Source organism: Rutilus rutilus, assembly GCF_951802725.1.
Source record: "Rutilus rutilus genome assembly, chromosome: 21".
In the NCBI taxonomy this organism is placed as follows: domain Eukaryota; kingdom Metazoa; phylum Chordata; class Actinopteri; order Cypriniformes; family Leuciscidae; genus Rutilus; species Rutilus rutilus.
In genome coordinates, this window is record NC_140226.1 from 17,727,411 (window position 1) to 17,799,499 (window position 72,089).

The 72,089-nt window shown below is 36.3% G+C and overlaps 4 protein-coding genes across 6 annotated transcripts in view; 2 read left to right on the forward strand and 2 right to left on the reverse strand.

Annotated features, from left to right (window-relative positions):
• Positions 1-597: 597 nt before the first annotated feature.
• vsx1 (visual system homeobox 1 homolog, chx10-like) lies at positions 598-3,031 on the reverse strand. Of its 2 annotated transcripts, none has more exons than XM_084392616.1 (5): positions 2,581-3,031; positions 2,141-2,219; positions 1,924-2,047; positions 1,646-1,838; positions 598-1,420 (listed from the first exon to the last, which is right to left on the reverse strand). In XM_084392616.1, exons 1-5 carry the CDS (start codon positions 2,963-2,965, stop codon positions 1,167-1,169), a joined length of 1,035 nt encoding a protein of 344 aa, XP_084248742.1. In that variant the 5' UTR covers positions 2,966-3,031; the 3' UTR covers positions 598-1,166. The 2 variants fall into 2 exon arrangements, with proteins under 2 accessions (XP_084248742.1, XP_084248743.1); XM_084392617.1 differs by having other exon boundaries at positions 649-1,420; positions 1,658-1,838; positions 2,581-3,016.
• Positions 3,032-26,735: 23,704 nt separating this feature from the next.
• entpd6 (ectonucleoside triphosphate diphosphohydrolase 6) lies at positions 26,736-39,194 on the forward strand. 2 transcript variants are annotated; one of them, XM_084392672.1, is made up of 14 exons: positions 26,736-26,966; positions 27,702-28,025; positions 29,527-29,603; positions 29,740-29,883; positions 31,162-31,237; positions 33,191-33,226; positions 33,448-33,536; positions 34,100-34,179; positions 36,550-36,614; positions 37,102-37,200; positions 37,782-37,922; positions 38,035-38,091; positions 38,379-38,494; positions 38,690-39,194. In XM_084392672.1, exons 2-14 carry the CDS (start codon positions 27,773-27,775, stop codon positions 38,780-38,782), a joined length of 1,326 nt encoding a protein of 441 aa, XP_084248798.1. In that variant the 5' UTR covers positions 26,736-26,966; positions 27,702-27,772; the 3' UTR covers positions 38,783-39,194. The 2 variants fall into 2 exon arrangements, with proteins under 2 accessions (XP_084248798.1, XP_084248797.1); XM_084392671.1 differs by having other exon boundaries at positions 26,768-26,966; positions 37,099-37,200.
• A 3,091-nt stretch (positions 39,195-42,285) lies between these two features.
• pygb (phosphorylase, glycogen; brain) lies at positions 42,286-55,205 on the forward strand. Its single transcript, XM_084393290.1, has 20 exons — positions 42,286-42,655; positions 44,301-44,402; positions 44,741-44,819; positions 44,899-45,002; positions 45,131-45,262; positions 45,870-45,981; positions 47,438-47,520; positions 47,997-48,140; positions 48,250-48,342; positions 48,576-48,722; positions 48,798-48,961; positions 49,146-49,260; positions 49,401-49,502; positions 49,658-49,805; positions 50,024-50,082; positions 51,207-51,348; positions 51,515-51,722; positions 53,135-53,269; positions 53,503-53,569; positions 54,004-55,205. Exons 1-20 carry the CDS (start codon positions 42,413-42,415, stop codon positions 54,154-54,156), a joined length of 2,532 nt encoding a protein of 843 aa, XP_084249416.1. The 5' UTR covers positions 42,286-42,412; the 3' UTR covers positions 54,157-55,205.
• Positions 55,206-57,905: 2,700 nt separating this feature from the next.
• abhd12 (abhydrolase domain containing 12, lysophospholipase) overlaps positions 57,906-72,089 on the reverse strand; it is a 26,496-nt gene continuing 12,312 nt past the window's right edge. The window contains exons 3-14 of the mRNA XM_084393291.1: positions 71,708-71,829; positions 67,718-67,823; positions 66,571-66,690; positions 65,831-65,861; positions 64,267-64,312; positions 64,035-64,164; positions 63,815-63,852; positions 62,439-62,518; positions 62,238-62,320; positions 61,716-61,794; positions 59,555-59,682; positions 57,906-58,529 (exon numbers count right to left, since the gene is read on the reverse strand). Of these exons, the coding sequence (XP_084249417.1) occupies positions 58,496-58,529; positions 59,555-59,682; positions 61,716-61,794; positions 62,238-62,320; positions 62,439-62,518; positions 63,815-63,852; positions 64,035-64,164; positions 64,267-64,312; positions 65,831-65,861; positions 66,571-66,690; positions 67,718-67,823; positions 71,708-71,829 (997 nt within the window). The 3' untranslated portion in view covers positions 57,906-58,495. The remainder of the gene's footprint in view (positions 58,530-59,554; positions 59,683-61,715; positions 61,795-62,237; positions 62,321-62,438; positions 62,519-63,814; positions 63,853-64,034; positions 64,165-64,266; positions 64,313-65,830; positions 65,862-66,570; positions 66,691-67,717; positions 67,824-71,707; positions 71,830-72,089) is intronic.

The window sequence follows — 72,089 nt, forward strand, 5'->3', positions numbered from 1 at the left end:
AAATATGAATTATGATGATTATGCTACGGTGTTAGAGCTAAACCATTACATTAAACAACTGGATAATGAAGTAATATTTATAACTAATGATAAACTAAATTTGATAATATAACAAAACATTGTGTGTATCGGTTTCCATTGACCTTCAGTAGGATGTGACTGTAAAGATCTAAATAAAGTCATTCCTCAGAGGTAGAATTAAAATGAACATGGTTTTGTTTGGTTTGGTTTGGTTTCGAGGTGATGTTCTTGCAATGGTGCACTTAACACGCCTGCAGTGGAGTAGAGCCTTTGCTGAGGTTTTTTAAATAAAATAAAAATATCTGGACATGAATTAAAGATGATTTGGCTATTGAATAGTCTGACAGTTTCTGGGAAACAAATTGCTTAACCTAGTTGTTGTTTGGCTTAAATGTACCTTAATATTTTTTTCCCAGATGGTGTTTGTGTAACAGAACATCTAACGGGTCAGCAGCATCCATACTGGAAGCCTTCTTTATACCTTTCTCCTGTCCTTGACAGCAAAAAGACTGGCCCCAGTGATGAAATGAGCCAATTTCTTATCCCTCCATGTGGCAACTCAAGGTAATTCTCTTTGACATATATTTACTTTTAGTCTACTAAAACAAAGAAACAGAAAGCCGGAATCAAAAGCATAAAATGTTAAATTTTTTGTCATGATGTGGATTTGTTTTTGCTGGTATTATATTGCTCTGATGACATTTGATCGATGCAAAACATTCATCATCACAGCAGGTAAAGTGCTTTTAAAATTCTTTCTGGGAACTTGCTGTTCCCCAAAAACATGCCATATTACAACAGGGAAATATTATGACATTCACAATAGTGGCGCTGATCAAGTGGTCACCCTGAAGCGGCTGAGATTTTTTGACAGAAAAAGAAAGAAACGTTTATGAATAATGCCCACGAACGTATCATAAAACATGTAATTTAACACTTTTTTACATTAATAATTATTACACATCAAAGATAAAATCATTCAGAATAAAACAGTCTCTAGTATTCAAATATTTGATGAACGACAAAAAAAAAAAAAAACATAACACAGGAATGCTGACAAACAAAACCATTGTCAAAAGGTGAGATATTGTAAACTGATAGTCCTTGTATGTGCACTTCAAAATTGTCCATATTCGTTTGCATATTTAACTCTCATTTTCAGAATCGCTGCTGTCTCCTGTGCGAGGTGGTGATCTTTTCAAAGTGCTTTTACTCTCTTGTTTCGAAGTGCTGGACAAGTCTATTGCCATGTCCTCTGAGTCGTCCGCTCCATTGGCTACGCTTGACCATGTCACGTCGCTGTCTTTCCCCTTGTGTTCCTCTGAATACGAATCTGAGTGCGTCGATTCAGGCGTGCCGGGAGGTTTTTTCCCTATTTCCAGAGACTTTTTGTGCATTCCTAAAAGAATAAAATGCCGGCACCATTAAAAATTGTTTTTAAATATTCATAGCTCTTCATTTAATTACAATTACAAGAGGAATTGTTTAAGCCTAATTCACATATATTTAAGTCTAAACATTCAAGTATGGACAACATCAGACAGACGTTCACAAGACACCTCAGCTATGTATTCAAGTGATCAAATACATATTTGAGTCTTTAAGTACTAAATAGGAAAACCACCTGCTGGCTCACCTAGAAGCCAGGGAGCGCATGAGCCCATCATTCCATTCTTGGCCGAGTTGATGATGGATTCTGGAAGTGGAATCGAGTGACGGACCATGGCTCCGTACAGCCCGTATTCTGCCATGACACTGCTGCGGCCCCAGCACTTCTCTCTTTTCCTCCACTTAGCACGGCGGTTTTGAAACCATACCTGGACAGACACAAACCTGGGCATTAGCTATTTGAGAAAGAGAGAGAAATATCAAGAAAGGAAAAAACTGTGGAAGTCATCCTACCTGTATCCTGTCCTCTGGTAGCTCTGTCTTCATGGCCAGCATTTCTCTCGCGTAAACGTCTGGATAGTGCGCTTCATGGAAGGCTTTCTCCAGCTCCTCAAGCTGATGCGAGGTGAAAACTGTCCTAAAAATCCAAACGAAATGTGTGGTTGAGACACTGACACACCAGATCCTTATAGAATAAACATTTAATGTGACATTTCATTTCTTTACATACCTGTGCCTTCGCTTCTTCCTCTTTTGAGAGTTCCCTGAGTTTTTTCCATCATTGTGATCCCCGGAAAGACAATCATCATCTGTAAATAAAAAATAAATGAACATATGTTGGGCAAAGGGCAGACAAAGCTGCATCAAATAAATACATAAATAAGTCAAAATGTACACTTTTAAGTAACATAAAAATGTGCTAAGGTTTTATTTAAATAATAATAAATAAAAAAATCTCACTGAATCATACAAATAAATTTGGCTACATCAACAAAATTATTTTTTAAGAGTTATGTCGAGCAGAAATCTGTTAAAGGTTGCCAGTTTTCAAAGCGTATTAATGCTTTTTCAAAGCGTTAATCAAAAACATAAATTTGCAGGACCAGTTTCAGCACCAGCTGTTGTGAACAGCTCTTCGGCTCATTCATAACCAAATAACGTGATTTGTACCGGAATAGGCGTCCCGTTGCTGTTCCATATTCTGCATGAAGTGGCTCTCTGTCCGTGACTGCAGGAGCGGGATGTGGCTCGGGAGAAAACACGGGGCCCCGGGAGGTTGTTGTGCCGCCAAACTACAGAGAAAACCCAAGCCGAGCGGCAACGAGCCTCCCGGGAAGGCAAATCCTCCGACCGCCGCGCTCTGCCCCTCTCCATTGACCACTGCGCCCGGACCGGACTGATGCGGCTGAAGATCCGACTCCAGACCGAGCAGGTCCGTGATTGCGAAACCTTTGGACCGAAATCCAGATCCATTGAGGCGTGATTTGTCGATTCCGAATGAGGGATACAGTTTAACCTTAGGTTTTTCGTCTATAGCCTCTTCTCTTCCTGTCATGGTGGCAGTTTGTTTAATTCACTTTCTCTCTGCGGAGGTCAGGCTGGTGGGACGGTTAAGCGCTCTGGCGGGACCATTTATCCTTCCGTCCAATCCAGCAGATCATCGCACTGTCCAATCAGATCTAACCTCAGATATGTCTTCCAAGAGGAGGCGTTTCCCTTTTTCAATCACAAAGGATTAATTGCCACCAATTTTCCCTTTAATCCGATAAGGATTTTCCTCCGCTGAATTGGTCCTAAGTAGTTTTTCCCTTTGGATGGAAGATTTCACTCATGTGCGCAGCCTCTCGTTATTGAAAATGTTTATATATGGGACAGTTCAGTTGGAATCAGAATGTATTAATTATTAGACCGGAACAAGATGAATATTCAACATTTTAGTGGCTAACTAACTGTGTATGACTATAAAGCCTATAGTTCCGTGATATTTGATGTGTATAGCCTATAGGCTTATTTATCGTTCGATAGCAGTATAATCTAATTTCAAATAATTTCTATAATGGCTAAGTTACTTTGGAGACAGAAAAAACTTCACTAATAAAGGAAAAAAATACGAAAAACGCAGTTTCTCCTCTAGTCTTATATTTTTACATAAATTAAGAAATCTCATTGCCAAGCTTGCACTGGATTTAGTTTGATTTTAAATACAATTTTAAATTCGTTTTTGCTTTTTGAAGAAATGATTTCGCTGCCTTAATAAGCCCATTAAAAACGAGCAGGCTAGCGTTTAAAACAATAATAACAATGGCTAAATGATTTTATGTTGGTGAATAATAGCATAATAATAAAGCATTATTATTATTATTAGCCTATTACTATTAGCTATTATTTTGATATTTACTGTGATAACATAGCCTACGTTATTTTATAATATGTCTAAGATTTATCATTATTTAATTAAACTATTATGTATCAGTGAATCAATATTAATGAAACAATATTAATTACATCCATAAAAGACTAGAAAACAACAGCTAAAATTAGTCCTAATGTGCATTTATATTTTACACTAAACGTTCTGGCCATTATTGTTTTGTTTTTTTATATTCGCAACATGATTAACATGTGCCTTCACCCAGATACAGGCAAACCCTCTCCAGTCGCAGTTATAGATCTAATATTTCCATCTTTAATTTCCTGTTTGGACAGATATTGGAATAAAAAACGTAATTATCTTGACGTGATCACAGAATCTGCTTTATTTCGTTCACTGAAGTAGCCTATGGCGTCATCAATGAGGGAATATGAAGCTCCCAATCACCCAATGAATAAAATATGTTGGGAAATGAGGTCAGAGTTACGGTAATACTGCTGTCAGAGGCCATCCCAGGTGTTTCACAAACAGCAGGCAAAAACGGTCAACATCTCAGCCAGTCTGTTTCGAAAAGAAGCAATTAGAGAAATCGTCTTACACAAGATAATTAAATGAAGTCCATTAAATTCGTTTACAACATTAATCTGTCATATAAAGAGCTCGACTCTGTAAAATCTGCTTTTAGGGCCCGTTTCCACCAGGACGACCTCCAGCATTTTAACTGGCATTTAAGAGAGCTGCTGCAGTAATCCTCATAACACAACGTTAACTAAAACTGAATGCGATCATACCAGAGAAAAAGGAGGGAGATCATTAGTTATCGTGCTTGCAGAAGAATAATCTCTGGCTATTACATTGCACTTATTATTATTATTATTATTATTATTAGCCTATGTTTTAATAGCCTATAGTGCAACAGCAACAATACCAACGAATAATAATTTATTAGCCTATTGTTATCATTATTATTAATATATAGCCTACTGTGTTGTATAGGTCTATTAACTTTATAAGAACTTGCTACGAATTACGAAAACATAATGAAGAATTTATTATTTAATTTTCTTACTTAAATCAACAACAAAAAAATCTTTATAAATGATTTTAATAACTCAAATTATTTCACATAGCCTATTATGAAATAACGAAAATGGCCATAACGAAAATTCAAGGATGATTTCACAAATATTTTTTTAATATGCCTATTTATTTATTTATTTGTGTTTAATTTAGTCTATTGATTATACATTATGATTATTTAATACTCGACTGTATTTGCTGAACAACAGCTTGCAATTTAACATTGCATAAACAGCCTTGTAAATTGCCAAGCAAACTAGTCAATTAACTATTTTTGTTAAATAATTATATATATTAAAAAAACATTTCAGTTCAGAGTAGGCCTATAGACTAGTAAACACAGAACTTGACCGTTGATTTCTGGTCCTTCTATTGTTTTTAAGCAGACTGGAACAAACACAACTCAATGGAAACGGACCAATAAAACATCCTTCTAGCCTATAATTCATGGCGCTTTTAGTAACTGAATCGAACAACACGCTTAAACTGCGCTCGCTGTAAAGCGAGGAAATAAATTATGTTATTTTAAAGGCCAGATTACAAGGCTGGGTTTCATGGTGTCATCAGATAGGATAATCCAGGATTAAACTAATCAGTAAATGTTTCTCCGCTCATTATTTTCCAGAGAAGATTTCCAACCGATTCTCCACCGCCAAGATTATTAATCTCTTAAAGAGCGTAACATCAAAAAATCGCTCTTTGCTCTAATTTCCTCTGGCCGTGGCGCGCGGCACATGGAGGTTGTTTGACTAATAGACATGCCACGTGCCCTAATTCTGAGCGGGATCCCGCCACTGGGAATCACAGCAGCCCCGCACGCGCGCGCAAACATCACATGCCCCGCCCACCTCTGAGAAACTGTCCACTGGCTGCCAGCAGAATGGCTATTAAGCAATAGGATTTCATGCAGATTTTACATTTTATATGATGGGCAAAAGTCAAAAAGCTAGGAGAACAACTGTTTTATATACCCATGCAATCATAAGGATCACATACCTCCAATGTTTCTTTAATGGCTTTGGGGGAACAAGATCCCTCAAAAACTTAATCGTGGATTCCCCTTGTCACTGATGCTTTTTGTCACTTTACAACATTGGGCAGATGTTCAAATCTAAATCTAAATCTGGGTAGCTGTGTGCTTAAGGGTCGGAGGTCTTATGCGTTTGTTGTGCAAACATCTGGGCCCTTACATCTCCAGATGTTTCACCCAATCTATTAAGATCCCTGATTTGTAATCATCACAACACACCACCATTTAAACTGAGTCTGACCAATGGTCAGAGAGCATATCACTGCGACTTCCCGTCGCTCTGGCACTCACTGCTTTTCAACAACACTGGATGATCCCTCCAGACAACTTGTTTAATGTTCCACAAATACGGCGCCAGGATAACGTAGTAGTCTAAGAAATTCAGTCAGAAGAAAGCGGCAGTCTGTTGCACATAAGCTTCATCCTGAAACGGCAAACAACCTGTAACCCTGCATCCTATTTGTCCCAAATCAGGACAAAATAAAGCGTATATTAATTGTAAGCAAAATGAAATGCCCTCATCCCAAGTCCCAACCCTATATAATCTTTTATATAATAATAATAATGATGAAAAACCGATGCAGATGTCCATTCGGCTGCTTTCAAACATGCAAAGGGAGACCAGCCAGATAATCATTTTGCTGTATTAGAGGAGAACAGGCTTAACAGCATTTGTGCACAAAATTTCGAACTTACCGAGGGCAACGATTTGCGTTTTGACGGGGTAATATTTTGTAAGCTGCTGATCATTTTTTTTGGAACGTATGCCACATTAATGCCGTGAATTGTAATCACACCAGTGAAGTATTCATCCTCGAGTGGTAAATAATTTATGTTGAGATTAGGTTTTTGCATTCTTAGCTCTGCTGGCAGCTTATCTGTCGACGCACAAATCTATGAGATTTAGTAATTCATTTTCTCTGTTTTCGAAATTGGTTTGCCTTTTGTTGCCTTACATTTACTCTAATGAATGCTCGTCGGCGCCTGACGTTTATTGCCATTGGATCTTTTGAAAGATCTTTTGAAAAGCATTTTTATTCCACACAGAATTTATGACAGTAAACATCTTTGTAGAGGTTTAATTAAAGAGATTTAATTCATTCAAAAATGAACATTCAGTCATTACAGTATTTACTCACCTTCATGTTGTTACAAACCTGTATGAGTTTCTTTTTCCTGCATAACCCAAAAGAAGATAATCAAACACTATTGACTTACATTGTATGGATTTTTCAAAATATATTTTTTAACTTGCACAGAAAATAAAAAAAACTGTAATAAAGGTTTAAAACAACATAAGGGTGAGTAAATGACTGAATTTTCACTTTTAGGTGGACTCTTCTTACATTTGTATGCCATGTTAATGCATGAGACCGGAATACTTGATGACTTGTTGAGCACTATTAAATGTGTTTCCTGCTATAGACAAACACCTTTAGAATCTGTTACCAACCACTGAGAGCAATGAAGACCAAAAACAAACGCACACCCACTAACACCCTCAAAAAGACGCATTGTGCGAGGACGTGTGCTACAGAGGCGTTGGGACGCGGTTTTCTCCCTCTCTAGGGAGCAAGTACAAAAGGAGAAGAGCCCATCTGGGACTAAGAGAGCCGGGTTAATTAAAAACCTTCCACACTCACACACTTATATTCACACGCAGACACAGAAGGATATCAGAGGTCATCTGATCAGTTACACACAAAAGCAAAGAGAAATTGGCCAGTCAGTTAGAGCTGTGAATCACTTATGTTGTAAATCTGCCCCTTGGGAAGACACTCCAAATTAAGCTGAAATGCTGCTTTAAAATGGATTTTTGAGCACCCGTGCTGGAGAATATTAGAATGCGGGTTAGTAATGTCTAATGTCACTACTTTTAGAGCAAGCTGCAGACTTTAGGGTTTCAGTAAATTGTTTTATAGACTATTAAGTGTCTTTTTAGTTTGTGTTCCACTGAAGAAAGAAATGCGCACAGGTTTGGAACAACAAGGGTGAGTAAATGGGGCAGTAGTGGCCAAATGGTTTGAGAGTCCGACTGGTAATCGATTCTCAGTGCCGGCAGGAAAATGACTGAGGTGCCCTTGAGCAAGGCAGCTAACCCCCAATCGCTCCCTGGGAGCCACAGCAAAAATAGCTGCCCACTGCTCCGGGTGTGTGTGCCCACGGTTTACAGTGTGTGTGTGTTCACTACTCACTATTCCTAATGTGTGTGCACTAACTTGGATGGGTTAAATGCAGAGGACAATTTGGGTTACCATACTTGGCCTTCATATTTCACTTTCACTTTTTCACTATTCTTTTTGTTGAACTAAATGAAAATTATGTCATCATTTAATCACCCTCATGTTATTCCAAATCTGGGGTGCATTTCCTGTACAACGCTATAACTTGTTGTTTAACCATCATGCATCGTTATAGAAATTAGCTCGTCACAACTGTTTCCCAAAACCTGTCGCTTGAACCACATCAGTTCAACAATATAGGGATGTCGTTAATTGTGTCACGTGCAGCGGGGGAGTAATAACTTCTGCAATTAATAGATTTTATATTATTATAGATAATTTACTTAAACAACAGAAAGCTGTTTATTTGTAATCACGTTAACATGCAGTATTTGGCGTACACTTTACTCCCATATACATGCGGTTCCTTCTGTCAGAAGTTTTTTCTACAATATAATTTTTCTGACATGCTGCTGTAACGAACATGCCACCTGAGGACTACTGAGGTTTTTTCCCCCGTCCTTTTTTTTATTTATGGTTCCCTCTTATGTCATACTCTGGGGTTCCTTATGCACATTCACACTCTTCAAAAACAGTAACCAACATTCTTCAAAATTGTATTTCCTACAGAAGAAAGAAAATCATACAGCTTTGGAACGACATGAGGGTGAGCAAATGATGACAGATTTTTCATTTTTGTATGAACTATACCTTTAGGTGTATCATTATACGCATAGCAAGATAATTTATAGTTACATTTATTAAAATATCCTTCAACAGAATCAACATAAGCTTTTATTGTTTAAAGAAAAGGCAATATGGCAGATGGGAAAGGAACTGTTTCATAATTTGGATCTTGCATGTCTGCGTAGCACACTGTAAACGATAGCAGTAATTGCTATAATTCTATATCCAGACAGTGATTATGTCCTGGGTCATATTCAACAATGCCCTATAAACACCAGACCCAACTGAGTTTGTTTTTAATTGTTTAGCTGGTCCATTGTTTATGCTAGATAAGGGGACAACAATAGTCTGGCCACGCGTCACCCCCCACCAATCACACCCCATTCATTGCCTCTGGCCCACTAATTATTCAAAAATGCACATTTATGCAAATAGCCCTCCTTGTAGATTAACCTAATTCAGTGATGTAAACAACGGGTAGTCGTGGGATTAAAGTTTTGTAAATTAGTCAAGGCCACTAATGATCTCTGATGTCTGTAAGTCTGTGGTTTTGGTCTCCTTAGAGTAATGGTAATCTCACATCCGAAGTGAGGCCACGCCACGTAGCGCGCAAGACAAGTTATAAATCTGTCAAAAACATAAACAACTGCACTCGCCGTTATGCGTAACAATTCAGGATTACAGATTACTGGTGGATGCACAGGGTCAGAGGCATTTTATAAACATTGTTAAACCTCTATTAGCCTTCCTTTGTAATTATGTGCGTGTTTATATGCAAATAAGCCACGTGCCATCCGTACACAGCTAGATTCTAGCAAGAGGCTACTTTTGAAAGTTAAAAGGATAGTCCACCTAAAAAGAAAATTGCAATTTACTCAATCTCATGTATTTCCAAACCTGTATGACCTGTATCCTTTCCTCTGAACACACAAATAAATTGCACAAAAAAACATATTACATTATCAATATACATAATGTCATACTCACAGGTTAATCAAGGAGTAGTTGCTTGAGTATCACAGCTTGGGTCATCCTGAGTCACACATGATTAGCTTGAAAGCTTTGTGACCCTGATATCATTAATGCACACGTTCAATAATGGGAAGTTTAATTTTTTTTCCAAAATTTCATATAAACTAAATAAGAGCTGAAATAGTGGTTTTGACATTATGAAGCAAACACTGGGGAAGCAACTTACTTTAGCTTGTCAATTAAGCTTATCATAATTGAAAATTGTTCAATTACAGTTAAACTGCCCTATTGAAGAATTTGTTAGTTACAAACTACTAACAAAAAATGACCTAACAACACCAAGACAATACACTACTGTAGATGTTTTTGAAAGCTCTTATGCTCACCAAGGATGCATTTATTTGATCAAAATATATTATACAAAATCTAAAAACGATTTATTTTTTCTATTTTAATATAATCAAAAAATGTATTTATTCCTTTGATGGCAAAGCATCATTACTCCAGTCTTCTTCAGTGTCACATGATCCTTCATAAATCAGTCTGATATGCTGATTTGCTCAACAAACAATTCTTCTTTCAATGTGAAAACAGTGAAACATTTTGTTCAGGATTCTTTGATCAATAGAAATTATGTTTTAATAATTATAACTGTCACTTTCGATCAATTAAATGCTGAACCCCAAACTTTTGAACTATGTAGGGATATAGGCTCTAAAGCTATCACATGCAATAAACACTACTATTTGTAGGAAAAAGTAGCTTTTTATTGGATAACGATAAATGTAGTTTATTTGTTACTTCATCAAGTTACACTCAAACACTGGTTAATAGTTACTAGACACTTGATTTCACTATTTCAGACAGAAAAATAGAAAAATCTGTGGGGGAGGAAAAGCAAGAAGGTCAGACAGAAGGGAAAAGATAAAGGTAACAGTAGAAAGTAGGATGCCATAACCACCAGTTGAGCACTGGTTTGTGTAACGCATAAGCCAGTCCACTAATGACCTTTGTGTGTCCTGTTCAGTTAGCCTTGCTAACAAAGACACTATTCACACGCCATCACAGGCCTGTCTGACTCACTTAACCTATTAGACAGTGATCACTCTCTTTTTCTTTCTCCCACTCCCTTCCCTCTCCCCCTCACTCCTATCTTGCTCTCTCTTTCTTTCTCTTTTCTCTCCCCACTTCCTTAAAGTGTGCTAATTAGAAGGAATCAGGTCAATTATAAGATGGGGACTCATTATGAGGCCGTGATCAGGGACACATTGTGCTGTCCAGACAACCAACCGTCGCTGTGCCGCACCGTGGAGAAAAAGAGATGGTTTCACTTTATTTGAGGGTCCCTTTAACACATTCTGTTGACTATAAGTAATGCTGCACCTACATGTCCACTAACACTTATTTGAGTTTTAGTAGAGTTTTAGTAGGGTTAGAATAAGGTGACATGTAGTAGCAAAGTTACTTTTAGTCAGTAGAATGTCTGTTGGGGGAGCATCACAATAAAGATTTAGTAGATATTAAGCACAGTCTACTAAAACTCTAATGAGAGTTAGTTGACGTAGTTGCAAAGTTACTTAGTCAACAGAATTTTCAAAAGGGACCATCAAAATAAAATTACCAAAGAGCAATGCACTCTTTACCTAAATGAGGCATAAAAAGAGCTTCTGTGTCAACTATCTGGTCTAATATCATAATATCAACTCAAAAAATCAATATTCCTTACTTATCCATTCATATATTTTGAAAAAAAAAAAGGTAACACTTTACAATAAGGTTCATTAGTTAACTACACATTTATTAATCTTAGTTAATATTAATTTCAACATTTACTAATACATTAATAAAAACCAAAGGTTGTATTTGTTAACATTAGTTAGTGCATTGTGAACTAACATGAACAAACGATGAACAGCTGGATTTTGATTAAGTAACATTAACAAAGATTAATAAATACTGTAACAAATGTTTTGTTCATTGTAGTTAATAACGAATGTACTAATGATCCTTATTGTAAAGTGTTGCCAACAAAATTAATACTTTTATTCAGGAAGGACACAATAAATTGTTCAAAAGTGAGAGTAAAGGCATTTATAATGTTACAAAAGATTTCAATTTCAAATAAATGCTGTTCTTTTGAACTTTTTATTAATCAAAGAATCCTGAAAAAAGGTATCACGGTTTCCACACAAAAAAAAGCAGCACAACTGTTCTCAACATTGATAATAATAAATTATTTATGAGCACCAAATCAGTATGATTTCTGAAGGATCATGTGACACTGAAGACTGGAGTAATGATGCGGAAAATTCAGCTTTTCCAACACAGGAATAAATTACATTTTAAAATATATTAAAATAGAAAATAGTTATTTTAAGTTTTGCTTTTAATGTATTTTTTTAATTACATTAAATTACATTACGGCCTATTAATGCAAATTTACCTGCACTGCATAAACATTTCACCAGTATATCTTCCCTGGAAATCAAACCAACGACCTTAGTGGAGCCAGCTGCATTTTCCAAATAAAAATACTTCTTTGCTCTTCTCTAGTCACAGTATGAGGTAGAGGCACAAACATGAAACAAACAGACTTTTGGGATGGTTTTAAATGTTGCTGTGCAAGGCCAGATGAACTAAAGATTTTTTCGCAATATTAGAAATTTGGAAAAGCTGAACTTAATTCGGCCCAGCTCACCCCTGTCCTCAATGGGAGGAGAGGAGGGGTTTAGCTTTAACTGGCGAGGACTTTTCTGAAAGTGATAGGGAGAAATCATAAGAGTATTATAAAAGAACAATGAAAACAAAATCTGCCTTTGATTTGAATAATAGTTGTGATATTAAATCGGACGAAGGGATTATTAAAAGAATGGAGCGACTATTGTCCTTTTTTATGTCCATCTTAAAAATAATCACATATGTTATGAGGCATATGGTTCATATCTGGGTGAAGGGGAAAGGAAAGAGCAATCTAGAACATGGATTACCAACTTATATCTGTAAGTATCTTTCCTCGCAATGATGTGATTGTAGTTCAACAAACCATGTCAATATTTCATTCTCATACGCAGGGTTAAGAATTATATTTATGTTTATACAAATAGATCATATATTTTTTTAAATAATAATATAAAATCACCTGTCTGAGGGCAGAGGTAGAGATACACTGCATGATATGAGAAAACTTAAGGAATGAAACAAATTCACATTAACTCCATTAATTAGGGGAACATGGCGCTTGGTGAAGTGCCAAGCCCTCTGGCGTTTGGTGCTGAGTGGCAGATGTCATGTGCTAACATTCAATAACTAACCTTGAGGAGCGGGACAGCCTTGCAAGTTCCTATCCCTTGTCAGAATGTCTCCCAATCTGGCTCCAATCTGTCACAGAGATGCAGAAGCTCCATGAGTGCACATGCTTCCCTTTCCCCAAGGCCATCCCATCCACTTCATTCTCATACTGTAAGCCCTAAAGAATAGCTATATAAGATATAAATGCATCTTTTCTCTAAGAATGACAAGATAACTAAATGATTTTGGACTCTGGATTGAGGTTCTACAGCCTCAGAATTCACTTAAACTGCTTTTTCAGAACAAATATGAAAGGACCTTAAAGCGATGATACTTTTCAAATAAATATGATCTGAATAGTAAATATGGCTCCTGTCAAACTTCATAATTTTCCTACCGGTTTACTTAACTCATGCAGGAAAAATCTGAAGGTGAGTTGCAAGCAAATTCTTGCATTTAAACCAACCAGAAGCTGCATGTATGAGGGCATGTACGATACATTCAGCTCATTTTCTCAGCTAAGTGCCATTACCCATAATCCACCATAAGCACTGGAGAGCGCCTGTCGCCGTGGCCCTCTGAGTCCCTCTCACCCTGCTTTACCACCATCCACTCACCCGCTGCAGCCACCCCACCCTCTGTGGTGGCAGGATTAGGCCAAATGAGGCTAAGAACAGATTGAAAAAAAAAGGAGGAAAAGGAAAATAAGAAGAAAATCGGTTTTAAAAAATGCAAACATTGATTCACAATGGATGACGAATAAATCATCCCTTCCACTCATTTAAAAGTTCAGCATAGGGCACACACGTTTAGGTGAAACCAAACACTGCTTATTCTAAAGACTTTTTACTAAATTTGTACAAAGATGGGTTAAAGTTGTGTTGTCAAGGTCAGATGAAATGTCTGCATAAAAGGATGATTTAATAATGGGTGAAAACATGACAAGGTCAAGCAGGAAAAGTTGCTCTATACCCTGCTATAATCAGATTAAATCTGATTTTGAAAGATATTACATCTTAACGTTGTTTTATATATATGTACTGTTTACATAATAATTTAATATTCGATTATAGTCGATTAAAATATTGATCACGATTAATTAAAAATGTTAGTTAATCACAGATTGTGCATTTGTGGTGAAAATGTCCTTCTGTTTATAATCTTGTAAAGAATGTAAAGTATTTTATTAGCTATTATTTATACAAAAACTTAGTGTTAAACAGTCCTTCATCCGTAACTCAATCACTGACTCGTTGTTGTCGTGTGTTTAAGGTGCTTGCATGTGTACGTATGGTGTGTGTCACTGTAATGAACCCAGGCTGCATCTGAAACCGCATACTTTCCCAACTATATAGCAGGCGAAAAAAGTATGTGTATCCCATGAGGCCACGGGAGAGGATTTATGAATGATAGTGAAGGGATGCAACTGATGCCGGTAGGTCACATGATAATGACAATTTGGCGAATGTTGTACATCCTGATTATATTCATACTACACACATTCGTATAGAACATACTTTTTTAGCGGTTGTGAAGTAATTACTTAGGCTATTCAAAATTATTAGAGAGTATGCGACATATCGCTAAAGTTCTGACAACCAGTGTTTAGAACTCGGTTAATAAAACAAATTTAATGTCAAAATTGGTAAATGCGTTAAAGGCGATCAAAAAATACTTGTACATTTAATCACTTGTGTCAGCACCTCAATTGTGACAGCTCTAATTAAAATATTAAGAAAAGAAAAAGTGGGATAATATGGATATAGATATGGGATAATAGATCTGGTTCCTTTTCATGTTTCCAGTGAGGCAGCACTAGTTGTGGCACTGGTCAGACTGCATGTCTGTAGTGCGGTCTGCAGGGTTGGCATGAGGATGCAGTGGGGCGTGCAGTTATGGCAGCGTTAGAGACCCGTCTGTCTCCCTCCCTGGGGTAAGACAGGCACTCTGTGGCTAATTTTGCGCATATGCTCGATGACAGGCAGCCGGCGTCCTCTGCAGCTGCCAGGATAGAGAGATGGTGATGAGGCAATTTATGAGTTTTTTTTTTTCTTGAAGGACATTCTGCTGTGATTATAAATTAATATTATTAATCTGAAATAGGCCATGCAAGATATGGCTTCAAAACAAAAGAAACACACACTTGGTGTAGGGGTGTTTTGACGTTTTCTTGTGTTACCAATCAAAAGTTTTTGAAAGAAATTAATAGGGCTGCAACTAACGATTGTTTTGATAATCGTTTAATCTGTAGATTATTTATTATTATTATTATTATTAATTGATTAGTTGGATGAAAATCTAAAATTATTATAAATAAAAACTTATTTGTAATTAAAATTTAATTTTAATCCATTATTTTAAATAATGTTACTGCACATTCTGCCCAATGCTGTCCTCCAAACAATAAAGCCTATGAAAACAAATATAGTGAATTTATTAGGCTATGCGGTACATTACAAGCAAAAAAGGGAGGAAAAAATGCAAACATTACATTTTAAAACTAAAAACAACTGATTGCTTACTATTTTAAAGCATACGTTAAAACAGTTACATTAAAAATAACAATAAACAAAAACAAACACATCCACTCGTGTTCATAGGCTATTACAGTTGTGGTCAGAATTATTGGCACCCCTGGAAAATATGATCAAAGATGGCTGTAAAAATAAATCTGCATTGTTTATCCTTTTAATCTTTCATTAAAAAAAATGAAACTTTCATTTAAGTAAAATAATTGAAAGTGGGGGGACAATCACATTATGAAATAAATAGCCTAAATGTTTTTCTCCAAAACTTGGCACCCCTAGAATTTTTTATGAGTAAAATATCTCTGAAGTATATTCCCAATAATAATTTTTTTTAGCACACCAGGGTGACTAGGAACATGAAATTGCCTAGCTATGACTTGTTTCAGAAGAGTATAAATATGAGGAAACATAAAGGCCAAATTCCCTTAATCATCCATCACAATGAGTAAAACCAAAGAATATAGTTCTTTTATAGTTATAAAAGATTGTTGAGCTTCACAAAATAGAAAGTGGCTGTCCCATTTCCACCATCAGGCCAATAATTAAGAAGTTCCAATCAACTAAAGATGTTACCAATCTGCCTGGAAGAGGACGTGTGTCTATATCATCCCAATGCATGGTGAGGAGGATAGTTTGAGTGGCCAAAGACTCTCCAAGAATCACAGATGGAGAATTGCAGAGATTACTTGAGTCTTGGGGGTCAGAAAGCCTTAAAAAATAAACAACCCCTGCATCACCACATGTTGTTTGGGAGGGTTTCAAGAAAAATCCTCCTTGCTCATCCAAAAACAAACTCCAGCATATTCAGTTGTCAGACACGACTGGAACTTCAGAAGAGACCATAGAATCTATATGGTCAAATGAAACTAAAAAAAAAGAGCTTTTTGGCAGCAAACACAAGACGGGTTTGGTGCAAATAGGGATAAAAAGTACCCATGCCCACAGTTATATACTGCTGGATCTTTAATGTTGTGGGCCTATTTTATTCTGGTGGTCCTGCATCTTGTTCAGATATTGTATCATGGATTCTAGCAAATACTAACAGATAAAAAAAATCAAAACCTGACAACCTCTGCTAGAAATCTTATAATGGGCTGTGGTTGGATCTTTCGTAAGGACAACGATCCAAAACAAACCTCAAAATTAACACAAAAAATGTGTCACTGAGCACAACATGAGCTTCTGCCATGGCCGTCCCAGTCCTTAGACCTGAACCCTATAGAAAATGAGTGGGGTGAACTGAAGAGGAGAGAGGAGAGCACCAGGAGAGCATGGATCTGGGAATCTGGAGGATCTGGAGAGATTCTGTATGGAGGAATGATCTCTGATCTCTGGAGGTCTCATCAGGCATTATAGGAGAAAACTCAGAGCGGTTATCTTGGCAAAAGGAGGTTGCAAAAAGTATTTAATAATAGGGCGCCAATAATTATGGCCAACGTGTTTTGGAAAAAATATTTATTTCATAATGTGAGTTTTCCCCACTTTCAATTATATCACTTCAATGAAAGGTTCGATTTTTGCGCATTTTTTGAATGAAAGATCAAAAGGATAAACAAAGCAGATTTATGTTTTACAGCCATCTTTGATCATATTTATCAGGGGTACCACTGCCAATAATTCTGACCACAACTGTACATTAATCAATGGGCTATTACTGTTACTGCTCTCATAACTATAATTACTTGTGTTAAATGTATTTTTTTAAACCTAAACATAATTTCTAACAAAAAATATTTTAGCAAAATGTGTATTTTAGTCAGAATTATTGACGCACATCGAACGCTCGTTCACTGAAGTCAGTGAAGTTTAACAAGACTTGCTTGCAAAATGGAAATATTCCTGGAATTTTATATACAGATAAGGCTATAACCAGGTTATAACCAAGTTATGCGCAGAGGAAAACACGTGGAGGTGAGGTATTAAACAGCACACGCATCCGTCAAAGCACAACAGGTCAAGACCAAGTGCTTATTGTTTGAAGTGCTTTATAAATATAAAACATTCTAATGTTTCGGACAACTTGAAACACGTCCCTTTCCCTGAGAAGCTCACTCTAGCCTACTATTGTCCTCCGCTATTTTTCATTTGCATTTTGTCCATAGAAATAGAATATTCACTACTGTAAAGCAGCGTGACTGGCTGACTGATGTTTCTGAGCACAGCGCGTAGACGCGGCTAATCGATAATTAAATTCGGTGTCGATTATTATTTTATTATTTACTCGTTTGTTTAAAAGAATGCATACAACTCACTATAAATTATTCCTCATGTGTGTACAGTTACAAAAAGGTGCATTCTGTGCATCAGAAGCTTGCACAGCTGAAATGTCAGCGATATTTAAATATTTAATGATAAAGAATATCTTATTGATGGAATATCACTTAATTTGATCTCATCGCTTATCTCATTGCAGGCCAGAAATCCAAGTTAACACGGATTAAAATGTCACAGGAAAGACATCAGGAGGCAGACATCTCTATGAGTTAATCTTCTCACCCACTAATGAGTCTTCTACTGGATTGCTTAAATTAAAAGCAAATGTGAAGAGTGATTTGGCTGGCTTGCTGAGAGCCTGCCTCGCTCCGTAACGCATTAAGTGATTTGATTTCGCTCTCATTACTGTAATAAAGCCCTGTTAGGACTAAACAATCAAATGACCAGGTTATCCGGATATTAAACTGTTCCTGTTCAGAGCTCAATCAGGGTTAATGACAATAGGGTTGCAAAGCCAGCTGAACAAAAGAATAAAGACTTTGGGAGAGGGATATAAGATTTAGGGGTTAATACTACTCGAGCCGCTTGATATTATTTCATATTTATTGACTTTGAATAGCAATCCGAATTGTTTTAAAAGATTTGGGGAAAATGAAAAGAAAAAAAAAGGGGAAATGTGCAAACATTTCATCCAAAACAGAAGGTCTTGTTCCACTAAAACTGTACAATGTCTTTAACAAGCTCTGAATGCATTTTTTTTTCTCAAATCTGATTGGAACAGCTTTTCCAGTGAAAGCTCTCCTGTTGCTCTTAATATTAAAAACAGTGTAACACAGTGACAGGCTATATGGTCAGGGATCCTTATTTAAGACCTACAACAGTATAAAGCAGAAATATGCTTTTGTTACACTTCTGATTAAAGTTGAGGTCATATGATTTCTGCTTTAGCGCTGATCTTTGTCTGCCGGCTGGCTTCCTGGTGCATGCGAAGGGGATTTTACACAGTGACAGTTATCATCCCCTTTTCATTTTAGAACAAAGAACAGCTAATCCTCATAATTTTTATTGCTAATACCAAATCATTGTTTTTTCTCTTGTTGTAAAGCATGAAATTGGTAGGGAAAGAGATGTTTAAGTGGACAGACCATCAAATATATTTTAGGTTGTCCCTACAGCAACATGCACTGCAAAGGAAAGTAATGATATTACCATAATTTTTAATTACAGAATATAGTTTAAATAAAATATTTATTCATTATGCCAGAAGCTAATATATACATACTATTGTAATTTAGTTTTTTCAATTTATCAAGTTCATATTTAAATAATGTAACTCAATTGCCAATACATACTGTTTTTATGAATGGTTGGTATGACAGAATAAGATCTATTGCACCCAACGTGCAGAGGGCAGAAAAGATGGGCAAAATTCACCTTTGACCTCTGGACAATTCAGTCTATTCTTCATGTGGATTTCCTCAGTCAGTGTTTCAGGCTTTTAGTGTGTTTTGGTGGTAGGTCAGATAATGTGCACTATTATTCCCCCTTCCTTTTTTTGGCCGTAGTCTTGTCCAAATGAACTAAAGTGATTGGTGGTGAGAGAGTCAGAGAGGATTTACTTTTAGTTGGGATTCTCCCTGTTTTTGTGATTTTACGGAGCGTTTCCTTCAGATTAGCCATGCCCACGCAGAGTACATTAACTAAAGTAAATTTATTTAAATTATTCCATTATTTTTATTATAATTCCCCTTGTCTGCCCTCAGAAAAACATTATATAATGAATCAAAAAGGCATTAACTGCTTTATCCTTTTATTTTCCATCTATAAAAGGTAGTATGTTTGGTGGATGAGAATTGGATTTGAACAGGCTAATGCCATCCATAACAAATGAGAGTCTGGATGAGGTTTTAACGTACAGCAGAGCATCATGGGAAATCTCAGAGCTATTATCTTCAGTAAGGACAAATGGATATCTTTTTTTTTTTTTTTATCAAAACCATATTGTGGTATACTCCAAAAATGATTATTTTATCAAGTAAATAATGCTAAAAATGTGTTCGCTTATTGAGGTTTGGTTTACTGTTCTAAAGTAACATACTGTACAACTTTCAGGAACAGGAAAGTTAATGTATCTTGATACAGCTTTTCTATTATGATACATAATCATAATAGTTGAACCACAAGCATAGTTTTTATTGCTAATACCAAAGTATTGTTTTTTTCCCCTTTTTTCTCTTGTTGTAAAGCATGAAATTGGTAGGGAAAGGTTGTATAAATGTGTGGTTTTCAATAGTCATGAATAATTAAATTATTATCAATCTAATAACAAATTTTAAGTCATAGGAACTGCATTCAGTCAAGATATAACACCACATTATTTACAGTGTAAGATAGATATAAGTCTTCTTTGACTTTTAGTTTATAATTATTAACAATTACAGGTGCTTGAATGATCTCAGATAACATTACATCAACCTTCTTGCATAATTGTGATCAAAACCTTTGTTCTAGTTAAAAATCTCTCTGCCGTTTTAAATGCATCTATAAATACTTTGCCTTAATCAGAAAATACTGGAAGACGGGCAATACCATGTGACTCCCCCACTCTCTTCACGTACACTCTTTCACATACATGTAATACACATGATCCTGTAAGGAGGATTATTAGAAAGGATTTAGAGCAGGATTTTATTCACAATAAGTATATTAAAATAATTGTTAATCGATGACTCCTATTACATCTTTTAAATCCTCAGTTGGAGAACATCTGGACAGCGAAAAATGTCTAATTTCTTCAATTTATCCTCCAGTTATTGTATATATACGTTGTCCACGAAGGACATAGTATTATTAAATGTGACTAAGCCTGTTTCTCATGTTCAGATATGTGGTGGTACAGTTTGGTTGTAATTGCTTGTGTGTCATTCGTCTCTGCTCATTCTGTTACATAGAGAGCAACAGTGTTAGACAGTTTCTTAAATGAAAGTATTGGAAAAGACAAAAAAAACATGACCTAATCCCATTGGATTATTTACGCTGCCTTCTACACGATTAAACTACAAAAATGAAATTAAAATGTGTGTTCAATGGGATTTTCGGGGAATTTCCTGAAACATTGCTTGAAAAAACCACACTGATAATAAGGAACAATAACTAATTCTGGTATAGTAGATCTGATGTTATTTCGTCCCCCTCCAAACATGCACACACTACGGCATCAGAGTCTTGTTTTCTCAGATTAACAAATGGCAGCAGGATTAGACTATTGTTTCATTCTAGGAAGATCTTAGATAATGTCTTATTTTTTGTTTGTGCATTAAAGCTGTGAAAAAAAGTAATCTAAGCTATTACGAAACAAAACCGCCTGTAAGCATTCAAATGACTTGTACACGGACAAGGGGTTTAAACATCAGGATAAAGTACAGGTTTACACAGAAGCATGATCCACTGAATGCTATTTAATTAAGAGAAAAATCAGTTTGCATAATAGTTTATATGCAAATTTGTGATTTAAATATGCAAAATCCACATTAATTGGTCTAAATTTGTTTAACAATTTTAGACCTTTGTGGAAAATCCATCTGGATTATGCATGAGAACTTGTTTAGAAATGATGAAACAACTTCATATGAGTCACTGTTTCACTTTCAACAACTTTCCTCTTTAAAAAAAATTCAAGGCAGATTAAGGTATATCATTGAAGGTATAAGTATTTCCACCCATTTTACGTCAGTTGGGTCAAAGTGAACTGGATTAGTGGTCTTACTATAGAGAGTGGCTCTTAAAATGTTGTCGTAATTGCTATGAATTTGCTTTTAATGGTTATGCAGACCATATCACTAATGGTCTAATCATTATTGTTAAAAATGTGAGCAAGAGATTAAGGGACCATTAAACATTAAATTGCTAAAAGCTATTAAGAGCTTATGTTAAATAAATACACTCTGATGCTCTATAGAGGAATTTTGGAGTAGTTTGTTTAACCTGTTAACTGTCACCACCCTGAATGCTTTGAAATGCACGCTCTTAATAGGTTAAGTTGGGTTCCATATAGAACCCTAGGGTTCTTGACTCAATAAAGAATCCTTGATGCCAAAAATATAAGGAGAAATGTTTTAAATGATTGCATAACATTTTTTTCTAGTGATTAAAATGTTTACTAGCTGTTTAATTTACTAAATTTAACTAAAATAAAAAAATAATTACAACTAAATCCATAAAATGATTCCATTAAGGTTCTAAATTCTGTAGTGTAAGAGAAAGCAAAAAAAAAAAAAGTAAAAAAGTAATTATAAAAGTTTACTGTAAAGCAAATGTACTGAATAAATATACAGTGAGGAAAATAAGTATTTGAACACCCTGCTATTTTGCAAGTTCTCCCACTTAGAAATCATGGAGGGGTCTGAAATTGTCATCGTAGGTGCATGTCCACTGTGAGAGACATAATCTAAAAAAAAAAATCCAGAAATCACAATGTATGATTTTTTTAACTATTTATTTGTATGCAGCTGCAAATAAGTATTTGAACACCTAAGAAAATCAATGTTAATATTTGGTACAGTAGCCTTTGTTTGCAATTACAGAGGTCAAACGTTTCCTGTAGTTTTTCACCCGGTTTGCACACACTGCAGGAGGGATTTTGGCCCACTCCTCCACACAGATCTTCTCTAGATCAGTCAGGTTTCTGGGCTGTCGCTGAGAAACACGGAGTTTGAGCTCCCTCCAAAGATTCTCTATTGGGTTTAGGTCTGGAGACTGGCTAGGCCACGCCAGAGCCATAAAGAGAAAGAGTTGCGACACTCTTTGATGTCGCCGCTATGGCTGTCACGTGGTTCATGTAAGCCCCAATAGTTCCAAAACATACGCTGGCTGTCATGCTCTTCTATGGGACAGACAGCAGCGATTGCATTATTGAACGGTAAATATAAAATAAAACACACACCCAAGTACTTTTTCAGCTGTTATTGCATTATTGCATTTTGTTAATGTCAGTTTTGCATTTGGAGATAAGTTTTAGGCTATATTTTTGGAGGGAAAAGCTTAGTGTTCATGTTCGCATGGGTAGTAGCACTGGCTTTAGCGGCTCTAACTTAACTTTTCCATATCATTCATCTGATGATGGGCGTCTCATGATATTTATTTTAGCACAACTGGGCTGTATTAGGCTATTGATTCCCGTGATTTTGCTTATAAATTTTGATTCAGCCATTAGCCTACCTTCGTGATCATGCAAAGAGGTCTGCCGTGGCGGTCCGTTCAGGGTTCGCTTAAATATTTTTTATTAAACAATGACAGACAACAAAAATGTGTGCTTGTGTGAGTGTGTGTGAACAAGAAAAACAAAAACCAGGGGCAGGTGATCCATGAAACAGACAGGACTGGTGATGGCCATAACAATCCTAGAGGTCCAGCATTGTTCTCACAAGCCGCTTCACTCAAGACAATAAAACATAATGAAAAGTTAGTATATCCCAAAAAATTAAATAAAATAAAAGTTGCTATAAAGGTGGTAGTGATTCATTACCGAACTCTTACTGTCACAGCTGACGAAGTCGCGCTAGCTAGCTAGCAGGCAGTGCTTGAAAATTGGTTGAAACAACCAACATAAAATATAAATAATTACGCTGTGCATATACAAATGAAGACCAGTATAAGCATCGCAAAGGGCCTCTGATACAATATAGACAGTTGACAAATCAAAAGAGGTCGATATTTCAGCAACTTAACTCTGGAACAACTCGACGCGCAGCAATGTAAGTGAATGGGGTCCAACGCCAAAATGACAGTGTTTGGAACTATTCCGATCTTCAATTCCCGGAAGTAGGCGGTTAAAAGCGCCGCCATTATTTACAACGGAGGTCTATGGGAGTGTCGCAACTCTTTCTCTCTATGGCTCTGGGCCACGCCAGAACCTTGATATGCTTCTTACAGAGCCACTCCTTGGTTATCCTGGCTGTGTGCTTCGGGTCATTGTCATGTTGGAAGACCCAGCCTCGACCCATCTTCAATGCTCTAACTGAGGGAAGGAGGTTGTTCCCCAAAATCTCGCAATACATGGCCCCGGTCATCCTCTCCTTAATACAGTGCAGTCGCCCTGTCCCATGTGCAGAAAAACACCCCCAAAGCATGATGCTACCACCCCCATGCTTCACAGTAGGGATGGTGTTCTTGGGATGGTACTCATCATTCTTCTTCCTCCAAACACGTTTAGTGGAATTATGACCAAAAAGTTCTATTTTGGTCTCATCTGACCACATGACTTTCTCCCATGACTCCTCTGGATCATCCAAATGGTCATTGGCAAACTTAAGACGGGCCTTGACATGTGCTGGTTTAAGCAGGGGAACCTTCCGTGCCATGCATGATTTCAAACCATGATGTCTTAGTGTATTGCCAACAGTAACCTTGGAAACGGTGGTCCCAGCTCTTTTCAGGTCATTGACCAGTTCCTCCCGTGTAGTTCTGGGCTGATTTCTCACCTTTCTTAGGATCATTGAGACCCCACGAGGTGAGATCTTGCATGGAGCCCCAGTCCGAGGGAGATTGACAGTCATGTTTAGCTCATTTTCTAATGATTGCTCCAACAGTGGACCTTTTTTCACCAAGCTGCTTGGCAATTTCCCTGTAGCCCTTTCCAGTCTTGTGGAGGTGTACAATTTTATCTCTAGTGTCATTGGAGAGCTGTTTGGTCTTGGCCATGTTAGTAGTTGGATTCTTACTGATTGTATGGGGTGGACAGGTGTCTTTATGCAGCTAACGACCTCAAACAGGTGCATCTAATTTAGGATAATAAATGGAGTGGAGGTGGACATTTTAAAGGCAGACTAACAGGTCTTTGAGGGTCAGAATTCTAGCTGATAGACAGGTGTTCAAATACTTATTTTCCTCACTGTAATTATATTCAAAAGATATATTTAAAAAAATAATTTGGACACTAACATTTCTATAAAATCAAAGCCACTTCTAAACAAGTTTTGTAAAAAAAAATTGAGCCTGCTGAAAGTTTTACAGTAATTTTTCTAATGTAACGCAATGTCCAATTCCAAAACAATGTTCACAGGATGGATTTTGAATGTTTAAGCTTTTGAATGATAACTATGTATGATGATTACTAAAATATGTGATATGGATAAAAGGCGATTAAAAAAACGCACCAAGTGTCCTGCTACCAGGACCTGACAGTTAACAGGCTTAACAAACACTTTTTTTGGAAGATTAATGAATACATCTTGTGGTGGAGAATATGCAGCTAAATATTTCTTCAGCTAGAAAAATGAACAGCAGAAGCTTTGTGAAAACCCCTTTTATTACTAATATATTTGTTGATCTTCCCTCCCTTTTTTCTCTTCACAATCCCTGTGCAGTAACTGCCACTCAGCCCATTATTGGTGAGGAAAAGATCAGGTCATTTATTAAGGGCTGAGGGGGGACGAGGAGGGGGCGTTTTGCTTTCTGCTGCAACTGTTGAGGTACGTCTGTAATGACTGCTTAAGTTATAATGGGGGAAGTCATGTATGCATCGCTCTTTGAGGGGGGCGGTCAGAGTGCAACAGTTTGGAGGGATGGCCATCGCCCCCTTCCCCCTTAAAAAGTCCGCCCACATTGATTTTTGATAAGTGAGAATGGTCTTATATTAGGCGGTCCGTTGCCCCTCACCCCCTGCTGGACCTTGTGTCCTAGATAGATGCGCTCACACACATACCCTCATGTAAAAAGAGAGCATATGGTCCTTTCAAGCTTGCACTGTGCTCGCAGACACTCTCAATGGAAAGCGTCAAATGAATATCATCAAAACCATCTCGACCCCCGTCGCAGGGACCTCTCATTATAGGTCACTCATTGGCTGAAATTCAAGCTCAGATGGGGGTGTCGCATGTTGCATGAGAAAGTGTAGGAGGGAACCACAGATTGGCCCATATAGCAGGCCTAATGATGGTTAATTAAGGTAATGAATGGAGATGTGCCACAGGTCATGTATAGCTGCCACAGCCTGGTAAACTTTAACAAAACTCACAGGGCCTCGGTGGAGAGACCAGCTGGTGCCATATTGAAAACAGCACAATGAAAGTGTAATTGGCTCTCTGGGTCTCAGGAGGTTAAGAGGGAAGCATTGAACAGTCGAAATGGGGCTTGAAAATGGAAACTTGTGCTGCAACTGTTGCTCTTATAACAAAAAACAAACATATCTTTCAAGCAAAACATTTCATAAATAGAAGATTGACTGATGTCAATCATAAAAATATAGATGCCTACTGTTCAAGATGAAGACAAAATGTATTTGGACTAATGCCATAATTTGTTTGCAGTCAGATGCCTCTTGGTTTGATGTTTTGTTTTCTAATGCAATGGAAATTCATATATTTTAAATGTGGCTTACATGTCCAAATGCTTTTTTGTCTTTTGACCTTTGTCTAGGCCTACTTAACTTGATTCAGATGGAATCAGCTTAAATTAAATGAATTATCAAAGGATTCAAATTTTAGGCAAAACCATGTGTGAGTGAATTTTTTTGGATACTGCTATTCAGAACCAATTACTTTCCTAGGGATTTAATTTCAGTAAATTCCATCATGTAATTTCCTTACCCAAAACGAATGGCCTCAAATGGGAATCACAAAGAAAAAAGTAGTAGGCTACAGGATAAGTAAACAATTTATTTGCTTACAATCTAAACGGAAACTAAATAGGCTAATTAAAACGAACTGGAATGTTTCCAGTAACATTATTAATGTTCGTTTTGGGCGTGCCATCATGAATAGACTACAGGGGGGGAAGCAAAGTAGCCTAACATTTAAGCCGATTTAACATCTATATAACTATGGATTTGCCTAGCAAAGGGATATGAACGTAACAAAAAATATCTTGAGGAATATTTTTTGTCTTTTCATAAACAGTATTTATCATTATAACACGTCTGCAAGCAAGTGTTCTACTGGTTGTGTGAGGGCGCGTCTGTCTTCTCTTTGGAACGCGGGACGTACGTGTTCGCTCCACGTCATCTCCACGTTGCAGGATTCTGTATTACTGACGTAATCAAAACGAGACCAGAGGAGTTTGACAATTTTTCATAAGGAATAACATGTCAAAATGTCACCATGGCTATTCGTCGATACAGAAAACACGACTCGGATCCGAAGGAATATGATCTTGCTACAGAGAACTAGGTATACCGATCTTAGAAACACGGATAATGACATTGTTGTTTTCATAACTGAGATTTAACGTTATCTATCTGTTCTCAAATTATTCTTGAGACATGAGACAAATTTAAAATAAAGTACAAGTGTTATATAAAGTTACTATTTTAGATTAATATGCTCACCATGTTCCAAAGTGTTCGACTGTGTTTTGGCGCATCTCGTTTGTATTTTCCATACTGTCTATGGTATTTTCCCACTCAATGTGTGTGTATTCTTTTTGCCTATCGCGAAATATTGTTCAACATGACCGATACAAAACATGTTTCGAATATGTGTTATAAGTATTGACAAATCTAGAGTTCACTTAAATTAATTACCTAAATAACTCCATATATTAAACTGTCATCACAGTAAGAAAGTCTTACAATGCTGACAAAAAATAACCATATTGTTCATATAACGCATACATTAATTGCAGCAGCTGTTTTGTTTTTCAGGTGTTGCTAGGTTAGGGTTATATAATATAAGGACATCATTTGTTATATTTGAATTTATTTCATGTATTGGTTTGAGTTAGAACAGGTTAATACTGTATGTCTTGGCTATGTTAAATCTGTAAATCTTTGTTAGCTTTGTTAGTCATAGCTTCTCATTAAAAATGAAACTAATGACTTTGTATTCACTTGGATCTGTGATATTTCATACTTCTCAACTCCTTTTTTATATGATATTTTTTTGGTGTGTGTTTTTTTTCTGTAGGTAGTGGAGAGAGCTTTTGAGCCTTCTGCATTGGGAAATTGACTCCACATCATGTACCTCTGTCTGCCATTATGAGGTTCCCAAAGTTAGCTTTCATCTTTATGTTTGTGGGATGCCTGGTGGTCTACCTCACCTACGTCAAACGCCATTATGATGACTCCAAGCCACCGGTATCTGACCAGCTGCCCCAGTATAGGATGGATACCCTTAAACATCCAACCTCATCTCAGGTGGTCAGTGGAAATTTCCAGTATGGTATTATGTTTGATGCTGGAAGCACTGGAACCAGGATTCACATCTTCAAATTTCAGATGGAGCCAAATGGTATGTTCAAATTTAAGAGGTATTTGAGTCCACTCAAAGACTAATAATCGAAAAGTTCAAATTAAGGGCATTAAGGCTCTCTAAAAGGGTCAAAGCAACACACTGCAAATAAGACCACATAACAAAAGCTTTTTTTATAACAATGACGTAAAAAAAAAATCAGTCTTTAAATATTTATGTACAACAGACAAGAAAGCAGTGTTGTTTTTGTCAATTGATACAAAGCTGAAATAAATTAAAGTTATATTAAGAAATAAAAAATAATAATAAAAAAATAATTTTATTAAAAATTAATTTAAAAAATAAATATATACTAAAATAGTTTTTAAATAATACTAAAATAACACTGTGGCAAACTTATTTTGCTCTAAAATACCATAGTTACTAAAGTTATTGATAAAAGGTAAATGTCAAAGATATTACAATACATCTAATAAATATTATTTGATGTTAATGTTAATAAATTATGATTTTGTAGTAGTGCCAATAAATATGGCCATGGTGTTTTGTTGAAAATTATGGTTACTGTGGTAAAAAAATGTAAGGGCTTCTTGTTAGATCACTGTAATTATTTATATAAAACTTGAAAACTCGTAGCCTACTAGAACACTGAAATGCACACTTCCTAATTATTTATTTATTTTAAATCTACAACCTTACCGCCAAAATACCATAGTGTTACTATAGTAAAACCAGGGGTATGTTGACTGTGTGGGTGTTATCCACAGATATTAGGTTTACTGCCTAGCGCAGCCCTGATCGTCCAATGGCTTAGTTATTGCATCCCAATTCTGAGCTAAATCAGTTAAGTGCTGCTTTAGCCTTTATTGTTAAACCTATGATTGTCATATTATAATGGACATCAAGTAGTCTATGCTATCAGGCACGCTCTCTCATGCACACACATCCTAGCTAAGCCTGATGGGTCAAAGGTCACACCGAAGAGTATGGTTAGATTTGATCAGTGGCTGAAACATTTGTTTATATCATTTATTATGCAAACTTTGATATAAGCCATGTGGAACCCTACTACTGCAGTTAATCGGTGTTACCCATATCCTTTTATGAATTTTATTTCATATACTCTACCGTTCAAAAGTTTGGGGTTGGTGAAATGTTCACCAAGGCTGCATTTATTTGAATATACACTAATATTCTTAAACATTATTACAGTTTAAAATAACAGTTTTATATTTAATACATTTTCAAATGTAATTTATTCCTCTGATGGCACAGCTGAAGTTTCAGCAGCCATTACTCCAGTGTCACATGATCCTTCAGAAAACACGTAAATCATGATTTTTCAGGCTTCTGAAGACTTTTTTGATTTTTTTGATTTGATTTTTTTACTGCCACTTGATCAATTTAATGCATCCTTTCTGATTAAAAGTATTAATTTCTTAAAAAAAAAAAAAAAAGTTAGTGTGTAAATATATTTTTAAATCTATGTTATGATATTTCACTGTTTTAAAAGCTAACGTTTGTCTTTGTGTGTTAACAGAAGCTCCAAAATTAGCCCACGAGACATTTAGAGCTATAAAACCTGGACTGTCTGCATATGCTGATGACCCAGAAAAGGTAACCAGTAAAATGTGATCAAGTTTTATATTTTTTAACCCTTCGCAAGTGCCTTTGCAAAAGTTTTGTCATAGTATATCTTTTCCGTCTACAGTTTGATGGTCATGTTAATGTAGCCAGTGCTGTTGTTTTACAGAGTAAGGAGGGGCTGTTGGGACTGTTAAAGGTTGCTAAAGACACGGTTCCTGAAACGTTATGGAGTTCTTCCCCTCTTATGCTCAGAGCCACGGCAGGGCTCAGACTGCTGCCTGGTGAGAAGGCCACCATCCTGCTGGACAAGGTCAGAGATCCATCAGTCGCCAAACAGACTTTCACTGTATAGAGTGGTGCAGGAATGACGTCAAAACCCAGAAGACAGATTCGCCAGTGGTTCCCACAAGATTTTCCTATGGGGTTTTTCAATTTATGAATAAAATAAGGTCTGTGGTAAACATAACTTGACGATACTTGAACATTTTGCTCTACAATGTTTCTAATAAGTCACTAGATAAGAACGCTTGTAGTGTAAGTGTGCAGTTTACGTTGTAGAACAAAACATTCAATTATCGTCAAGTTATGTTTACCGGAGGCTAGTGTTGTCAAAAATATCAATACTTTGAGATGTACCGATACTGAAATATCTGAAATGGTTCCAATTCTTCTTTTCTGCAGTATCGATACACTGATGCCAGCTGCGCATTCTCTCTATCTTCTCTCCGACGGCGAATTGACACACACCCTCCTCCTGTCACTCACTCATCTCATTCCCTCCGATTGAATAGTGCTTGTATTAAGCGTAATTTTACTCGTTCCCACAGGTTTCGCGCTCTCACCAAAAGAACGCTCACCACTGATAGCACTCTCATAAAGCCGCCCTCAAACAGATCCCGTCTCATTTTTCGTGGCTTATTGTGATTAAAGGTCAACAGTAACACTAACAGTATATTGGATCCATGCCTGAGCTCTTAAAGTGACAGCAGTCTAATAAACCTGCTACTGTCTGTCATGTTAATCAAAGAACAAAAGACAGAGAAAATCACTCGCTGATCTTGTTTTGTAACTTTAATTGAATTAGTTTAAATAACAAATGATCTATATGCTGGTATATATGGAAGTTTTTTCCCGTGGTATTGAAAATGGTATCGAATATCAATATTTTTCATGGTATCGTATCGAAGTTGGAAATTCCAGTATATATCCAGTATATATAAATAAATAAACATTATAGAACCCCATAGAAAAATCTCTATAGCCTCTTACAGCTAGTACGCAGGGCTAGCGCTTTGAGTTAACTAAATGTATTCGGTTACTAAATCATAAAATTTCTGTTTCATTTACATTTGTTAATTTAGCAGATGTTGTCTTTATAAATGAGGAATACTTCAACACAATTTTAAGGAGTGATATTAGACATGCAGTACAAAGTTACTGTAAAAGTTTTATTTTTTTAATACACTAAAGGTTTAGTAAGGTTGTAGAGATGAGGGCTGTCTTCTGGCATTTCTTGTTCTTCAGCCTGGCATCTCAGTATTTCCTAACCATGTCTTGACATGCTAAACCTGAAATCTCTCTGCTGCAGGTGAGGGATGTGTTTAGCGAATCCTTGTTCTTCTATAGACCGGACAGTGTGTCAATCATGGATGGCACAGACGAAGGTACCTTGTCAATTACTTCTTTGCCCTACTTTTTAGCATCTAATTAATTTAACAACAGGGTTCTTTGATTACGGTATGAGGGTCCGATTTTTTTCAATAATTATTTAAATAGCAAATAAACAACCAAACAACCTTAATGTACTTTTGTCGTCAAAAACGTGACTTCACAGTCTCAGCTAACAAATCAACTGGGTTTTGTTTGACAAGCTACTTTGAACATTTTAGGGTTATTTTTTTAACATTATAGGAAAACTGAGGAAGCACATCTTGAAAGTTCTAACAGATGAGTTCTCGTTTCTATGATTGTAAAGTTGCAGTGTTTTGCTGAGCTATGATCCATGCAGGAGTCTGTCCGTCTGGAATGTGAAACCGGCAGATGTTACTGTACATCTCCAGCTCGTCAAAAGCTTCTGGCCACTGCGGTCAAGCATTTGCGCTTCTGGCATAAAGATATAAATTGTAAATTGAAATTTTCTTCAGTAATGGCTTGAGCTGTGTGTGTATATTAACGATAGATAATGCGTATATGGGACTTTAATCCAATCCTTTAAAATAGTTCACACAAGTAATAATGAGCCCAGAGGATAATGTCCCATGTGCACTATAATCTCAGCAAACAGATTAGCGGCCATTAATTTGCTAGGCAGTAAATTGCTTTTAAAGGAACAAAACTAGCATGGGCAAACAGTGTTTAGCAAAAGCCAGGTTAATACTGCTTTTTTGTTGATTATACAAGTTGTCTTTGCTTAATGGGTAGCAATTTGTGTTTGAAATTTTGTAAAATTAATGCTTAAACTCTGCAGGTCCCGTAACTGGATAATCTCAGTCTCATTATCAGCGTGAGTCTAAACTCTCCTGGACACACAAGCTTACCCAACCAGATTAGTCCATCACAGCAAATCATACAGACTTATTGTTAATGCTGTGCCAAAGTGGTATATGTGAGGGAACGGGATGGAGTTTATAGATACTAAGTGAGTTTGGTTATTTCTGAGAGCTAAAGCCCCTTACTTTGTTAAGAAGCAACCTACATTCAAAACAAACATACAGTTTATAAGAGTTTTAGCACAAAGATCCAATGATGCACTCACTCGCCAAAGTCTTTGTGATCTGGCCGGACCATGACTATATTTTAATGCTAAACTCTCTAAATGTACGGAATCCACCAGCATACAATTTACAGTACTGTTCAAAGGTTTTGGGTCAGTACTCAGCATGGACACATTAAATTGATGGCAGTAAAGACATTTATAATGTTAATTAATATTAGACTATTTCAGATAAAGCTGTTCATCAAAGAATCCTGAGAAGAATAGCACAGTTTCCACAAAAAATATTAAGCAGCTGTAGTATTTTTTTTTTTCCTACTGTGGCTCAATGGCTACTGCCAACTGTCTAGTTACTAACATTCTTCAAAATATGAGGAAGTTCAACAGAAGAATGAATCACTTTTTAGTTCAACAGAAGAATGAATCACATACTGGTTTGGAACAACTTGAGGGAGTAAATTATGACAGAATTAAAATTTTCGGGTGAGGTATCCCTTTTAGCACCAAATCACCATATTAGAATGATTTCTGAAGGATCATGTTACGCTAAAGACTGAAGTAATAAAGCTGAAAATTCAGATCTTGTTAAATAACAACTGCTCGTTTCTGATGTTGGGATCTGTCGGATGGATCTGCATACAGTACCTGCAGGAGTTTATTCTTATTCTCTTTATTCCACAGTTTATTCTTAGAAGTAGCTCTTTTGTGTTAAGAATAATGATCCATCTTTCTCTGTATTATATCCACTGCGACTGGTCCGACCATAAATATGTAAGTGTGTGTGGGTGATAAATGATTAATGTATTTTTCTGCCTGAAATGTTTTTTGCTTTAGTAGGACTGTGAGAAAGTTTTTTTTTTTTTTTTATTGCGCTAACAATTAATGCACATTTGTATTTACACAGGCATGTCAGCTTGGATTACCATAAACTTTTTAATAGGTAAGCAATTTTAGTAGTCATGTTATACTGTATGTCACGACAATTTAATCAATGAACATCAACAGAACAATAACAAAGATTAATCTGGACACAAATATGATTATTTTATACCTTTCAACAGTCACCCTGCCCACGTGCAAACTTCTTTACTTTTACTTGAAAATGTTTGGTTTGTTCTTTAGAATGATTAGTCAGTGTTTTTAAAAGTCTCTCCTTCACAGGTAGTCTTCATGGCACTGAGACTCGTACAGTAGGCATGCTGGATTTAGGAGGAGGCTCGACCCAGATCACCTTTGCTCTACAGGATGAAGTGAGCCGTGTACATGCATATATATATATATATACACACAAATATCTGTATACCCATGTTAATGAAGTCATGTCTCTCTTAACAAACTTCCGTGATGTTCTCCCATCCCATGCATTAATCCGCAAATGTCCTGTTAATCCCATAGGCCTTGTAAATGTAGGTTGTTGTACATTGGACGGAGAGAGTTAGAGAGATTCTTTCTCTTGAACTAGGTCAGGTCCTGTACAGGCGGTTTGGATTGAGGACCAATTTATTATGTCATTACACAGTTTCTCCGAGAGCTCTAGTTCCAAACATGAGCTCGGAGAGGAACTGCTCTACAGATTGCAGCTTACTTGAAGTTGCTGACAGATGTTGTTATAGTCTGGACTTCAAACTGCTACGCTAGGCAGTTGCTGACTAATGTTGTTTTAAAAAAGTATACTGGACAAAAAATTGCAGTGATGAGACTAGTACAAACTAGAATTGTAACATTTGTCATTCTACCAGATTCCTGCTCAAGAAGATAGGAATGCTACCTTTATACATCAATATTTGCTTGTTTGTGTTTCGTTCCTGTACAGAAAACCATCCAGACCTCACCCATTGATTATGTGACATCGTTTCAGATGTTCAACATCAGTCATGCCCTCTACTCACACAGGTAAAGGGGGGCAGGGCATAAGTTAAAGTGGTAAAGAATGTAGCGAATAAAGCAATATATTATGCTGTTGAATTCTATAGAAGAGATCCTTCTGTAAAATCTTTTAACACGTGTAAAAAAAGAATGGCATTTTCTTTCTTCTTTTATTTTACTTGTACACATTCTCACTGAGCAATCTGAGAAAAAATATTATTTCTGGCTGATACTCATAAATGGCAAATTTTAAAATGATATACTATTTTGTAAAAAATAAATAAAACATGAAAGATTAACGACAGAAATCAACTATTTTAAATGCTGCAAGTAAATTTTAGGCATCACAACATTATAACGCACAGCATGAAAAATGGATATCCATTTTTAGATTGGTTGAAGATTACTTTTTTTTCTTTTTACAATAAGTTGTTAAACTGTTTTTAATGATTTTTAGAGGATGGTAATATTAAATGTAAAAATATAGAAAATGAGCACGAACAATTAAATATCCAATATCCTCATGCAAGTCTTTAGTACATCCATTTTAAGTTATAGTGATAGTTTCAGCATATTACTGTTTAAAGGGGTCCTATTATGCACTTTTACGAAGTCTTGAATTTTTTTGGGGGGTGTACTAGAATATGCTTTCATGCTTGATTGTTTAAATAATGCATTATTTTTCACATAATTTACATTATTGGCTCGAACACGGCAATTTCGATTAAGCCCCTCCTTCCGAAATACCAAATGTGCTGTGATTGGTTATCTTTCCCAGTGTTTTGTGATTGGCACCGTTTAGCGCGTGTTTGGGAAATGTCCCTCCCCTCCATAACTGAGAGTTCTTCTCTAGTGTAAAAATGAATAAGGATGGCATCAATTTCAAACCAATTTGAGCCCGATTCAGACCCTGACAATGTTAACAACAAGAGGATCGTGCAGAACTGATTTCATGGACAGATTTCAAAGTGGTATGTTTTTAGTAATTTTCTTATACATTATAGATACGATGTTATCCACCATTTAATCGTGATATTTGTCAGAAAACTAAGCTAATAAAAACAGTAATCTATCAATACACATGTACACCGTCACCGTCCTACAAAAGCGAGAGTTAACCAAAGCAACAGAAAACAAGCTGTTCACCATAAAATGTGCAGTGCACAGATAAAAATTGGGATTATAATGTTCAGGAACAGTTTTTAAAATACACTTTAACCACCAGCCTTAGGAAGGCCAAACCCTTTTTGCGTATTCTGTGGGCGGGGATTATTTAAATGAGTAACATTATGACTTCATAAGATCCGGAAAAATCGTGTTGCAGTCCAAACGAGCTCTTGTATCTCTCTTTAGAGTGGATTTTGAGCTTTGTAACCTTGCAGATCTTTTTTATGCTCAAACAGCAACATTACACACTAAAGTTGAAAAAGTGGGAAAGCATTATAGGACCCCTTCAGAAAAACTTTTCAGTCCAACAGTGATGTTACATGACTTGCAGTCTTCTAGCACCAGGATCAAAGCTCTGCCCGATGTTTGACACCACCACCCGTTGGTTGCTGTGCTTGGTCAGGGTTGTCCAGGGCTTTCTAGGTTATGTTAGCTCAATGATTAGTACATGACAAGTGTTTATGAGGCCGTGTGTGTTTGCCTCGCCTCGCTCTCCTGATTAGAGTGTAATCACACAAGCCTCCAATTACAATCCCATCGTGGGACTCATCTCCAGATTACTAGAATTACTAGTTATTCACTGCAGGAGATTTGACGCAACAAACCCTCCAGCAGAGGCCAACCAAACAGACTCTTTGCTCATTGATGTTTAAATGGCAAGATAGTGTTGGATGAGGAATCACTTATGGTGTATGACTCTTGCTCCAAAGTATGCAATCTCATAATATTTGTGATTTATAGTTAAATGTTATAAAATACGTATATATACGTTACCGTTCAAAAGTTTAGGGTCAGTAAGACTTTTCAAATGCTTTTAAAAGAAGCCTCTGTTCACCAGAGCTGCATTTATTTGACCAAAATACAGTAAAAACAGCAATATTGTAAAATATTATTACGATTTAAAATAACTCTTTTCTATTTTAATATATTTTAAGATGTAATTTATTCCTGTGATGCAAAGCTGAATTTTCAGCATCATTCATCCAGTCTTCAGTGTCACATGATCCTTCAGAAATCATTCTAATATGATGATTTTCTGCTCAAGAAACATTTCTTATTATTATCAATGTTGAGCTGCTTAGTGTTTTTGTGGAAGCTATGATACATTTGTTCAGGATTCTTTGATGAATAGAAAGGTTTTATTTAAAACCCTACATTTTTGATCAGTAGTGTATTTGTATTTTTTTGTATCTTGCATATTCATCCCTTTAATGTCTCTGGTCTTTGCAGTTACCTTGGCCTGGGCTTGATGTCAGCCAGACTTGCTGTGTTGGGAGGGTTTGAAGGACAGCCTTGTATGTGGTCTACAATCTCTCTTCATCTCTTGCTTTTAAAGACCTCATTCACTAGATAAATAAGCCATTATCTAATCTCTTAATAACGCACTGAAGATTAATTCCTTGGTGGCCAGCTGTTGCACTGATTTAGTTGAGGCCAAAGAGAGAAACTGCCATCAATGCAATAGCTTCTACATGCAGTTTACTGCTGAGATTTACATTTAGTACACTACAGATGTAATCAGATTTCTTTGTTTATAGTTTTGTCCGTTGTATGAGTGTATCCCGCTTCTCTCAGAGTGGGTTTTAAGGTTATTATGAGCAAGACATGCATGTATTTGTGTAAACGTGCTTTTATGTTTGGCCACCAGGTGGCACTGCAGAACTCATGTTTGGATTTGTCTTCCTCAGCAGTGTCACAGTTACTCCACATAGTGGCAGTAAAAACGCTAATATGCATAAATAAATCCTTCTTCTTCTTCTGCTTCTACTTCTTCTTCAGTAGCAGGACCCCAAGAGCTGATTAGTCCATGTCTAGCCTCAGATTACTCTGGACAGTGGGAGCATGCAGAAGTACTCTATACTGTGAAAGGCCAGAAAGCAGGTATGAAATATGTTGTCTGTATGGGTTAGGTTTTTGTATTTATTTAACCTTTAAAATCCCCCCTCTTTAATCACTGCCCCGTCTCCACTATGGTCTCCATATGGAGAAAGGCATATAGTTCATCATAACATCATAATATAAATATAAATCTACCCGATTTTTCAAATCAACAAAAATATAGCAGGATAACCTGGCTTCTCTTGAGACTCCCCTGCTTCAGAGCATAGTAATGATGATATGCTTAAGCCCACTGGCACGTTGACGTGATTGGTTACAAGGTAGTTTGTGACGTTAGAAACACCAGCGATTTTAAACCGTGTTTTTGAGACATACTCTGCAATGGTGTTGACATGAATTTGCACATGGTTTGTCTTAAAGCATATAAAAAAACACCACATAGACAACATTAAAAACTTGAAAAACTTCACCACAGGGGGGTGTTTAATTACTCCCCAGAATTTTATCATATATAGGATCTTATAAAAAAAAATTATATATAATGTGGATGTGTGTAACATATATAATAAACAGAGTGAACCTGTGTGTGTTTTCTTTGAATCACTGTATGTGCTCTGTTCCAGGGGAGCCCATCTATGAGTCTTGCCTTAAAAAAGTGGAAAAGATGATCTACAAACGGGTGAGAAAAACAGAGGAAGTAACAGACATAGACTTCTACGCATTCTCTTACTACTACGACAGGGCTGTGGATCTGGGCCTCATTGGTGAGAGATTAGTCTGATTGCTGTCATTTGATCTGATTCAAACATTGTCTCTTTTTTCTAAGATTTAAGAGTAGCAAATGAGTCATATACAAATAGTTTGTCTCTGTCTCAGATGAAAGCAAAGGGGGAACTGTCAAAGTCAGTGATTACATTGAAGGAGCCAAAAAAGGTGAGTGTTTGGATATGGTTGTATTAGTCTGATTATATTTGTGCAAGTAACTCTTAATTAAGTGCACTACCATTCAAAATACTGTTTTTCACTCTATTTTGATCAAATAAATGCAGCCTTGGTGAGAGCTAATGACTTCTTTCAAAAACAAACAAAAAATCTTACCAACTTATTGTGGCAGGTATAAGTTATCAGGATGTCATTATTGCTCTAATATTGGATTTTTTTTAAAATTCACTTAGTTTACCTTAACTCAACAAAAAATGAATCTCTTCTTTGTGGTGCAGTGTGCAATAACATGTCAGCCGGGGGAATAAATGAGACTCCGTTCCTGTGTTTGGATCTGACCTACATCTCTGTACTACTTCAGGAGCTTGACTTCCCGCCTGATAAAGAGCTGAAGGTGTGCTACTCTTGATTTATGATTCCTGACTTAATAGGATTGACTGTGTGGTGACTTTTGTACACAGATTGCAACACACATAATTGGTCAACTACAGCAGTGTGTGATTTATCTGTAATATTTTGAAGAACAAATGCCATGACTCATGGGCGAACTGTGATTTACTTTAACCGTATCATTCTGTTTAAATTTCAGCTGGCAAGACAAATAAATAATGTGGAGACTAGCTGGGCCCTCGGCGCCACTTTCCAGTGCATAGAGTCACTCCGTAAGCACGGAACGTGCTGAAAACACAGACACTCACAACGTTGTAACACTCCACAACCCAGTAAAGCACTGACTGGTTTTAATTCTCTGGGAAAAAAAATATCTACGTTGATTGTATTTGCCATTTTGTCATTGAACTTATTGAAAATGTGAGTTTTTATACATACCTCTGACTTTATGAATGTTTCTTATTAGGATGTTAAGCTATGTGTGAGGGTAAAGTGTATGTACTGGTCTGGGTGTTTACAGCATGTCAGAATCATATCAGTCAGGGTTAACTACATAACTGATCAAAAAAAATGAAGTTATTTCATTTGTATCTTGTTTAATTATTTTTGTAGCTTTTAGATCGGTTTAATATATTCCATATGTTTAAACAAATCATATACTTCTTATTAAATATCTACTCTCAGAGGGAGGAAAAAAACAAACATTTTTTTTCTGTTGGTAAGAACAGACCTGAGCTGTTGCAGTCATGTCCATGTATTTTTCTCAGATATTTATTAACTTGCTGTTTGATGAGGCCATGTTCTTTACTATTAAATGTATTAAATATGTTTATATGAAATGCCATAAAAAAAAACCTGAGTCTGTTGAAAACTTTGCTTCCAGTATTGAGAAAGTGCGATTACACAAAGTTCACAAGAAGGGCATAGAATGAGACAGCAGGATGTGGTCTGGCTTGTGTTTGCTCCAGTCACGTCTTTCAACTGTACAAACTTGCTGCTGTTTGTTCTTGGCACCAGCAGGTGTCGCAACACTTAGGCCTGCAGGGCTTGGGCAGTCCGAATGTCACAATATATTACTCAGGTTTACTCATAGAATGTTGTATTGAGATTTTTAGAAAGGGCACTTCATTTTCTAATCTGTATAGCATTTACAAAATATGAGTTTCCTTGTCTGTGAACATAACTTGCCTTGTAACTTGCCTATCTTTGGGAGCAAATGATGGGTATCGACGGACAGTGGAAGCCATGAAATACAGTTGCATGGGCCTGAGAGCACAGCGACTTGGATTCCTGTATGAACTCCATAAATCGGGGATTTTCAAACTTGGGTTCGGGGATCCCAAGGGGTCCACAAAGGAGTGCCAGGGGTCTGTGGAATAGCTTAAAAAATGAATAAGACTAAACTAAATATATAAATTGATTTAAAATACAGTCTACAGTAATGCAACATAATAGAAACAAGATGCCTTTTCGATTTTAATTCTAGGATGGAAGGAGGCAGTTTGCACTAGGATGATCATATCTGGGGCAAGTTAAGTTTGGTATAATTATAACTGTTTGGAAATAATTCTAGATCAAGAATAATTCTAGTCCGTCACACCGTGTCTTAGCGACACGCGATAAAAGGTATCTTTTCCATGTCAATCAGTTTTTGTCCTAACCAGGCGCGACGGCGACACGCGACGTTTCTAATTTAGAAACGGTTTCTATTTTTCTGCGACGTCGCGGCTGGAACAACAAACACAAAGTGTGGTAATGATAATCTCAGGTACTGTTTATGTGCTTTATTTAATGTTAAAACCGTGAAATGTGACTTTGAATATCATTTACTGCTCCAACTTTGTAGCTGTAAAAGCAACAATGGATATATTTCACCTCAGATCTTGAAATTAAACAAATGGAAACATGAACGTTAAAACTGTGAACAAAAAAGTGTATTATTTGACAAAGATTGTTTTAGTAACTCAGTAGCCTATGTCTTTTTTAAATGGTGTAATATTTGTGAATTTGATTATTCAAATAATCAAGTGCAATTTGCAAGCAGTGTTGCCAGATTGGGACGGTGATTTCCAGCCCAAAAGCTCACCAAAACCCGCCCACTACAAGAAAAAACCGCCCAAAATTTTACTGCCGCCAAAATAATATGATATAAATTCATTACCATGTCATTCAAGGTTGATAAGCACAATTTTTATCTCCTTAAAACAAAATAACAATGATAAAATAAAATAAAAAATAAAATTCCAGGAAAACAGATCAAAACAGGGCAATAATAAAGGAGAAGTAGCCAATATGACTAAAATGTCCAGATGGACACTGTCAAAACGGCAATCAAGAAATTAACCGATGACTTAAACCCTCGGAAGTACACATTGCAGAACATAACGCAGAATTTAGCAGTCAAACTCATTCATCGTTGATTCAAACCTTTTTCAGCAGCTGTCAGGGTCGAGTATAGTGCAATCTGGACGGTGTAAAAGTTGCCGATGTCTCTGGTAAGGTTAGGTTAGTGTGCACATGGCCATGGACATATTTCACGTCCCATATTTCATTTCATTTCAAGTCATTCAACTGTGCTCTCCTCAGAGTTATATTCACCATCTATCTCCCACCAGGTGTACGTTTTTAGAGTTGCTCACAATCTTACTCTTTACTGTGTAGATAAAACTTACTGTTTAGTAGGCTATAGCTAGCTAGCCTATCACTTTGGCATTAGCGATCGATCACTTGAATATACAGCTACAACTTATCGCGCTCAGTCGCATCTGCCTGCTGATCACTGATTGGCTAAAAGTGCGTGCTCGTCGGGGATGTCAACACTAACGCCAGCTGACTCTGCATGGGCGCGCGTGTGTGTACAGTAATGTCATGATGACTGATTTTATGGACTACATGCACACTTTAGTTTAGTTTTTTAATCAATTAGACTTTAAAATGTAGATGTTTGAAAACCGCCGAACTGACCCCAAACCAGCCCAAATTTTGTCCACCCGCCCAAACCCTTTTTTACCCGCACAATCAAATTCAAAACCGCCCAATTGGGCGGGAACCCGCCCAATCTGGCAACACTGTTTGCAAGTGCCGTCAAGAACTCAAGATTACTCTCTAGTGCTGTGCGCTTGCCGCGAGACTCCGCCCACACGCTGTTCTGATTGGCTGTGAGTTTTGATTGACGTTGTGGCGTCTCACAGTCGCGTCGCGTCTAGTGTGGACAGACCTATTTTTTTACAGTCTATGGGACAGACACACTGCCCGTCGCTGGAATTTTATCGCGTCGCGTGTAGTTAGGACACGGTGTCACGCTACTCTCACTGCAAGTCAACTACAGTAGCAGCTACCCACACTTACAATCAGACTTCACTTCTAAATCCGACTCCTCCCACTTCTAAATGTTTTCTATTGGGTGCTTGAAGGCTCCATATACGGCCAGATTGTGGATCGAAATCAATCCGGAACTGTATCAATTAGTAAAAAGTATACTTATAATAATGGAAACTCGGCTCGTATGAAACGCAAGGATATGGGCAAGTCTACATAAGTCATCTTTACTACGACCTGAAAAAAACAATGGTGTTACATTATTATGTTATAATAGTTGCTGGCCCAAATGCAGATGATTATACACTAAAACGGCGAATTCGCTCAAACCAGCTCACCTTGGTCAGAATACATTAGTAAACATGTAGTTAGCGTTGCATGGATGATTGACGTCTCACGAAACCTATGGGAACGCAATTACAATAGTTTCACTGGCCAATAAACAGGCGGGATTCAAGCCCACCCGCCTTCTTCTCCAGTTGACATAGGGGTGTGTCTCAAAGCCAGGGAAGAGTGCGTGTAAAGTCCTTCTCCACCGCACCAAGCTGTGCACAAGTCAAGGGTCCACACTTTTCATTCTTTGCTTTTTAAACGCATTGGCAACATGTCCAAACCTCTAACCGACCAGGAAAAGCGCAAGCAGATCAGTGTTCGTGGTATAGCTGGACTGGGGGATGTTGCCGAAATCAAAAAGAGCTTCAACAGGCATCTTCACTTCACCCTAGTGAAGGACCGCAATGTGGCCACCCCGCGGGATTATTACTTCGCCCTGGCACACACGGTGCGGGATCACCTGGTGGGCCGCTGGATCCGCACTCAGCAGTATTACTATGAGAAAGACCCGAAGGTACGGATCTCTTCCTCCTCTTGCAGCGAGGAAGTGGCATGTTTGTGCAGTAGTGGGATAACGTTAAGTTACATGAAATGCATTTAATGTGGAATTAATGTTATTAAAACATTTTGTTTATGCATTTGACAAGTTTGGGCCTCAATGATTGCATTACTGCACACTGCTGCGCATGACACAAGTGTCTTCTTTAGTTCAAATTAAGTGCACAAACCATAATCATATTCATAGTGCATTGTAAATGTTAGTGAATATGACCTGGACAGTCATTTCCTCATTTATTGTGAGATAGTCATTCATTTCACTGTATTCTGGGGAGAGTTAAAGGCCTGTATTTGTTTCCTCAGCTTCCTCCATTGACATGGGGTCAGCTGTTAAAAAAAAAAAGTGTGATCTGTTCCTTGTCATATTAGGGCATCAGTTATTAAGTATTTTGCTACCACTTATTCTCTGTGCTCACTAGGGCAAGTACAGATTGCATTATACTGTCAAACCCAGTTGAAGATAATCGGTTTTATCTAATGCATTGACATGGTCCATGTGCAGCATCACTTGTGGCTATTAATAGACAACTATTACCTGGGTGCTTAATGAGTAGGGAGGTCATGATGTTTTTTTTGGAGAGTAACTAGGAGAAAGTGCTTCTTTTCTTAGTCTTTTGTGGCTCCATTGATGTGGCTGCGAAGCTTATTGTGACTTGTTTGTTGATGAACATGGAATCTAGGCCTAACCATGTATTTTGAAATAAAGAAGCATTACATGGTAATTTTCTGTACTTTAGGTCTTTTGGAAATTATTTATTTATTGAATGTTCCTGTTCTGGGCTTCACAGCTTTCCAGAGATGTGTGTGTGCAGTCCTTTGAGCCAGTAATGAAAGCCTGTGTTTCCCCTCCTGTCTAGATATCTCTTAATGGAAGCAGATAGCTTTATATGGTTGAGCACACCAATATGTGAAGCATTTCCAGGAACAAGCACTACGCTTGTTGAAGTTCAGACCCTTGGAAAAACAGTAAAACACTGTCACTTTATTTAAACCCACAGTATGCACTATATGCAGTGATTAAGCCCCATCTCAGCATGTTAAACTGAAGCATGCATTTATTTATTACTGTGGTATTCAGATGTTGTTCAATGTGTATTTGAGGCCTCCAGCAGTCTGTAAACTTCTCCCAGGGCAGACATCTAATGAATGAACTCTTATGAAAAGTTGATACCAAGCCAACAAGATCAAATGTTGTACTTCAGTAACATACCAGAGAGTATAAGTAGGCAGTAAACCATATAAAAAGTGTGAAAATACAAGCTTACACTGACTGCGAAAATGTGGAGAATACACATTTCCTGTTTTCAAATATTTTTATTAAATATTTAAGTAAATGTTATAATATTGGAGTAAATTCATATAATATAAACAGCCAATTTGAGGGGAAAAAGCAACATATTGGTTGACCTTTTGTTTCAGTTCATATACTGATTAATTGTATTGTTATAAGATAGTATAATGACCGTAAAATGTTGCATCTTCTAATCACTGTAAGCTTGTATTGTCACATCTTTTCTATGGTCTTCTGCCTACATGATCTGCTAGTTCAGATATCTCTGTGCACATGCAGTGAGGTTTTATTTGTGTGTTTTTTGTTGCAGCGCATCCACTATCTGTCTCTGGAGTTCTACATGGGCAGAACTCTACAGAACACCATGATAAATCTTGGGCTGCAGAATACCTGTGATGAGGCCATCTACCAGGTAAAATGCATCACTGACATAGCAAACTTAATGCTCTTGTAAAGCATTTTGTTCTGAATTGCAGAACTGTCCCAGAGCTCTGTTACTTAAACATCCTGAAACTTTAGAAACAGCTGTTGTTTTTCCCCTGCTCACCCACAGAGCGCTCATGGGGGATGTAGGCCAGTTGCCACAGGCTTGCAAAACTCTTAGTCTAAACCCTTCCTTGTTTGAATGAGAGAATACGGAAATTGCCGAAACATTAAACTGCACGAAATTTGCATAATCGGTTGAAATTGTGTTGCCCAATGTGAATTTTTTTTTGAACATGATCTGTTCTGAAATCTATTGACCTTCAGCTTGGACTGGATTTGGAAGAATTAGAGGAGATTGAGGAGGATGCAGGGCTGGGAAACGGAGGGCTCGGGCGTCTTGCAGGTACCTACATTTAAAACTTCCTACATCCTAGTACACGTCCCTGACATATTGGACGTTTGATGTCTGCTTTCTCTCTCAGCTTGTTTCCTGGACTCAATGGCATCTCTGGGTTTGGCGGCATATGGTTATGGCATTCGTTATGAGTTTGGGATCTTCAATCAGAAGATCGCCAGTGGCTGGCAGGTAAACCAAAACTGAAAAATAGTATTTATATTGGTAATTTTCATTATATGTCAACCCATGCATTTCATTTTATTTAAATAGTAGATCAAATATTGAAAATATGAATATAATTATTTTATTTTTTTTAGGTTGAGGAAGCTGACGATTGGCTTCGTTATGGTAACCCTTGGGAGAAGGCCCGTCCCGAGTACATGCTTCCTGTGCATTTCTATGGCCGAGTGGAGCATACTCATGAGGGACCAAAGTGGGTTGACACTCAGGTCAGTCAGTGATAATCTAGTGGGATATCAGGGGGAAAACATAGCTATAGAAAAAAATAAAACTTCAACCACATTCACTATCATTCAAAAGATTGTAATATTTCTGAAAGAAGTCTGTTATGCTCATGGCTGCATTGATTTGAACAAAAATACAGTAAAACAGTAATATTATTTCTAATTATTATAAAAATATTTCATAAAAAAAAAAACTTTAATACTTTAATAACTTTATTCTTATGGCAATGCTGAATTTTCAGCAACATTACTCCAGTTTTCGGTGTCACATCCTTCAGAAGTCATTCTAATATGCTGATTTGGTGCTCAAGAATCATTTTTTTATTAATATCAATTTTGAAAACAGTTGTGCTGCCTAATAAGTTTGGAAACCGTTATACATGTTTTTTTTTTTCAATAGAAAGGTAAAAAGAACATAATTTATTTAAAATATAATTTTTTTGTAACACTTGATTAAATTGTGTTCTTAAAAAAAAAAAAAAAAACTTACAGAGCTTTTGATTGTTACTGTAATTGTGGATAAATAGGATGGCAAAATTAAAGTCAGTTCATGTCTATATTTTACTGTACCGCTCTGTCTTTTCTTCGGCAGGTGGTGCTTGCGATGCCTTATGACACTCCTGTGCCTGGTTATAAAAACAACACTGTGAATACTATGAGACTGTGGTCTGCCAAAGCTCCTAATGATTTCAACCTGCAAGAATGTGAGTCAATACAGTGATCAGCTCACATGATAAGCAGTCTGAGCTCCAGTATAACACATTTATGGTTCAGTTCTACTTTTGGCTGAATCGCTGAAATTAAGTGAGCTTCTCTGTCCTGGTTTGTTTGGAGGATTCCAGGTGAGCTTTGTGTGAGCTTAGATTATTACATGTTTGAAATTTCCAGTTGCTTGCAATATTATTGAAATAGTTTTTTATATTACTGTTAGTTTGATTTGAGTCGACACTTACCTTCTCAGTTGAGTTTATATAAAAGGGAACTTGTTTCCTGGGAGAATGGTTTCTGCGTAGAATACTAAATATAGGCCTCTTCACTAGAGCAATGCATCAGCAGCACAGAAACAGGAGAGCAGCTGGCAACAGGCCAGCGTTACCCATAGATACGCCTGCTTTTGAGAGCGTCCTTCATGATTGTTGGGCCTCTGAGCTCTACAGTAAATGTCTCATTCTATATTAGACACATACTCGTAAGGTTTATTAAGGCTTATACATGCATACAATGAATGTGTGTGTGTGTGTATATATATATATATATATATATATATATATATTTATATATTTACACTTACACACGCACACACACACTAGTACTGTCAATCGATTAAAAAATTAACTAATTATTCACATTTTTCTGTAATTAATCAAGATGAATTGCATCTAACTTTAAAATTTCACATTTAATCTCCAAATTAATGTAGAAACAACATAAAGACAGTAGCCTGAGTTTTAAATATTTGTTTAAGGCCAGTACCGATACCAATACTGCTACTGATCTCTCTATGAAATTGATTCCCCCCCCCCCCCCCCCCTATTAATTATAGCTATTCAGCATTACAGTATAATTAAAAGCTATACATTTTAACATTTATTAGGCTTTAAAAAATATAACTTTTAATTTAAGTGAACTTAAAACAATCTTCACATAAACCCATTATAATAAATGTCACATTTACCTGCCCTATATATATATTAGGGCTCAGTTTTTTTCTATTGGCCCAGTCAGACCAGTTTAGATTTTTACTTGCCCTGATGTTGTTTTTGACCCATGTAACCTTGTAAACAGTGCTTTATGATATTCGGGTAGGTCTAACGGGTAGGATATATATACAAATTGAATAAAGTTATCAAACACTTCACAGCCTTCACTGCGTAAATTATAAATTAAATATCGATTAATCCTTATTAAAGCTACAAAAGTTATTCAGCCAAGAGCAGCAAGTGTTTATTTTACTATCCTTAATGACAGACAGCAGCAGGTTTATTAGGCTGCTGTCACTTAAGACATACCACACAGTATATGACGCGCATCCCATTTTCTCCCAACTCTTATTGTTAATTTAAGACTTCATTTAACTAATTTAAGACTGTGCTTGCAAGGAATACTCGACAAAACAGGCATTTTAGCATGTAATTTTGAAATACTCTCTCTTAATTGTAGTCAATGTGGGAGATTACATCCAGGCTGTATTGGACCGAAACCTGGCAGAGAACATCTCCCGGGTGCTCTACCCCAATGACAATGTACGTACACTCACTTTGCAATGCTATAAAACTCTTGCTGAGGATGCCTGATGGTCTGATGGACAGAATGTACACACACACAGAGAGAGAGAGAGAGAGAACAGAGAGCAGGAATTTGAACGTGATATGCGTTAAGTAACTATAATAAACACTGACAATCATATGTGTGTAAATTTAGACTCTGTCGATGCTGGTATGCAAAATAAGCTTTAGCTGACTGGCATGAGCAGATTTCAGCAGAGAAAACTCTTATCTTGTGCAACAGTGCCACTGACATGGGTAATACATTGAGGAAGTTTGAAAATGGAAGTCTGTGTCATGATACACTAGTGTATATTGTTTTTATTCACACAACTACTAAACTAAGAAAACAATGCTTGGTTATTTTGTCTGAAAAACTGACAGTAAATGGAATGGGTTGCTGTTTGTAAAGCTTTCAGTGTGTCTGTATTTAACATTGAATGTGCATGTGTTAGTTTTTCGAAGGGAAGGAGCTCCGTTTAAAGCAGGAGTACTTTGTGGTGGCTGCTACTCTGCAGGACATCATCAGACGCTTTAAATCTTCGAAGTTTGGCTGCAGGGATCCCGTGCGCACCTCTTTTGAGGCTTTCCCTGAAAAGGTTATATGACATGAAAAACATTAATTGACTGAATTTTCAGTCACAAATGTAAAAACGGCAAAGGATTTTGCTCTCACGAAGAATAACGGTTTCAAAACCACTCTCTCAGGTGGCGATTCAACTGAATGATACTCATCCGGCTCTGGCGATTCCTGAACTCATGAGAATCCTGGTGGATATAGAGCAGCTGGACTGGGAAAAGGTGTGATGTTCAGGCTGTCAAACTGTGTTTTAAGATAATTCCTTCACAGCTGTTTTGTTGTTCAGCATTTGTATTTTTCTGCCTAGTCATGTTGACATGAGTGATAGACAAAGTATTGCTAATATAATGATTGTAAAGTATTGTTCATTCAGTACTAAAGTTATACATTTTGTTATTTTATTTATAATTGAACTTTCCAAAATCCGCATTAAAGTGCGCATGTGTGTATGTAGGCATGGGAGGTTACCACAAAGACGTGTGCGTACACAAACCACACGGTGTTACCCGAGGCTCTGGAGCGCTGGCCTGTCTACATGTTTGAGAAGCTTCTGCCACGACACCTGCAGATCGTCTACGAGATCAACCGGCGGCATATGGATGTGAGGATACACGCATACACTAACTCAAGATCATCATAGTTATTTCTGGTTGGTCTGATGGACTCTCTGTTGTAGAGAATTGCTGCGCTGTATCCAGGCGACCATGATCGTTTGCGCAGGATGTCTCTGATCGAGGAGGGCGATCCGAAGAGGATCAACATGGCTCACCTTTGTGTGGTCGGGTCACACGCCGTCAACGGAGTTGCACGGATTCACTCAGACATTGTCAAAACCACTGTGTGAGTAGAGTGCATAAGTCTATATACAAAAATAGTTGACAGCGAATGAATTATTTCCAGGGAGCCATGGAAGCATTTTTATTTTAATGCTATTTAGGTCATGTGTGTATTGACATTAAGTACTTTTGATATAGTTACATTTAGAACTTGCAGAAATTAATGTATTTTTTTTAACTGGTTTAAGATTTAAAGACTTTTGTGACGTTGAGCCGGAGAAGTTTCAGAACAAGACAAACGGCATCACACCTCGTCGCTGGCTGCTGCTCTGCAACCCTGGCCTGGCTGACATCATCGCTGAGGTGACCTCCTTAACTTATTATTCATGCAGTTGGTGTAAAGTTGTGTAGAATATTAGTTTAAATGTTATTTATTTTATTTTATCCAGCTCGCTCTACCCCCACAGTTTTTGTTTCTGTCCCTCACTATCTTTCCCTTTCAGAAAATTGGCGAGGACTTCCTGACGGATCTGTTCCAACTAAGAAAACTTTTGGACTTCATCAATGATGAAATGTTCATTCGGGATGTGGCTAAAGTGAAGCAGGTCTACATTTAAATTCGTTTTTTATAAATAAAGATATACCTTCTTCGATTTTGATATTTATAATGTACAGGAGTCTTTTTCAAAATGTAAAAAGACAGAAGAATTAAAAAAAGAAAGAATTTTTGGCTTCATGTTTAAAGTTTTTTTTTTTTTAGGAGAATAAGCAGAAGTTTGCAGCTTATCTGGAGAATGAGTACAAAGTAAAGATAAACCCTGAGTCCATCTTTGACATCCATGTCAAAAGAATCCATGAGTACAAGAGACAACTGCTCAACTGCCTTCATGTCATCACTCTATACAACAGTACGAAAATATACAAAGAAAAACACAGCAATGTATTCAAGATAGAAGATCAGTGCTTGAACACTGCCACCTATCTGAGCACTCATGAACTGACCAAAGAGAACATTGCACTTTTTTTTGTTTTATCATAATTATATCATAGATACTTTGTAAAAATAGCTCAAATTAATGAATGATTTAATGAGTGATTTTATAAATTTTATTCTGCACTTTTCTAGGGATCAAGAAAGAACCAAACAAGAAGTTTGTTCCCAGGACCGTAATGATTGGAGGAAAGGTATGTAAATAAGTAAAAAAAAAAAAAAAAAAAAAAACGATATACAGCGGGGAAAATAAGTATTGAACACGTCATAATTTTTCTCAGTAAATATATTTCCAAAGGTGCTACTGACATGAAATTTTCACCAGATGTTGGTAACAACCCAAGTAAGCCATACATACAAAGAAACAAACAAAAATAAGTTCAGAAATTAAGTTATGTGTAATAATGTCAAATGACACAGGGAAAAAGTATTGAACACATGAAGAAAGGGAGGCGCAAAAAGGCATGGAAAGCCAAGACAACTTCTGAAAACTTACAGTAATTAAAAAGCAATCCAGCCCCCTGTCAGTGGAAATTAATAAGAGCTGGTTCAGTCCCAAATGATGGCCTACAAAAAGGTCTCATTGCCAAGGTGTCACACAAGACACATCTCATGATGGGTAGAAGCAAAGAGCTGTCTCAAGACCTTCGCAACCTAATTGTTGCAAAACATAATGATGGCATTGGTTATAGGCGCCATTCTAAGCTTCTGAATGGTCCAGTGAGCACTTTTGGGGCCATAATACAGAAGTGGAAAGACAATAATTTCACCATAAATTTGCCTCGACCAGTGCTCCTCGCAAGATTTCTGATAGAGGAGTGAAAGGAATAATCAGAAGAGTTGTCTTTGATTTGGGATAATGATTTAAGGGATTCTGAATAATATTAGTATGTGATAACTGTCATTATGGGATTTTTGTGTACTTTAGATTGACATGATTTAAAGCAGTAGTTTTCAATTAGGAGGTCTCAGCAAACATAATCAAACTTCGCTGAAATGCTGACGAAAAGAAAAAAGAAGAAAAAAAAAAAACATAAAACCAAGGTGAAAACTTGAAATATTTATTTTTGTCTCCCCTAGCCCTCAACAACTATTGATTTATTAAAGAAAATACTGTTTGTGAAACTTCTGGATTCAGTAAAATAAATAGCTTAATATATTGACACTCCCAGTTTCTGTTAAAAAGTTTGAAAACAAGCAGCTCGAAAATGTTGTTGGACTCTAGGGGCCTTCAAAGTCAAAAAGGTTGATAACCACTGTTTAAAAAGAGTCCAGTGCTAAAAGGTTTTTTTCTCTGATCCTGCACTGCCTCCTGTAGGCGGCACCAGGCTATCACATGGCAAAGATTATCATTAAACTGATCACCTCAGTGGGGGAGGTGGTCAACCATGATCCTGTGGTGGGAGACAGACTGAAGGTCATTTTCCTGGAGAACTATAGAGTCTCATTAGCTGAGAAGGGTGAGTAAACGCATTAACAACTGTTGATGCCATAAAAATATCAGATCAGATATTTGTCAAGATAATCGAATAATTATTTTTGTTAAAGTTGCATCATAGTTACTTTATTTATTGGATGTCATAGATTATAATGGAATTTGAATTTGTCATGTGCTTTGCTCTTCAGTGATCCCCGCTGCCGACCTGTCCGAGCAGATCTCCACGGCGGGCACCGAAGCCTCCGGGACGGGAAACATGAAGTTCATGCTTAACGGCGCTCTGACCATCGGCACCATGGACGGCGCCAACGTGGAGATGGCAGAAGAAGCTGGAGAGGAAAACCTGTTCATCTTTGGCATGCGGGTCGAGGATGTGGAGGCCATGGACAAAAAGGGGTGAGAAAGAGTGAATAGATATAAACCGAATAAGAGAGAGAACATAGGTCTAGATGGGAGGAATGATAAAGTCAAACACTTTACAATAAGGTTTGATTAGGTAATGCATTTGCTAAAATTACCCATCAATAAGCACTTCATTTGTTACAGTATTTATTAATCTTTTCTAACATTAGTTATTATAAGTATAACTGTTCATTGATAGTTCGTTACAGCTCTGGACCATTTAATAATATGAATGGGTACAACTTTTGATTTTAATAGTTTATTAGTAAATTTTGAAGTTAACATCAAGTAAGATTAATAAATGCATTAGAATTATTGTTCATTGTTAGTTCATGGTAAGTAATGTAGTTAACTAATGTTAACCAATGAAACCTTGTAGTAAAGTGTTACCAAACATAAATGTAACTTCCTGATCATTTGTGGAATTATTTTCTTCTGACTGGATTTGTTTTGTGATCACTGTCATTTTAGTGTTATTTATATAGGAGTGAATTAAGGGTGATTGGGACATAAGGTCAAATGGGATAGTATAACTATACAGAGATTATTTTCTCTCCTAATGAGGGAAAATAAAACCTTTTTTGCCAAGCCCTAGCTGTGAGACCTTATTGTAAAAATTGTAGGTGGGCGGAGCAGGCATCAAACAGGAAGTTGACCCTTAAATGCATGAGGAAAATTAATAGCTTTTGCTAGGTTTCGTAATAAGGTCCTAAAATTGTCATAACTAATATTTTACACAAACCTTTGATGGAAACATGAATATGATGCTCAGTCTACTGCAACAAAATCAATAAAAAATTCAGAATTGGGTTGTTTTTATTTTGTCACAATTTAGGTGGATGTGGACAGCATGATTCTGGGTGATTGGGACAGTGTTTAAAGGCTTTGCTAATTAAGAAAATGACCAAACTTGCAATAGAGAACCATTGTTTATGCTCGAAATTGTTTTTTCCAAACCTCTTCATTTGTGCAACCCCTAATCATCCACAAAAAAATGTGCAAGAGCTAGCTGGATTATGCTAAAGTAAATCTAATTCTGAAAAGAAGGGTTTTGGCTTATATGGCCTACATAAAAGAGTATGTCACGCATCCTTTCATTATAATATAAACTTGTTACACAACTGTTTACACAAAACCATCCCAATCACCTTTGATTCACCCCTGCTATTATAGTTTTTATGTTAAGCTTTTTTTCTTTAAAATTTTGGTTATTTATTTTATTTATGTGATTTATTTTTTATGCTTTTTTGGTTTTTACATATTTACTTTTTCATGAGTTCATCTTTTTCAAGTTTTTCATCTAATATTTATCTTCTATTTGATTTCAGCTTTATTTCAGTGACTGAAAAACAACTTTTAATAGTTTAAGTTTTGAGTCTACAATAACATCACTGTTTGTGATCTAGATACAATGCCAGGGAATACTACGAGCGTCTGCCTGAACTCAGACAGGTGATGGATCAAATCAGCACTGGGTTCTTCAGCCCCAAAGAGCCTGAACTCTTCAAAGACATTGTCAACATGCTCATGAATCATGACAGGTGGGCAGCAAAGAGTGCACTTGTCTGAATGTAATTTATTGCTTCAGTCCTTCTTTGAAATAGTTTGCATTTTCTGGTGTCTTTTATGTATGTTATATATGTATGTATGTATGTATCATTATGTTATGTATGTTATGTATCATTATGTTATGTATGTTATATATGTTATGTATCATTATCACTTTTATTTTTTCATTTGTTGGTGTCTGACTTCTGTTGTTTTTCTCTCTCAGGTTCAAGGTTTTTGCAGACTATGAATCATATATCAGTAGTCAAGAAAAAGTTAATGAACTGTACAAGGTGAGTTAAGATGGTTTGGATGGTCTGCCAATATGGGGTTTTCAATGGCTATTTCGTAATTTGAACATTTAAATATTTTTTTCTGTATGATCTATATTAAACCTATAATTACTGTATAGAATTTTAAACTGCATTTTTAATGATACGTTATAAACTATAATTATGTAAAATATCTGAGAACAGAAAATGTTTTTGTAATTGACACTCCTGTTAATTGTTAGCCGATGGTCATAATCTGAAAATGACCATTTATTGGCTGATTGATCTACTTGGAGTTTAAATGTGTCTTCCACTGGTCAAAATGTAGAACTGATTTTTGAGAAATAGATGTATGGGCAAAACTGCTTGTTTCCCAATAGCAACTTTTTTTTTAAAAAGCTTTGTTCATTCATTATAAGTAAAAATCCCTACTCTTTATTTTTATTTTTAATCAGAACCCAAAAGAATGGACCAAAACAGTGATCAGGAACATTGCTGCTTCTGGAAAGTTCTCCAGTGACCGCACCATCACGGAGTACGCCCGTGAGATCTGGGGAGTGGAGCCGTCGGACGTCAAGATCCCGCCACCTAATGAACCACTGGAATGAGGGAGCAGGGAACACTGGGTCTGCTTGCCTGTTCCTCAACCATTCCCAGTGTGTTGGTGTGCCTTCAGGTTTCTCTCACTATGCATAACACCACATGGAAAACCCCTTTGAATTTCACGACTGTAGTGTACCCTCAATATACACACAAACTAACCCCTCCATGTGCACTTACACTGTAGTACATTTAAAATCACTGTTACTTTCACTTGCCCATACTCCATTTTCATGAATTTGGTTATGCCAATTCAATTTGTTGCTCATCTGAGACTAATTTATTGACGCTTCATTTAGTTAGAGCTTAGTCTAGCTTCAGTTTACAGCTGTATTGATGCGTGTGTACATTCTCAATTTTGGTGCATTCCTTGTATCACTTTTAAGGGTGGCCATTCTGACTGATTATAACAGAGATGCCAAGACTATAGTTCTGTCCCTGTTTTATGTATTTCAGGAAGTGAAATGCATAAAAAAAAAAAAAAAGTTTGGTTTGTTTAAATTCAGTAGAATTAGTCTCCCTGCCCTAAAATACAGTATATAACCAGTCAGAAACAACCGTCTCAAAAGTGGCAAACGGCAGTAATGACCGAATTATCTTTTTATTCAGGCTTTCTGACGCAGGTTAAAGGGTGCCTTGTGTGCATACTGTGCAATATTAACAACAATAATGTAAATATTTCATAAAACAATGAGAATATATGGCAGCTGCCTGATGTAAACTCACAGGAATCCATCAAATAGCACATTATATTTTCTATTTTGTCAGGGTGAGCCGATGTCAATTTGTGCTCTAATTTGCATAGTATTACCAAGTGATGATATGTTTGCGCTATTGTATCTGTAGCTTGAACTATGACCCTTTTCATAAAGCAAACTCTGACTTTTTTTCAACTTTAAACAGCATTTCAGATTCCAGGCTGTCATTTATGCTTATGGATGTCATCTTTGAACATTCACACTTGTACTGAGGCCTTGTTCTTGCTATTTTTTTTTTTTTTACACAAGTACTGTAAGGAAATTACCTTGTTAACAAATAATAAAATAAATAAAAACAGTGTGATGTTGACTTAAATGACTAAACAAGGCAATTCCAATTGCAAGTTGGAGAATCTGTTCATTGTTGTAAAGATTGAAGGCTTGTCACGCCACATTCATATCACTCCGTATAGTAATGAATGGTTTGAACAGGTGTCGGGTAAGGTAAAAGTGAACGCACGAATGAGGCATTGCCTAAAGCTGATACATAAAAAAAAAGAAAAAGAAAACTGAAACTAACCCCAAGCTTCCCTGTAGTATAACTAGTTTACCTGGATTTGAGTTTGTCCCTGTCTATTAACATTTTTCACATTGTGATTTATATGTATATGCATGTGTATTCTGCTACATGGAAAAAAAGTCAGTCAGTGAGGTACTTAAAATGATGCCGTCCTGAGATTCAGTATAAAGGTTTTAAAAATAGTGGATATCAGAAAGCGATTCATTTCTTTTCCAGTCCTTTATTGTTTACAAACAAACATACTGTACTTACATCTGTGCATGTGTCCAGTAAGGTTTAGCAGCTTAGAAGAAAACAAACATTGTAAACCACGCATGATATAGTCTGCAAAAAGTAACAGTTGCTGTTGAAATAACTGGGCAGTATTTCATTTCATTACAAAAACTAATTTTAAAATATAAGTGTTCAATTCAAATATGCAAAGTTTGGTCAACATCAACGAAGACGACAGAATAAAATCTGTGTTCAGAGCAGTGACATCCAAATATACAGTGGTCCATTTTTACATTCTAACAAAACAGGATACATAATTAAGTGGCTTCATTTATACCTCTATATAGTTTGTTTTTGGTCTTACATACAGTATGGTTGTCCTTCGGCTTTAGATAAGGTTATTGCACTTCTCTAGGACCTGGTGGTCTCGCTAAAACTTGATCAATTCTACATAATCCTTCGCAAATTAAGAGATTTTGGTTGTTTTGCTTCCAGTGTATCAGTCCATCATGAGCCCACAACTGGCAGAAGAAAACAATTTCTTTCTGAGAGTAACATTGACTGTACAAACAGAGCCTTGAGACGATCCAAGCTTTCATGAACACATGACCTTCCTATCATTACCAGCCCAAAAAATGTCTGACAAATATAACCTGACACACAGAGCAACAATACAGCAGATCTCGATTTTCAAAAGGCCTACATTACAGTGAAGTTAACTTGTGTTCGCAGATAAGAATTATCAGCTGGTCAGTGCACACTGGGAAGAAAATATGTTCATCAAATATACATGACAAGATGTCAGAGCAAATCAAAGATATGTGTCGTTATTGCTCAAAATTTGATAGAGTCAATATTCAGCCAAATTAGAGAACGCAACTATAAAACATGGGAAGATACACTAAAAGTGAAGTTTGGGTCAGAATGATCTTGTTAGAAAAAATAGATATATTTTCAACTGTAAACAAAGTATACTACTGTTCAAAAGTTTTGGTTCAGAATGAACCATGATTAGCAAGTCAGTAAGGATGCATTAAATTGATCAAAAGTGACAAATGTTACAAAATATTTCAAATAAAGTTTTTTTTGCAATTCATAAAACAAAACTTGCAAAAAAATATCATGGTTTACACAATATTAAGCAGCACAACTGTTTTCAACACTGAGAATAAGAAATGCAGCAAATCTGAAGACTGCAGTAATGATGCTGAAAATTCTTCATATTTAACATAAACGGTGCATACAACACTATTTTCTATTTGATATACAGTAGTCATCTATAATTTGAATTTTTAATCGGTTTTCTAGAAGTGAACCGAAGAAACCGAAAGTGCTTAATAACCTCCATGTATTCACCTCTGACACGGTTTGATACTGTAAATGTGGTTTGATGTGGCACGACCACCAAAGTACAGTCTGATTTAAATGATCGTTTGTTCCTTCATCTGTTGCTGGTTTGAGTGGCACACGCATTCTTTTAATGAGCTTATGGCAAAGACAAACAGTTTCGTGTAATGACAATGTGCGCCTTAAATTCATTGTCGTGTTAGACAATCACTAAATGACCAATTTTGCCATGAAACCGCTCTGCTTGTATAAGTTTAGAAATTCTTAATTTTAAATTTTTCCATACTTTTCCAGACTTGGAAAATACTCAATTTGACTGGTTTTACTGTATTTTTGGTCAAATAAATATAGCCTTGGAGAACATAAGAGAAAAAAAACTTACTGACCCCAAACTTTTGAACAGTAGTGTACATCAGTGAGTTGCTGATTTTTGCCTCTATATAATAAAGGGGAGGGTATGAATTTAATGTAATATTAATAAAAATAAGTTATCAAGATTTTTTTTATTTGGGTATCCAACATATTATTGGTTTTAATATATAATTTTTTGGAATGTGCAAAGTGAGTATAAACACCAAAGAAAATATATAACCCACATAACGAAGAAAAGAAAATGATTTTGCATACAGTTTTTTCTTTTGAGAGTGCAACAATCTTTTTTTTTTTTTCAGTAACTGGCATGCAAACTAGCATAGATAAACCAAATGCATTAAAATAATGCAACATTGGGAATTTGGGGAGGGAAATGCCATGTCAAAAGCTCATTCTGAGTTCTGATTGCAGTTGGGTTGCATATGTACCAAGCAAACATTACAGCATAAAACACAATACACAATAAACCCCATAAAAAAAGTCACAGAGTTTTAATGCCAAGGCAGCACAAAAATCTGCACTTTAAAATCATTCAGGAGACGCGTCATTTAAATGGGAAGAAACAAAAAAGAAAGAAGACATTTTATTGTACATAATTCAAGTTCAACCTAAAACAACTCGCTGTTCACATTGAGTGGATTTCAGGTCCATGATATTGTTAATAAGTCGGTTATTGTACGTTCGTAAAAACAAAACAGTGAATCGCAGTCAGCAAGCAGCACTGACGGTGACATTATTATAGCAAGTTGCCCTGATTCGTCCCTTTGACCCCGATCCTTGTGTGGTCTTCTCAGTGCCATCGTTAAAACTTCATCTGTACTTCTTTCCTTTGAAGAGGCTCGATGACTTAAGCATTATTTTCAGTGCATATTTGCATATTATTTTGCATACTTTGTGCTCCAGCTGCCCCTTCAGATCTGTTACCATGACAACAGGAGGCAGCGAAACAAATCACTCTCTCAAAGATGATAACTTTCTCCCTCCGTAGGTTGTGTTAACAAAGGAATGCAAAAGGAGCCGGTGCATCTTCAGTCCATGCTTGTGTGTGCGCACACGTACACGGTGCGGGTAATGTACATTGTGTGTGTGTTTAACTGACAGTGTGTGAGAGAGGGCAGTCAGGTAAAATGATCTTGACTACATGTGAGGAAGCGTCGCACTGAGAAAATCACTGAGACAGAGAGACAAAGAGAACAAAAACACATTAGATTTCTCAAAATCTAATAGAAATAATTCTTGACCGGGATTTGCTACAGTTGTAGAAATGCTATTAACTAAACAAAAATATACATTTAAATCAATATAAATTACATTAAATGTATCTATAAAAACACTGATGTACAAAAATATGTATAATAGTATGATGCTTTAGCCACACTTCAGTGTCATATATAAAGATAGATAGCAAAATATTTCACAGAAGAATTGTAATGTTTTCAATTATAAAACCATAGATATACAGTTAAAAATTTAGACAAATTGATCTAATTTGTCCAGAAAACATAACCTTCGGAGTCGGACTAGTTGAAAAAAACAGTAATAGAAAAAGAAAACATGTCCATGAAAGGCAGTTAGTTCTTGGGAAAAGTCTTGCAGACCTTAACTAATACATAAAGTTTAAGAGTTGTCTCAGTGTCCAAATATATTCAGGTGTATTTAATATATAATTAATAATTTAAAAAAAGTGAACAAATTAAAATAACACTTAACTCAACTTAAAAAAGAATCAGTCATTCAATTATGAACTCAATTTAATACATTTAGAAAACTAAAGGTTATTACTTAAATCTCAGGCTATTTCAAATAAATCATTTTGATCACAGCGGTTCAGTTGACAAAATGTTTGAGAACCCCACCTCAAGTGTTTACAAAAGAAATGTAAAGGTCTGTCTCCCTAAAGAAATCATTACCAATAACCCCATCTCAAATAAAACCAGATCTGTTTGTTGGTTCAGTTCCAGCACAAACTGGAACAGAGCGGAATGACAGTGATTTATGTATGTCTGAATTACTATTGCCTCGGCTGTTGGTCAGGGACCTGGAGCAGAATGTTACACCACCTGGCACAATCCTAAAAATAGCTTGTATTCACACCCAAAAAAAAAAAAAAGATTAATGTTGCTGAACTGTTTTGTCAGCACCGAGCACTGGGAAAAAGTTCAGATGGCAGCAGTTTGTAAAGTGTACAGTACATACCTGAGTATATTTGGTAGCTGTGGGCTCTTGTAGATGAACTTGTGTCTGTATCCCAGAGAGCTGGAGAACGGGATGAACTGAACCTTATGTCCATTCAGACTCTTACTCTGAGCCGCCAAATCATACAGCTGTGGATAAACAGAGAGAACGCATCTTTCAAACAAACGTATTAGCAGGTACCATTTTATATGATTACTGTTGTTGTTATTATTATTAATACTAATAATGATTATATTATATTAATTATATTTTTATAATATAATTTTTATTATATATAAAATAATAATATAAATATATAATAATATATTGTTTTTTTATTATTAATATTATTACAGAGAACAAACCATCTTAAAAAAAACAAATGCATTAGCAGCTACCATAATATATTATTATTGTTGTATAAAAACCAGTGTTATTTTAGTAGCACTGAGATTATAATAATTTCATTGTCATTTTGTTTTGACTTTTTTAGTAGTTTATATATATATATATATATATATATATATATATATATATATATATATATATATATATATATATATATATATATATATATAAATGGCTATTATCAAGATAAACAAAATAAAATTGAGAAATGTTGTAGCAACTAGCTGAAATAAAATACATTTACGGTTTTTATATTTTATTTCAGTTAAAGGGGCTATATGCAACTTTTTCCCCAAAATAAACGTAACAATAGCCTTTTTATTTGACCATTTATGACTCAAACATCTCCTGATGAGCATACTGACACCTTGTCAGCTCACAGTGGGTGCACCTATAAGCCTGTATCCTATTTTTCCTAATTTCTGTCGGGTCGGATTTTTCGCGCGCTGTCTGCGGATGTGACGTCAAGCGCGTTCATGTTAAACGTTTCAGATCACTCTGCCACCACCGCTAGTCAGCAAACAAACTTAGTTTCTCAAACAATATATGTATTTGACTGTTCTTACCTCTGTAAACATGATGTTGACTTCTTTGCAGCGGATGACTTGTGAAGTGTGCACGTACGAGAGCGAGCAGAAAGGAAGAGCAGTTCCGTTTTTTGGCCACAGGTGTCAGTCGCGAGTTTAAATTTCAGAAAATCGCATATAGCCTCTTTAATGTTTACTTTATTTCAAGTAACAGATTTTTTTAATGGTTTTAGTAAACTATAATAACCCTACATCAAACAGCTATAAGTAACACTGTGGTTGTGTTCTATATAGTATAATAATGTTAGTTAATATTAAAAAAGAAACAAATTGAGACCAATGGTTTGTAATGAAGATATATTTAGGTTAAGGTTATTTCTGAGCAAAACAAAACCTATTTTTACTGCAACTTTATATGGTATATGATTTTGTTTGGCATGTAACATGTTGTTTAATACACATCCTCACATGTATATAGCAAAACTTGAGCCTGAGAAACATGGCAGATAAAAGTTTTAAAAAAAATACCATCAGACATGCCATATGTGCTTTAAAAAGCAGAAATTATGTTTAATCATAACAAGTGATCAAAATTATTGTAATCCAAGTATAATTAGCATATCTCATCCAATCAGAATTTAGAGTCTCAACTATCCATTCTACACTTTTAAAGGGATATTTCACCGCTGGAAAGATGTATGTGTATTTAAATAATTTATGTAGTAGAAATGTGAAATTATTTTAGAAGTTGGTGCCTTCTAGACTGAGAAAAGCCAGAAAATGTATTTTTGGCTCATGTGGATGAAAGACAACAACTCCCAGAATGCACTTGCTTCGCTGCCCTACAAGGCCACTCCCAAGCCACGCCTACCGGTTACAGAGGGCAGTATCAAAATAAATGATCCAACTAGGCTACTAGTTGATTCGAAACTGAAAAGACACCGTTTTATCGTGAGATCCCACCTATGGGCGGGATGAAAACATGTGGAACTAGCTCCAACTACTGGCTGTAGTCTAGCCTCTGGCCAAAAAAGCCTCCGATTTTTCAAAAAAGACGATTTTTCATCATCATCAGAGGTTTTTTCCCAGACACACAACACAGAAATCTCTCGTCTCAGGGGGACATGAGGGAGGGAAGCACGGTCAGTCGAAAATACTACCGGGTTTCTACTGATACAAAGCTTAATGCTAATCGGTGAAGTATCCCTTTAAATGTACCCTGTCATTGTTTGACGTTGATGCTTTACCTTCTTTCCCAGCTGGAAGGGTACGACTGTGTCATCTTCTGCATGCAGGATCAGAACCGGACAGGATATGTGCTTGACACTAAGAGACAGGCAGACACATTTTCAGGTGTTTGAAATACTCCAAAGTACTCAAAAGAGGTACAACCTTATAGGGATTTCATAGGTCTTGTGTTATTACAGCCTGGGAACTTGCACTGGAGGTCTGTGTAATGAATTGCAAGCTCACTGCATCTATGTCTGAAGAATCAATGGTCACGTGGGGCTGAATACTAAAGTGCTCTCTTTAGAGTATACAAGCATTCACATTAAGTCTGTTTCTAAAACAAATTCTCAGAGGAAGACGAAGCCTCCAGCATGTAAAATGCTACAGAACAGAGAGCCGAGATTATTAGCTCAACACAGCTGTGAGGACACAGTGATGTGTAAACACTTAACAGTTTCCCTTGGTGGACACAGGGTAAACAAACTATCACACTTAAACTTACAGAGAAACAAACAAAATAGAAGACAAGAAGAACCTACTTCTCATCACTGGCAAATCGGATGTCATTTGCAGTAATTGAATCCAGGAAGAACCAGTCAAAGCCTGGTAGATATCTGTAAACCTGTTACACATATATAATAAATAAACATATAGCAATGTCCAAGGTCAGTTTTGCTTTTATTCGTGGCACAAAGGCAATACATGATGCTTTGAGAGTGAACAGGAACTTGATTTCTCACCATAGAGAAGGGATGGCTCTTGGCTTCCTCTCTGATATTGGTAAAGGGCGACTCTAAAATCAGCGAGTCAGGGGGCGTTCCTGTAAACACAGAGGAAGGAAGTCTGCATAATTCCTTCAAGTTTTGTAACAGCAGCTCAAATACAGGCTTATATAACTTAAAGACTTGAAGTGCTTGCCGATTACATAAGTTCACTCTTAATCTAGTCAGTGCCTATTAAAGCTTGTCTATTTCTGAAACGTCAAATCAGAGTTGGAGCTTCCTTACTGACAAGAAATAAAGAAATAATTTCCCTAAACTCTTGTTGGCGATCAGGGCACTTCAATTTACATTCATTGTTCTTTATGTGAGCCAATTATAATTATTATTAAATAATATTAACTAATGTTTTAGACTCAAATTTGACATTTAGGGTTTCCAAACTTTCTGACCAATGCTTTTCCAGAATTAGCTATCACTTTTCCAGTCATTTGTGAGGATTAGGATTTTGAAAAATGGCTTGATATAGATCACACTCACTAACAGTAAACTCTAGCCAAATAAATACTTTAGTTACACTTTTGTTTAAAATGTTTTTGAAAGAAGTCTCTTTTGCTCACCAAAGATGAATTTATTTAATCAGAAATAGATTAAAAACCTAATATTATTACAATAAAAAAAAACTGTTTTCTATTTTAATATATTTAAAAAATAATAATTTATTCCTGTGATTCAAAGCTGAATTTTCAGCATCATTACTCCAGTCTTCAGCGTCACATGATCCTTCAGAAATCATTCTAATATGCTGATTTGCTGCTCAGGAAACATTTCTTGTTATTATCAATGTTGAAAACGGTTGTACCGCTTAATTTGTTTGTGGAAACTGATAATTTTTTTCAGGATTCTTTGATGACCAAAAAGTTCAAAAGAACAGTAATTTACTGAAATAAATTTTCTTTGTATTATCATAAATGTCTTTACTGTCACTTTTGATCAATTTAATGCCTCCTTGCTGAATAGAATTATTGATTGGCCCCAAACTTTTGAATAGCAGTGAATATTGACTATAGAAATGTCCATGACCTTTTAAGATTGTATTAATTTCCACAACTTTTACAGCCCTGGAAAATCACACTTTTGGATTTTCAATCATTTCATTTGGGAACATGTCTCCAAGAATGTGATTGGCTCATGAATAATAATGAGGTGACATAGAATTCATCCCTTTATTCAATGTGATTTCTTTGAAGGTAGGTAAATGGGTGCTAGCCATTGAAGGATAAAGGTTCAACCGACTGTAACCAGCTGTCAAATTGTAGTTTTACACTGCTGGCTACAGTTTGTTCTCAGTTTCAACATTCCTGCCCATAAGTATACACAAACTAATGATCACGTACCCCTGTCACACAGCCGTCTCACTAGGTTAGTGGCCACTCTGGAAAAACAGGAATGTACAGCATCAGCAGCAGTTCAAATATGCCACAGGGAGTTACACAATCAATTCCTTCATGTCAAATGAATGCCAAAATAATATTCCAAGAACAAGAAGTTCCACTTCTAGAGAAAGGAACACTATCCTCAGAGCTCTTTGAGATGGCTCCGGCGAGTTCATCTCACCCTGTGCCGAGTGAATGACCCCAGATGTGCAGGGGCTTCTGGCCAATCCGCTGCTTTATCCACTGGTAGAGGAAGAGGGCGTCTGACGTCATCCCTTTCTCTGAAGGGCTGCCCTCAGAGTCACCCCAACCTGCACAAACAAACAAAACCACATGGTGCTTCAATCCGGCACTGGGAATGGGATTCTGACTCAAATGATAGGATAATGCTTTAAAAATGACACCCAACATACCTCTATAATCGAATGTGACTACATGGTAGCCTAATGAACTAAGAACCTGCAGAGACAGGAAAAGAAAATGTCTGACATTAATCAAATAGACAAAAAAAGGGTTCCTGCTCATTTTCCATAAATAAAAAAAATAAAAATAAAAAATCCATACTTTTCCAGACTCAAATTTTCAGAACTTCTCTGTAGATTCTTCACACCATTTTTAAAATGGAAAAAGGAAAAATCAAAAGGAAAAATTTCCTGATCATTTCCTCACTCCAAGGCCATCCAAAATGTATATGACTTTTTTTCACAGAGCAGGACCAAGGTGAGCATTTGTAGTTAAAAATTAAATAATTTTTTATTTGTTTCTAAAAATGACTCATTATCTGGCTAGAGAAGACCCTTATTTGTCAGTTGGGGTTGTGTGGAGCCCTTTGAAGCTGCCTAAATATGGATTTTGAGACTGTCAGAAATGGTTTACGTTGGGGAACTTTCACTTGCATTAGATGGAGAAAAATCCTGGAATGGTTCCCTCCAAAACCTAAATTTGTCTTCAACTGAGGAAAGAAAGTCATATACATCTTGGTTGGCATTGGGGTGAGTAAATACTCAGGAAATTTGAATTTTTGGGTGAACTATTCCTTTAAAATCCAGCTGTTAACATGCTATTAAGTTGCCAAATAATTGCCGGAAGTTTATAACTACTGTAGCTCAAACAAATCAATTAACACCAAACCCCAGCATTTTATTAAAACTACAATGCTAAAACAGTGCAATGTTATTCATTTTTGTCATGTAAATTTAAATAACAGGAAACCTTCAATCCCTGCTGCAACAGAAGGAATGTTTATGTCCATTCACTTTGCTTCATTGGTTGTTAGATAAAGCATAAAAATACTTGTAAACACTATTTAACAAATAATTACACTTCATTGTAACAACCAATCACAGCAGAGACTCCCTCCAGCAGATCCAGCCTAGCACTGATCTTTTGGCAGCCTGCTCTAAACGCCATGGGGAAAAGAACTCTGCTTGTATGATCAATTTATTTGTAGAAATTATTATTTTTATATTTTAGAAAACTGAATTAGGGCAATAGTCTGGAAACACAAATATTTTCCATACTCATCCAAACCTAGAAATGACTTAAATCAAAATCCATACATTTCCAAATGGCGTACGAACCCTCCAGACAGAGCTTTCAAATCTTAAATATACCGTTTAAAATTTGGGGGCTGGTAATCTTTTTTTAAATGTTTTTTTCAAAGATTTATCTGATAAAAAATACAGTAAAGCAGTAATATTGTGAAACGTTGATTTGATACTCAAGAAACTTTTTTTGTTGATGTTGAAAACAGCTTTTTCCTGGAAATCATGATACTTTTTTGTTCAAATGGATGATAAAAAGTCTTTAAATAAACAGCCTTTACTTTAAATAGCAGTCTTTTGTAACATTACTGCCACTTTTCAATTTAATGCATCTTTGCTGAACAAAATAATTAATTTCTTTACAAAAAAATCTTATTGACTGCAAACCTAACGGCGGTGAAAATTTAAGGCAATTGTTTTTTTGTTTTTTTACCTTGTAGAGCTGAACTCTGTGATCCCCTCCTCTGAAACACACACACACACACAAACATACTCAAGTAAAGTGACCAAACAACTGCATCTATTGAACTGCATTTGACAGAATCCTTATAAAGCCTGGAATACACTACATGACTTTTCAAATTTGAACAGATTTTAAAACATCAGGCATCCGACATTTGCCGACTTTGTAAAATGGTAACAGAGAAATATGGGCGTCATACTATCATATTACATCATGTTCTGAACACAACAAACTCTCCTAGCAACGAGGTGCATGACAAATGAAAACAATATGCTTAAAATATCAAACATGTTTGATTTCCTCCATATGGCTGGAATCATAGTCTGAAGCAAAAAATCTGAGTCTGTGCCCATCACACACAATACGATTTTCTGTGAAATCGGCAACTAGCATCGACGACTCTTGACTGTAAATTGTGAGAAAAATCTGGGCAAAAGCTGTGTATTGTATTCCAGCCTTAAGGCCAATTCACATTGCACCGACAGCGAACAACACAGACAATCCCCAGATTAAAGAACGACCCAACAAACATGTTCAATGAGCAAAAACAACAGCAACATATGCTGATGGGTAACACACACGGATCCGACAAAACCTGACAAACTGTTGGTGCAGTGTGAACTGGCCTTTAACGGACAACTGAATCATTTTTGAGATTGAGTGGGCTTTAGAAAGTGATGTTGATCCCGTGTCCCTGAGTGTTTGTTTACCTTGTTCCAGCATTACCATGGAGATACAGGATGACAGGGTGATTGGACTGGAAGCTTTTGTCGAACCATTCAGGATCTCTTGCCTGAGCCTCCCTCCACATCACTGTAGGTACTGTGTGCCTGAGAGAGAGAGAGAGAGAGAAAACATACAGCTGTTACAACACTGCTTCCTGCACTTGATATAGTGAAAAAGTTTGATTCACATGCATGTGCTACTATTCAAAAGTTTAGGGTCAGTCAAATTTTTACTGTATTTGAAAGAAGTCTCTTATGCTCACCAAGGCTGCATTTATTTGATCAAAAATACAGTAAAAACAGTAATATTATGAAATATTATTGCAGTATAAAATAAATATATTAAAATGTAATTTAAAGCTGAATTTTCAGCATCATTACTCCAGTCTTCAGTGTCACATGATCCTTCAGAAATCATTCTATTATGCTGATTTGCTCAAGAAATTACTATTATAGTTGTCAATGTTGAAAACTGTTTTTTTTTTTTCAGGATTCTTCCTGAGTTTTCAAAAACTCAAAATTCAAAAGAACAGCGTTTATTTGAAATATATATATTTTTCATTTTTCAACCTTATACATATACAACATTATAAATGTCTTTACTGTCACTTTTTTGACCAATTTAATGCATCCTTGTTGGATTATTCATTTCACGTATTAGTTTCTTTCAAAAATAAAATTTACTAACTCCAAACATAGTAGTGTACTCTCTCAGGACTTCACCAAGAATTTATTATAAAAGATTCTCCTATTCAATATTGAATATGACCAGTACACAAATGAGCTTATTTACGGAGAGAAAACTAAAGCATCAGTGCCTGGAGGCTTATATGGCCCTTTCCACTGTTGCTCAGTGAAAGTCAAACACACAGATTCACAGTCACACCCAATGGCCAGCAGCCACGGGCCCGTGCAGTCCTCTGTCACTACGGATTTACATACTTTGGGCCACAGGCTGCGTTTCAATAAGTTCGCCCTTCAGAAAGACAGCCATGGCCATAGGCAGAGAGAGAGAGAGAGGGACAGAAACTGTAGGGTAGAGAATGTGAGGACAGAGAGACAGAGAGATAGCGAGTGGAGGTAAGCCAGGCTGTGTCTGTATTTTAGCCGTAGTCTGTGTCTGTGCTCTCACCACACTCCAATGTTGATTCCTTCCTCCGGCTGTAGGTAGAAGTTGTGAGTGTGATTCAAGCCCTGATCCTGTGGTCTCTTCAGATCTATAAAATACGGCACTCGCACTGAAAGAGAGTGAAACAGAGAGAAATCAGTCAATGTGAAGCTGATTCTGATGCATTTCTCAGATAAACAGGATATTCCATGGAAAAAAGAAAGTAGGTCAGAATTATTTTTATTTTATCCAACGGGAATTGATGGGATCTTGGAAAGTCGGCATCAGATACCAGAACGGAATCGTCAGTTGAAAACGAAATAAGTTAAAATAGTGTCAATTTTTATTTCATGTTGCCTTTAACATTTGACCACTGAGATTTATACATCTCCAAGAAACTTCTGCATGGCTCAGTTAATATTAATGCACTTTAATTTTGTATTGTGTTACATAGCAGCAAATTTTGTTTGATAGATTTATCAATTTATCTAATAGACGTCAGTTTAATCTATAATAGTACTTGTAGATTATTCAATCATAACAAACGTAATGTACACTATGTTAAAAGTTTGGGGTTAGTACGATTTTAAAAAAGAAATTAATACTCATATTTAGCAAGGATGCATTAAATTGATCAAAAGTGACAGTAAAGACATTTTTAATGTTACAAAAGATTTCAAATATTATTTTATTTTATCTTTCTTTTTATCAAAGAATCCTAAAAAAAAAAAGTTTGATTTCCACAAAAATATTAAGCAGCACAACGGTTATCAACATCGATAAATATAAGACATCAGCATATTAGATCATGTGACACTGAAGACTGGAGTTATGATGCTGAAAATTCAGCTTTGCCTTGCCATCACAGGAATAAATTACATTTGAAAAATTAATAAAATAGAAAAACTGTAAAAATATTTTAAAATATGACTGTTTTTCCTGTATATTTGATCAAATAAAAGCAGCCTTGATGAGCATTAGAGACTTCTTTCAAAAACATTTAAAAAATCTTACTGACACCAAACATTCGATCGGTAGTGTACTTATAGGAGTCTTAAAGGTACAGAAGCAAAAAAAAAAAAGATTGTTTAATTCTAGTTTAACTCTACTGTATTTATAAATTCCATTTTCCATACAAAGAACTGCTGATGAGATTTAAGATGAGTTTTAATTTTACACTCTCTTCAATAAAGACAAATTTTGATGAAATAATAAATCGTTATTGAACATTTACCAATGAAGTAATCATGCTGGTAAATCATTTCATACGAAGGTTTTTGCAATTCTGCAAGTTTGGTCACTGTAAGACTGGAAAACAGTCACGTGAATCTATATAATGACTGTTTGTGCTGCAAGAACCTACGAATAACATTCAGGTTGCCTTTTAAGAACTGAAAGTGTGCCACAAGCTTTCTCAGGAGACTGATGACTAGACTAAATTCACCAACCTTAGTCACAGATTTCTCTCTGAGTAAAGCAGACACAGGGATGCTTACAGTCTCACTTTTACACAGAGTATGTCCATTATTAGTTCTGACTGCAAACAGAAGCAGAACATAGTGTGGAGAAACACATCAGCTGACAGAAGCCGTGTGACACTGCTGACAATGCTAATGCTAACATCAGCCCAAAACACCACAGAACCATGACTAATATCAGAGAAATGAAACTATGATGTGACAACATAGGAATAATCTGATAAGACCGAGAGACATGTGAGAGGCTGTCGAAGTGAAACAGGATCTCGGCGTTGAACAGAGTGGGCATTTAAACTGGATTGATGGATGAATGACGGCTTTGTTTGGTCGTAACAACAAAAGGTAGCCTAGAAATCTAGACGCACCCTAGCGGCAGCAAATGTAATGTAATGTTGTAAACCAACATCTTGATGTGGGTTTGGCTTGCCAGGCTAAACAAAACGCTGTCTATAAACCCAAACTGCAACTGTGTATCCAAACTTTAATGTTTGAAATGTCTTATTAATGTCATGATGTCCAGCAGAGTTGATAACACTTTTATATACCAAAAGACATTATGTTGCAAAACAGGTGCTGAGGCTTCAGTACAAGAGGACAAAGTAGAGACTGTGGATCAGCGATACTGAACACTCACAGGTACACTACCATTCAAAAGTTTGGGGTCAGTCGGATTTTTGAAAGAAATTAAGTTTTATTCAGCAAGGATGCATTATATTGATCAAAAGTGACAGTAAAAACGTACATTGTTAAAAAATATCTCTATTTAAAATAAATGCTGTTTTTTTTATACTTTGTATTCATAAACTCTTTCCCCGCCAGCATTTTTTTTTTTAAATAGTTACCAGCCACCACCAGCATTTTTAATCATTTTTAATAAAAAAAAAACCCCATCTTATTCTAGCTTCATTCATTCTTTGTTTAGCAATACTTGAATATGGGTAAGTTTCATAAAAAAAAAAGCAACATTTTGAACAAAAAGCTGACAACATCAAGTTTTTTTTCAAAGACTACAACATGTGAATAGGCAATAGAGTGGTGCAGGTATGATGTCACTTTGTAGGCCAAGAACGCAGAAACAAGTTAGCATTTTAGCACTTCTGGTTCCATCGTCCCGAAGTCAATGTTTTTTTAATGGGATTTTGGATAAATGGCTGAAATAAGGTCTGTTGTGAACACAAGCTCAAGACACTTTCACGTTGTATTCTACGACATAAAATACATTGTCTTGAAAAAGGCGTTACTAACAAGTGGATAAATGGGACTACAGGGGCTGTCGAGGAGATTAAGTGTTTTCACGCCAAACAGGTCAACTAAGTCCGCTTTATTATGCTTATAATTGTGCTCTCATAAACTATTCTAACTCAAACTTTCTGGGAAAATGTTTTAGATAAAAACTGCAAGAGTTGTCGGAAGCTTAGTAGTGGTTACGTTGAAATCGTGGGACCATGGTGTAGTTAGCTTTGTTAGCTCACATTACTAGTCTTGTGGCGTACAATTAACCTGTGCAAGTTAATCCACAGAAAAAAAATTAAAATTAGCTTCTGCTCTGGAATGGCGTTCCTTCTCTGATGATGTCCGTTTGATGGCTTGGGTAGAATAACATTAATCACTCCCCTCCAACCGCCAGTCTACTATGAGCGAGGGATGAAGAGGAGGTGCGCCAAAACAGCACCCTGCCCTCTATTCAATATTCCGTCAACAATGCAACTTCAGCTTCAGATGTTTCTTGAGCACCAAATCAACATATTAAAAAGGGAATTCTTTCAATAACATTTAAAAAAATCTTACCAACCTCAAACTGTAAAATTACCATGAAAGAGGTACATAAAAGTATAAATTAGGACAAGATTAAAAATTCACTTTTGTATCCAAAAAGTTTCTTCATAAATTTTTAAATGCCACAGAGTGTAGTTATTATTTCTCAACTCCGAAACGGGCAAAATATTTGATTTTATGAAGATGCACTATGCTGTTTTTATTTGATGACTTTAAGTGTGTGTGACTGAATGTGTCTTCAGAGTTGTTCTGAGCATGCTGAATATTTCACAGGGGAAAATGCAGTGTAACAATCTCCTTGGATACTACATTTCCCTTGAGGTGTTTTGCCCTAAGCGTGTCCTTGCAGCAGCAGATAATAATGGAAACTGACCCATCAAGTTACTGTATTAAATTATACATCGACAGAAACTGATGCAGCAACCAAAATAATGACAGCTTTGCTTGAATAACAAAATGCAAAAGCAAAATGATTGGTCTGGGCATTGCAAAACATAAAAAATACTCACAAGAATTAGTTTAGTTTAAACATACTGACATGAATATCAAAGTTTACAAAGACTGACCAAAACACTTGTTTAAGATAACAAAAGTATATCCAAAACACATACATACACACACACACACACACAAAAAAAAACTCTTGTCTAAATGCCAAAGTATACAAAGAATGCCCTAAGTATATGGCAAACTTCTGGCTTTCATCCCAAAATGTATATGTAGTTTGGCCAAGTTGAAAAGATTGGATAAGAAAACTCACCAAAGTTTAAAAATACTAATTTTGCTTGTATTGCTGGACAGAGTTTGATGATAACAGGGATAGCGATATAGATTCCCAGCACCCAGATCAGTATCCTCCTCAACCTCCACATCAGACCACCCCTGCGGACAAAGAGAGAACTGATTATTTAAAACACATATTCCTTTAACACACATAATGCATTAATGTACTACAGATTAACAAAAAAAAGATCTAAAAATTAAATTGTACCACACACCAAGTTCTATTTTGTCCTGCAATAATTGGTTAAGAACAACATTCCCTCACATTTGATGGGCTAAAACACTTCAGGCCAGTTAAAGAATATATTATGGACATATTAAAGCATGTTTTTTGTAATAAAAATCACATGGAAGGTTTA

Coding starts and splice junctions, on each gene's coding strand:
- pygb (XM_084393290.1), top strand. CDS start 42,413: ATGTCCAAACCTCTAACCGACCAGGAAAAGCGCAAGCAGATCAGTGTT. Junction 48,343..48,575: donor AGCAGCTGGACTGGGAAAAG/GTGTGATGTTCA, acceptor GTGTGTATGTAG/GCATGGGAGGTTACCACAAA. Junction 50,083..51,206: donor CCGTAATGATTGGAGGAAAG/GTATGTAAATAA, acceptor TGCCTCCTGTAG/GCGGCACCAGGCTATCACAT.
- vsx1 (XM_084392616.1), bottom strand. CDS start 2,965: ATGACAGGAAGAGAAGAGGCTATAGACGAAAAACCTAAGGTTAAACTG. Junction 1,839..1,923: donor TACCAGAGGACAGGATACAG/GTAGGATGACTT, acceptor GTGTCTGTCCAG/GTATGGTTTCAAAACCGCCG. Junction 1,421..1,645: donor GCTTCTAGGTGAGCCAGCAG/GTGGTTTTCCTA, acceptor TTATTCTTTTAG/GAATGCACAAAAAGTCTCTG.
- entpd6 (XM_084392671.1), top strand. CDS start 27,773: ATGAGGTTCCCAAAGTTAGCTTTCATCTTTATGTTTGTGGGATGCCTG. Junction 37,923..38,034: donor TGTGGATCTGGGCCTCATTG/GTGAGAGATTAG, acceptor TCTCTGTCTCAG/ATGAAAGCAAAGGGGGAACT. Junction 38,495..38,689: donor CGCCTGATAAAGAGCTGAAG/GTGTGCTACTCT, acceptor TTTAAATTTCAG/CTGGCAAGACAAATAAATAA.